The sequence below is a fragment of the Antedon mediterranea genome, chromosome 9 (genome assembly GCF_964355755.1).
Source record: "Antedon mediterranea chromosome 9, ecAntMedi1.1, whole genome shotgun sequence".
NCBI classification, from domain to species: domain Eukaryota; kingdom Metazoa; phylum Echinodermata; class Crinoidea; order Comatulida; family Antedonidae; genus Antedon; species Antedon mediterranea.
This window is the reverse complement of record NC_092678.1, coordinates 5,472,333-5,530,568: the sequence shown is the minus strand read 5'-3', so window position 1 is coordinate 5,530,568 and position 58,236 is coordinate 5,472,333. Positions and strand designations below refer to the sequence as shown.

General features: G+C 33.1%; 5 protein-coding genes across 6 annotated transcripts; 3 read left to right on the top strand and 2 right to left on the bottom strand.

Moving 5' to 3' along the window:
* The first annotated feature begins 823 nt into the window (after window positions 1–823).
* On the top strand, window positions 824–14,262 carry LOC140059594 (thioredoxin reductase 1, cytoplasmic-like). 2 transcript variants are annotated; one of them, XM_072105559.1, is made up of 16 exons: window positions 824–1,291; window positions 1,421–1,481; window positions 2,062–2,279; window positions 6,044–6,116; window positions 7,876–7,944; window positions 9,023–9,073; window positions 9,406–9,548; window positions 9,833–9,948; window positions 10,161–10,386; window positions 10,765–10,851; window positions 11,152–11,228; window positions 11,372–11,525; window positions 11,811–11,918; window positions 12,107–12,202; window positions 12,762–12,896; window positions 13,085–14,262. In XM_072105559.1, exons 1-16 carry the CDS (start codon window positions 1,187–1,189, stop codon window positions 13,145–13,147), a joined length of 1,782 nt encoding a protein of 593 aa, XP_071961660.1. In that variant the 5' UTR covers window positions 824–1,186; the 3' UTR covers window positions 13,148–14,262. The 2 variants fall into 2 exon arrangements, with proteins under 2 accessions (XP_071961660.1, XP_071961661.1); XM_072105560.1 differs by having other exon boundaries at window positions 836–956.
* Window positions 14,263–16,591: 2,329 nt separating this feature from the next.
* LOC140058973 (uncharacterized) lies at window positions 16,592–25,170 on the bottom strand. Its single transcript, XM_072104765.1, has 13 exons — window positions 24,987–25,170; window positions 24,429–24,641; window positions 24,114–24,245; window positions 23,756–23,910; window positions 23,524–23,617; window positions 23,007–23,236; window positions 19,991–20,080; window positions 19,621–19,720; window positions 19,017–19,293; window positions 18,683–18,792; window positions 18,467–18,571; window positions 18,167–18,297; window positions 16,592–17,999 (listed from the first exon to the last, which is right to left on the bottom strand). The coding sequence occupies exons 1-13, from the start codon at window positions 25,017–25,019 to the stop codon at window positions 17,648–17,650; spliced, it is 2,022 nt and encodes a 673-aa protein (XP_071960866.1). The 5' UTR covers window positions 25,020–25,170; the 3' UTR covers window positions 16,592–17,647.
* Window positions 20,470–22,531, top strand: LOC140058974 (uncharacterized). The gene is made up of 2 exons (XM_072104766.1): window positions 20,470–20,598; window positions 20,936–22,531. The coding sequence occupies exons 1-2, from the start codon at window positions 20,595–20,597 to the stop codon at window positions 22,351–22,353; spliced, it is 1,422 nt and encodes a 473-aa protein (XP_071960867.1). The 5' UTR covers window positions 20,470–20,594; the 3' UTR covers window positions 22,354–22,531.
* Window positions 25,171–25,365: 195 nt separating the features above from the next.
* LOC140059389 (uncharacterized) lies at window positions 25,366–55,771 on the top strand. Its single transcript, XM_072105275.1, has 35 exons — window positions 25,366–25,393; window positions 26,178–26,714; window positions 27,996–28,082; window positions 28,302–28,411; window positions 28,755–28,951; window positions 29,352–29,489; window positions 29,909–29,988; window positions 30,389–30,554; window positions 31,052–31,258; window positions 31,403–31,564; window positions 31,830–31,931; window positions 32,322–32,499; window positions 33,172–33,246; window positions 33,376–33,528; window positions 33,947–34,152; window positions 34,470–34,624; window positions 35,048–35,095; window positions 35,846–35,928; window positions 36,359–36,433; window positions 36,643–36,793; window positions 37,129–37,271; window positions 37,571–37,640; window positions 38,447–38,610; window positions 50,825–50,869; window positions 51,221–51,367; window positions 51,721–51,990; window positions 52,185–52,482; window positions 52,668–53,141; window positions 53,262–53,329; window positions 53,552–53,598; window positions 53,807–53,878; window positions 53,974–54,194; window positions 54,320–54,458; window positions 54,622–54,753; window positions 54,932–55,771. The coding sequence occupies exons 2-35, from the start codon at window positions 26,339–26,341 to the stop codon at window positions 55,095–55,097; spliced, it is 5,205 nt and encodes a 1,734-aa protein (XP_071961376.1). The 5' UTR covers window positions 25,366–25,393; window positions 26,178–26,338; the 3' UTR covers window positions 55,098–55,771.
* LOC140059273 (uncharacterized) lies at window positions 41,213–43,668 on the bottom strand. Its single transcript, XM_072105141.1, has 7 exons — window positions 43,659–43,668; window positions 43,445–43,519; window positions 43,223–43,288; window positions 42,712–43,104; window positions 42,224–42,538; window positions 41,759–42,139; window positions 41,213–41,538 (listed from the first exon to the last, which is right to left on the bottom strand). Exons 1-7 carry the CDS (start codon window positions 43,666–43,668, stop codon window positions 41,213–41,215), a joined length of 1,566 nt encoding a protein of 521 aa, XP_071961242.1.
* Window positions 55,772–58,236: the final 2,465 nt, after the last annotated feature.

Here is a 58,236-nt window from a genome sequence, read left to right as displayed (position 1 = left end):
TATTTACAGCAATTTGTTGAGGAAATTAAATATTAATCCATGTAAATAGATGGTATTGATACAGTTGATTAGCCTACGTATCGGCTGGTAGCCCTAGAAAAATCGGATGCTATAATGTAAACTATAGTAGGCCTACATGATACCATAGATAGTGTAATATATTAATATATTCACTATAATCCTCTATGATGATGATACACTATACTTCATAGCCACACATAAATACGCCAGCGTTCCATTTTTTAATGTACGTCGGAAGGCTATACTGTAAATTTTCTAATAGTAACCCCACTTCTAATAGTAACCCTCCTTCTAATAGTAACCAACCTTATAAGTCAATCTATAATAATAATAATCCACTACTCTAATAGTAACCCATGAGGTTAATATTAGAGTCACAAAAACTATTGACAAAATTACATTATGAATTGAAGACTGGTCGTTTATGATGCAGCCGTATTTTGAAAATAAGGAGCTAATGCATGTTGATCTCGAGAGTCGGGGAGGATTGAATGTTTTTCAGTTTATGAAATAAAGTTAGAATTCAAACAAAGTTGTTTATTCGTACTGTTTTATTATTTTGCTATGATTTGTTGAACGGAATAGTTAGTTACTATTTTCAAGTGCTTAATTTAAGGTTAGTAATAGTAACCCACTACTCTAATAGTAATCCCCCATCTAATAGTAACCCACCCTAAAAAAACAATCAAAGAATATAGGGTTACAATTAGATTTACGGTTCGCCCGAACCTACTGTAGAGGGGGTACTTTAACATTTTAAAAGTTACCCCCTCTATAGTTTAAGATTTTAGTTGAGAAATTTTCGCGGATTTAGAAAGAGCGGCGTGACGTTAGTTGAAACCCTGAAAAAGTATTGTGTAATTCATGTTTATAGGCTCTGATATTATTGTCAAGAACTTTATGCTGTTTAGTGTTAAACAAAATGTGGTTTGCTGGTAATTGATTGTATTTATGTTATTGAAAACCGTATAGATATCAAGAAATATCTTATCGTCGTTAGGCCTATTCTAGGCGGCTCAGTTGCTTGCCTTTTTTTTTATTAGCGGCGGGAGGAACGTCTTCTCGCTGATACTGTCAATCGACGATCTACCGGGTTAGGCCTAGTCCTGGGCTTGAAAAGTAAAGTGATTGCGAAGTAAGTTTTTTGCTGAAGACATATCATAAAATGGCTCCTACTACTACAACAGACGTGAATAAGTTGGTTGCAACGTTAATTAATTCGAACAATGTGATGATTTTCAGCAAGTCATTTTGCCCTTTTTGCACAAAGGTAGGAGGAGAAATGGGATTTATTTTTTATTAGACCTAATAAATATTAAAATTAGAAGTACCTGTGATGACTTTCGTAACCAATCTGTTTTTTAAAGCTTTTAAATTTGCGATATATATATTTTTTTAGGTTAAGGATTTGTTTACGTCACTCAAAATAGCTTATAAATCGATTGAAATCGACAAGCTAGGTGAGTTCACCATTTTATTTAATAATTACTGTAAAATGAAAGATGTTTTTATTTTTATCATGTCTTAATATTAATATTAGAAATTCTCGTTCCCCCAGAAATTTACAAGGTTATTCCTGATATGGTATTGATTTTCCTATCATCAAGGGCCTTATGAAATTTGTAGTGGATAATTTTGTCAGCAAATATTTCAAATGTTAAATCTTCAATTTGATTTAGTTAACTATCCCAAGACCTGTCCTCACCTGGACACAGGCTTGATGGTTTCTATGTCCAGAAACAACTTACAGAATTTGCTTGATCATACCAAGTACGGTTTCATTCGGGAAAACACCTTGGTACAACAATACCCAACTAATCAATGTCCCAATATCTCTGAATGCTCACAATGAATTATGAAATTTGTTTGGTCATCATTGCAAATTGAAAGATCCCTATTATTATTAACTAACCTTGACTCCATGATCAATAAGTGCTACTACTCTACTCACTATTTTAATGCAATATGTTTTGTATTTGCCAAGAATTAATGTAAGTTATCATACAGTTGTGATAGTGGTTAATTTTTTCATTTTGATAGGTAATGGCAAAGAAATACAAGATAAACTCGCTGACATGACAGGTCAACGGACTGTACCAAATGTATTCATAGGGGGGAAACATGTTGGAGGTGCAGACGACACGTTTGCAGCACACACTGAGAATAGGCTAATGTCAATGGTTAGCCCTCCAACAGACAAGTATGACTTTGATCTTGTGGTAATTGGAGGGGGCTCTGGTGGCCTAGCAGCCTCTAAGGTAATTTTTTCAAATGCAAAAAAAAAAAATCTGAACTTTACTTATGTATGTTATGACATTACTGGTTGTTTTTTCAATTCCAAATTGTTGAAACCAAATGTTAGTTATAGGTAATTGAAAACAAATGATATGTTTTTGTTACCGTGACAACATCAATATCTGGCAGGCAGTTGCCGTGATTAATGCATTAATCGAGCTGCTATGAATCAATTAATTTGTAAAAGACAGATATCCACCCAGCCAATTAGAGACTGTCGTTAATTGACTGTAATTACTGCTATTGTATAGTAACCCATTAGCCTGTGTACTATTGTAAATTATCTTTTTATATAATATACTAATAGTACTGCTGTATATACTGTCATTTTAAATAGTGAATATATATATAATTAATGTTATTAAGAAAAAATGATTAAAAAGATAATAATTTAAAGATGTATTGCAGGGAATAATTTCGCCAGTGTAGCATAGCAAAAAGCTATACAAAAAAACCTTCTTGCTACACATTTCTACAATTGCGTAGCAAAAAATACAATACAAAACTATATGTTTCTGGACTAAAAAATCAGTTTGATTAGCAATATTGCTAAACAAAATTTTAAAATGAAATTTTCCCCTGTATTGTCCCCCTAAAAAAATAATTCTTAAAAATTTTTTGTTGAATATTCTATTTTAATGTAACATAATAGTTATCCACTTTGACAAAAAAATTGAATCGAAAAAAATGTATTTACCTGAAAAAATGTAATTTAAAGCAAAAAATTGTCAAATTGGCTTCCAGCCAATATATTTTTGGTTGAATTTAACCATTTATTTTGTCATTTTATAAGTGAAAACATGATTTTTTTTCGTTTCTTTTTTTATGGAAGTGATTAACTTTATTAAAACTACAAAATAACATATTCAAAGTCTGATTTAATTAAAGGGGGTTCCGGGTTTAAAATGAATGGAAAAAAATGTAAAATATATTTGTTTGTCTCTTGAACGGTAAAAGTTTCAATTTATATAAGCGCCCAGTGAAGCAGAACGAAGGCTGTGAAATGAGGCCAGATTACAAGTGCAGCTACGGCGATATGACACTGTGTTACAGAATAGGAAATTCGTGAAATGGTCAATCTTCCGACGGCTCGTTATCATTAACCATATCAATTACTTTTGTAAAATTATACTTATCTGATGTAATTTTAGTCGATCTTCCCATTTATTAAGTCAATTTTCTATGAAAATTCATCAAAACAGTGAAAAATTAGATAAGTTTGCACTTTACGTTTGCCGATTTTCGCACTGACTTAGGGAAAGCCTTCAAAATCAATGAAGCGTAACGTATACATTCCTGCTGCTGAGCGAGGAGAGCGAGACAACGATACACGTGCTCTCTCTGCCCATGCCTGGCATCGTCACGTGATAAGCAGATACAGTATACAATACCAAACTGGTCGGGTCGAGTATACCCCGTCTATAATCACAACATGAACGATGTACAGTATTTGATTGAAGGTCGACTCGACCTACCGGAATGGTATAGATAATATAGCTCGAATGAGAGAGTTGGAATATTTGTAAACATAAGTATTGCTAATTTTAACAAGTGTAGCCTATAGTAAAAGGCCTGGTAGTATCAATTCGCATAGGGTCTACTACACTAGCTAGCTCAATTTTTAACTGGGCCGGATCGGTTAGGTCTCCTTTTTACTACCTGGTCTACTTGCTTGATGCAATTTTTGGAGAGTAAACTAGGCCTATTAGTATTTAGGCCTACTACTTTAGACGATCGGGACACCATACGTGCGGACGGCGATCGGACCTTGTTTTGCCTCAATATTTACAGCCGATTTTGTAGAAGTTATGTTTTAGATTTAAATTGTAATCAATCATGTATCTTAAACAAAAATTTTCACCGCTGCCACCATGTAGTGAATTTATTTTAGTTGGTTCCGAGCTTTCTCAGGCGTATATATTTCCACGCGACGTACACAGCTGTCACTGAATGATAACTCATACAAAAAGTATATTTAACTCAACTAGAACTTTTAGTCCTTGTAATTCGATTAATACATCTTTCTACCACTACCAGTCAAGCCTTAATATTTTCTTTATCATCTTTCCGTTTATCTACTCTGATCTTATTCTCTCTTCTCTATAATATCTATTACATTCCACTTTTATACTGGATATGCACATTTTAGGCTTCAGAGGAGGATAACATTTTCCCTCCAAAAATTATACAATTTTGATTGGCTAATAATAAGGCGGACCTGGTCTAAAGCATCCTTCTCTAAACACAGAGAATCACAACATCAATAATATGACAACTGAGTTTTGTTATTTATGGGCCAATCGTTTGGTAATAGGCTAGCTAGGCCCATGATGGGCCTCCAATGTTTTAACGTAGCCATCGTGGCATGGAATCCCTAGTCAGAATGGCTCTCACCCATGAAAAAAAAATGATTTAGGCTAGGCTAACCTAGTACGTGAAGCCGATAATACGATCTGTCTGTACTATTCGAGGTATAAAAATAGATATAATTTATGATTCCGTAATCTGTACTAAATTTTGTATTTTATTAAATGTCAAATAAATGCTACTACTGTTTTTATTACACTTTAGGCCTAGCTTAGAAAATCTTCAAAAAATGTATTTCACAATGATCGGTGGTCGTCGTTTGACAGGGGAGAGAGATGTAAATTTTAGTTGACAAACGCAACGTACATGACGTCGCGAGTTTGGAATCCACTGATGACGTGATTTTGTGAATATCTCATGAATATTAATGAGCTTCCCTAAGCTGCTGAAAAACAGACTTTCCATGAATTTACCCTAAAATGTATATGAAATTTAATTTTTTTAATTTCTCGTTATTACTTCTTCATTCTGACATGTCTATATTGTTATAATATTTTTTATTTAATAAATAAACGATATTTAAAAGCAATTTTAAACCCAGAATCCCCCTTTAATCTTCATTTTTCATGTTTTTGGGGGACAATACATCTTTAAAAGATTAAAAAGGTAGGAAAATAATATAAATAGACCATGACAATTGTAAATATGCAAAAATTCATATAAGCATATGCTACTTGTCTGTTTTGATTTACAGTAGGTCAAAGGTCATATTTTGTTCCTTGTCAGGATGATTTGGCAAAAAATGACTTTGCATTAAATCAATGAGTATCCCTCTTAGCAACGAATACTGTGTTCTTCTGCAGTAGTAGAAATTAATTGTTTGTCTTAGCATTATGCTTGTAATGTACAGTGTCCCTGATTAAATTATCATATTTGCCTACTGCAGGTACTTGGTTACATCTATTATAATTTAATCATCGTTATTATTAAGAACATTTTGTATAGGTCTATATTAACAACCTCCAGCCATTTGAAAAGAAAAAAAAAATATTTTCATCATACCAGTAATTTCATAACTAAACTACATTAAAAAAACGTCATAATTTTACCCAGTTTTTAATGCATGGGTTTGCATCCCATAATAATATGCAGGTGAAGTTTATAAATCTTAATCAAATCCTGTCATCGTCCTAAAAACATGATTTTTCAATATTTCCCAATTTTTGAAAAATAGTAGTACCACTACTACTACTAATTAGTATTGAACGCATTTAAGACATATTTTGGGCCAGTCCAATAATAAAAATAGATACAAATTGAAGAAGTAGATGTATTAATAAATATTTAAAAATATATTTTAAAAAATAAAATGGATGAACTATGATGACTTGTAAAATACATCTATATTTTGTTTTACCAGGAAGCAGCATCATTTGGAAAAAAAGTTGCAGTTTGTGATTTTGTGAAGCCGTCTCCAATAGGAACATCTTGGGGTTAGTAACTGTCTAATTATTATGTATATATACAATGAGTACTGTATTAAAACAGATGGCTACATGGTAACTTGATCTAATGCATAAATCATTTTTAATATCACTCAAAAAAGTTATTAATTTACTTTTATTATTTATATTTATTACTTGTACATCTGTACCTCCATTATCATTTAAATAATTTATTATTATCACTAAGCTTACTTGTAAATAATCACTTTATTATGATTTATTAAAAAAGGTTTCTAAGGAGCAGAAACTACATCTAGAAACCAACTTTGATTAAATTGTTATTGTGTATTGTATTCATAACAAAGACAGGTGAAAAAGTTAGAAAGAAATATATTCTTTCTGTATGTTACGATTGTTCCAAAACCCACTGGCAGTCTTTTCAAATTTTTTACCTCATTTTATTTTTAATAAATTTACTCTAGGAAGCCATAGTCGGAAATTTGATAAATGATAAATTAAAAATGATAATACTGCAGTTACTGCAGTTACTACATTTTTTACTGAAATAGCATATGATTTTTTAGTTTTCTTCAGTGTAGAAATTTACAGAAGTCGCACTGTGTTTATAGCTTGAAACTAAATAATTGGTTAAAGAGAAAACAATATGTAGTAACTGCAGTACCTGCAGTAGATTAGAATAATTGAGACATGGTACACCACTATAATTTAATAAATACTTTTTTATTCTTTACTAATAATACTATATTGCGCCTTGAGTTTATTTATTTTGTCTTGGTTGAAGCACCTTATTACGTTCAAAGTTCTGTGTTAATTTATGATAAGATTTAAGAGAGATTGCATCATAGAGATATTATATTATATCACTATGATATCTTTATGATTGTAATGACGACCTGATTTGAGAATAGAATATTTATTATTATCGATAGTATACTGACTTTTAACACATTAATTATTTTTTTTTTTGCAAGCTCTTTACAAACGCTCTTGAAGTTTTAATTAATCCCAGCCATTATCATATTCAACCAAAATGACTTGTTTTTTTGGACTAAACAGACTTATCAATTGTCTACACGTATCTCATTGAACTCCTTGTACTTGACATGCTCTATTGTCTCCAAAAAGCCTTGCGTCACTCTGCTACTTCAACGCACTTCTAATCACAGTTTCAAGAAACTTTGAGAAGTAACAAACTGCTAATGACCAATTTTGTTTTCTCGATTGCTTGACCTCAGCATGGACGCTTGGCCTTGGTGTGATATTTTTTAATGAGTTTATTAATGTGACAATTATTTTGTTCAATAATCATCAATGTGTAATTGCTTGATGTCTGATTTTACTTAAGAAATTGCTAAAAGGACCAAATCAACGTGTGAATGCATGTTATAAAGGTTTTAAACTGTTTCTGTCTTTAACCAACATGTGATATGTGTGAATGCATATTATAAAGGTTTTTAAATGTTTCCTGTTTTTACCCAACAGGTGATATGTGTGAATGCATATTATAAAGGTTTTTAAATGTTTCCTGTTTTTACCCAACAGGTGATATGCGTGTGAATGCATGTTATAAAGGTTTTAAACTGTTTCTGTCTTTAACCAACATGTGATATGAGTGTGAATGCATATTATAAAGGTTTTTAAATGTTTCCTGTTTTTACCCAACAGGTGATATGCATGTGAATGCATGTTATAAAGGTTTTAAACTGTTTCTGTCTTTAACCAACATGTGATATGTGTGAATGCATATTATAAAGATTTTTAAATGTTTTCTGTTTTTACCCAACAGGTCTTGGTGGTACGTGTGTGAATGTTGGCTGTATACCTAAGAAGCTTATGCATCAAACAGCAATCCTTGGTGAGTTTTGTTGTCACTGGGTCATCAGGGTCACAAATGAAAATTTTATGTTCATTAAAAAGACATAGAATGAGTGCATTAAATCTATTACCTCTATAAAATGAGCCAACCAATCAAAACCTTTTATATCATAATTGATTTCAACTTGCTGCCTCGTTTCCTGCTTGTTCATATTTCACACATTAAATGATCACTCACTTTCATTAAATTATATTTTATAATCTATCTTTAGATTCTCTCTGCAGCAACATAATCTATTTTTAGATTCTTTGCCTAAACATAATCTATTTTTAGGTTCTCTCTGCAGCAACATAATCTATTATTAGATTCTCTCTACAGCAACATAATCTATTTTTAGATTCTCTCTACAGCAACATAATCTATTTTTAGATTCTCTCTACAGCAACATAACCTATTTTTAGATCTTCTTTACACCAACATATCGATTTCACTTTTTGGCCAAGCTCTACTACTAATTTTTAATAACCAATCCTTCTGTTACACAGTACTACTAGTACATTACTCGCATGTAGTCTATTTTTAGATCATCCCTACTGACATTTCTTTCATTACTTCAATGAGATGTCAAACTTAGGTATCCTGCTAAATTTCAATAACCAGTCTTTATGTAGACTACTTTAGTTAGTCATTTGTAATTGACTTATTTTATAATTATTTTCTTTCTTCTACTTTGATATCTCCTCCTGCTTTCACGCTATGTTGTCCTCCATTTTCAATCAGCTGTCTGTGTGAAGTGGATAAATGTCCACATCTCATCATGTACTCTAGTATATTGAATCATTCTACTTTAATTTTACACTCATGTTCCTTTGTTCCCTGCTAATATTCTACATTAACACTTACTATAATTAAAAATAATTTTTGATTTTTCATCTCACTACCTTGAAAGTAATTAAAAGATGATGGAACAGAATCTAATCTATTTTTAGATTTAATTAATTTTAAGAACGCCTCAATCATTGTCGTTTTGGTATGGAATAAATTTCATTAATAATGTTTATAATATTGAATCTTTTTAATTTTATTAATTAAAGGAGTTTTTATTCTCTCTTTTCAGGTCAGTCAATAAAAGATGCGAGACCGTATGGATGGGAATTTTCAGAGGAAGGTAAGGAAAAAAAATCTACATTTTAGTATTTATGAGATTATTATAATTATACTTGGTGACCTCACTTGCTGACCTCTACAATACTCTTCTCCCATAGGACCCAGTACAGGACAATGACCAGAAAATCGCTTGAGATTCCCTAACACAGGGAAAAACGCCTTTATGTCTCATCCAAGAGAGGAAAGGATCTTTCCTAAAGATACAAGCAGTATTGCTTAGTTGGTTTTCGAACCCATTCCTCTCACAGTCTGATATCCCTTACTTTTACACCATTTCTGCTTTAATTAAAGAAATGTGTTAAACACTAATAAATGTCACATGCTTTGTTTTAGTGACTCATAACTGGGCTACTTTAGTCGCTGGAGTTCAGGATCACATAGGCTCTTTAAACTGGGGTTATCGTGTTGCCTTGCGGGATAAGTCAGTCAAGTACCAAAATGCATATGCTGAGTTCGTTGATGCTCACACAGTTAAGGTAAGGCTTGGAAGAAAAATTGCTGTTTTATTTATTTTATCTGTTGACTATTTAAATATAAAAATGTATTTGCTTTAAGCTCTGTCTACACTATCAAACTAGTTTGACAAAAAAAAGTAGGATGTGCCGAAATATGGTAGTGATATATTTAAACGTGGTAGTGATTTGACATCATCATGTCCATATATGAGAACATCACATTTTTTTTCACATAAAGTGTGATGGACAGAGCTTAAGTTCTATTCCTACGCATGAGCTATTACATTTGTTTTATCATACAATAGTGTATCAACAGACGTGGGAAGGAGACAACCTTAACATCAGATAAGTTCATCATTGCTACGGGTATGAGGCCTAGATACCCAAATATTCCTGGTGCTAAAGAATTTTCAATTACTAGGTAATTCTGATGTTTGTATTCGACATTTACCTAAGCTTGTTTCTTTCACCAGTAGTACATAGTTTATATTTAATAATCAGTATAATTATCATTTTTAGCAATAAAAAAATAATTGAACTCGCAACCTGATAACAATTTAAATCAGAAAAAATGATGTGTGCATCACCCAATAGTTTAGTTTTTAATATATTTTCTTTTAATTTCTTGTACAGTGATGACCTATTTTCTCTAGCCCACTGTCCTGGTAAGACCCTCTGTGTGGGTGCATCATACGTTTCCTTAGAGTGTGCTGGTTTCTTAGCGGGTGTGGGCCTAAATGTTACAGTCATGGTTCGATCTATATTATTACGGGGATTTGATCAAGACATTGCAGAACGTATTGGTACGCACATGGAGAAGCATTCTGTGCGTTTTATTAGGAAAACCGTACCAACCAGGGTAAGAAGAGATATATGAATAATTATACAGTTTATAATATATAAACTCAAAAACTGTAGTGGATCTGTAGCTTGGTAGTTGACGTGCTTGCCTTCCAATCCCAAGGTGCAGGGTTCAATCCTGACCTAGTGCCAGGGTTGTAACTCACAGCTCTTTCAACTTCACTCCCTAAGCCTCAAATGAGTTTATAAGCATGATAAATTATTAAATAGTTTATCCATCCTGTAATTGGCAAGTTACTCGCTGTTGGATGCATATGAAATAAAAAAATAATACTTACTACACGTGTGTCCGTTTGAAAGCCTTTAGGGCACAAATGCATTAGAATAACTTAACACCCAGATAATTTAAATGTATACTTTATTTTTATGATCCTAGATTGAACGCATCAAGGAAGGGAGCCCTCCTACTCTCCGTGTCTTTTACAATGAGGGTGGCTCTGAAAAATATATTGAAGTGAACACAGTAAGTAGAATTGTTTGCTATGTTCTGTTCTCATAAATCATCTTGTGATTTGAAATCTGATCATTAAAATCTTGTATCGCATGTTGTGTCATTGGTCTTCAGTTTGGACTGAACTAGTAATACTCTAACTAGTTCATAATCATAGTTTGGACTTAAATACATCAAAACGTTGTCGAAGGATTGAGTGAGGCAGCACATTCTATTGTGCCTGCATGCGCACAATGGATTAACAAACTGACTGTAACTACTGTAGATTGTCAAATACAAAATTGATTTTATTGTGTTTTTCTGTCTTCATAGGTTCTGATGGCTATAGGGCGTGATGCTTGTACGTCTGGCATCGGTTTGGAGAAAGTTGGCGTTAAACTTAATGAAAAGTAAGTATACAATAGATTCAACATTGATTTGTGTTTAAAAAAAAACTACTTTGGTGTTAACCCGAAGCAAAATATTTTACAACTGATACCAGTATATCCAATCTCATTTTATGAATCAACTCGACGTGTTTTCATTTTCTTAGGAACGGGCAAGTTTTCGCCACCAATGAGCAGACAAACATTCCAAATGTGTATGCAATTGGTGATATCTTAGAAGGCAAACCTGAGCTGACACCTGTAGCAATCAATGCAGGAATACTTCTGGCACGGAGGATGTTTGCTGGAAGTAATACACAGGTGTGTTATTGTTTATGTCTTTGTAGTGTGACTATGTGAATGTTCTAACAAATGACTTCACTCCCTCTGTCTGGACTAGACTACTGTTACGATAATTATTTGTTACCTTATCTTTCAAGTGTGACTATATGAATTTTCCAACAACTGACTTTACTCCCCTTGTCTGGACTAAAAGAATACTAATATTTGTTGTTACCATATCTTCCAACAACTGTCATCACTCCCCTTTCCCATTGTAATTAAGTTAATTAAACTGTAAATATGATTTGTTTATTATCTTTATAGTGTGACTATGTGAATGTTCCAACAACTGTCTTCACTCCCCTTGAATATGGCTGTTGTGGGCTTGCAGAGGAAGATGCTATAAAACTGTATGGTGAAAATAACATAGAGGTCATTATAACATACTTTTTTTTTAATATTTAACATAAAATTGTTACAAGTCATGGGCACAATAAATAGATAAAGTCTTGGATCAGTTGTTTCTTTAAGGGTATTCCCCTTAGCTTAAGTTTGATAGGCTATTATGGTCACTGGAGAGATATACAAATAGACAGTGAATATCTGTTTATTTCATTTAGGTATACCACACCAAATACATGCCATTGGAATACACAGTTGCCAAAAGGGATGCTGCCGACTGTTACGCTAAGCTTATATGTAACAAAGCTGATCAGGTTTGTACAATAAACATCATATAGTATTTATTGAATTATGAATATTATGGAACGCAAATTTCGTCAAACAAGGTATTAATTCAATATTATGGAACGCAAATTTCGTCAAACAAGGTATCAATTCAATATTATGGAAGGCAAATTTCGTCAAACAAGGTATTGATTCAATATTATGGAAGGCAAATTTTGTCAAACAAGGTATCAATTCAATATTATGGAACGCAAATTTCGTCAAACAAGGTATTAATTCAATATTATGGAAGGCAAATTTCGTCAAACAAGGTATTGATTCAATATTACGGAAGGCAAATTTCGTCAAACACGGTATTGATTCAGTATTAAGTATAGGAGACAATATTAGTAAAAAAATATTTGATTTATGATTTAATGGAAGGCAAATTTTGTCAAACAAGATATTGATTCAATATCATGGAAGGCAATATTTTTTAAGTGTTCAATTTTGCTTGTCGTATTTGATGAATCAGCATAGTGTCTACCACCAGTATACCATAATGTCTATATCATAGATATGTTTTTCATTTTTAAAATTGTTTTTCAGGAAAGAGTAGTTGGATTGCACATCTTGGGACCAAATGCAGGCGAGGTGACGCAAGGCTACGCAGTTGCCATGAAATGCGGCGCCACAAAGCAACATTTTGACTCGACCATTGGAATCCATCCAACCGTATCAGAGGTTTGTTAATTAATTTTCCACAAGTAATACATATTTTTAATAAATCATTAATTGTTCTATAAACAAATAATTTAGTAGCACTGGGGTCTTGGAGATTGTTATGATGGTGTGAAAACTATTAACATATTGTTTTAATGTATATACACATTTTATACCGAAATAAATAAACATGTTGTTCTTGTTTTCAGCTCTTCACAACGCTAACAGTGACGAAACGATCGGGGGAAGACGTTGAAGCCCAAGGTTGCTGAGGTTAAACCCTGCTGTAAGCGCCCTCTACGATTCATAAACCATACAAGATAACATCTTCGTTGAACTATGCATTCATGGTGACGTCGGTGTAATAACTCGTTTCAACGATCTTGTTGTGAATTGTGGTTGGGCTGCGACAGCGGGGTTAACGTTTATGTACATATCAATCATCTTGTTATTCTGCGTTGACGTGATGCGCACGTATGACGGATTGAACCAGAAACCCAAAATGTGGGACGGCCAATCCTGATGAAAGACTTGCAAGTTGTTTGAAAACATCCAACAAAATCATTGTTGTAATTTACGAAAGATTTGTATAATGATGTATACCAGGGCTCCCTCTACTGTATTTGAAGGGTAGCTTTATACCGCTTCAACATCGCCTAGCAAAACCCTGGGGTTTAAACACACCAAGGTGCTGATGGAGTTTTTTTGGTTGATGCAAAAGGAGTATAATTATTGTTGCTCAATATTCATCTTTAAAAGGAATCTTTCATCTTTGTGCTTAAATCACAACTATTTGTAAGAAGTGAAAGATGAGTAGAAAAAAAAAAATCTTTATCTTTACTACTCAATGATTTTGTTGGATTCAAATTGGGGGTGGGGGGGGGGGAGAGAGATAGAAAAGAATCTTTGTATTCACCATTTAAACCATTTAACAGACATGGTTTATTTACAACTCTGGTTGACCTCATCGACCTCACATTACCATTAGCAACTCTATAAATTTATTTTGTATATCTTGTTTATGCAGCTTTGAATTTGATTATTTTTAAATACATATTCAGAAAAAAACTTATAAGAAACCCAAGACCTGTTGTCTTGGAAAGAACTTACGGATCTGTTTAAAAAACAATGCAGTAAACTTTAACATGAATATTACTATAACAATTAGGAATTATGATATTACACAGACTTGTAACAAGCAATCAATGTATTCAATAATATATCACGAATGATGTCAGTGCACTGTACTGGGCCATGTACAATGTGTCTCTAGTCTGCTTAAAACCTTATTAATTTGTTATAAAAGCAGTTAATTGTACTAATAAATGGAGTGTTCTCTTGAGATTATAATGGTTGAAAAATAAATAAAAATCTAGATAAAATTGAATTATGTTTTTGTTTCTTTTTAAAATTTCTTTGTAAACATTGAATTTAACAATTCAAATATATTTAGCTTTCACACCAATTCCACTTAGTATCCCAGTTTCCTGGACTTTCTGCATTCAATCTCAATCCTGAGAACCATCAAAGTAAAAAATCAAGAAACTCAATGATTTTCAGAACTATATATACGTGGTGTACCGCAAACTTTATATCTTCCTATTGATTGCGCCATGCAAACCTTTAAGCAATATAAAATAAACCTAATAATTCTCAATGAAATAAATATCTTCCGATCTATCAACCAAGATATTTACACTAGAATGTTATATTCTGATGGTGGATAGGAAATTTATAGATAACTTACTTAATAGAGACATGACGATCAATTTCGAAGCCATAGTTATTTTACAAAATGGAATTTCTAATTACAGTAGTATATACGTGTATTATGTAATTCATCATTACGTCATAAATAGACATTAGCCCAGTTAAAAGCAAGATGACCAGTTAGCTCGGTCGACTGAGCGTCGTGTTAGTAACACGAATGTCGTGGGTTCGATTCCTATGGTAGTCGGTGGAATAGAGTTAAAGCTCTATTTTTTAAAGTTGTCTGCTCAGCCACAAGCATGGTGGGGGTACTGAAGACTCTTATAGATTTTGTTTCAAATATAGGTGTCATCTTCGGGGGACCTTGCAGCTCTATTTTGAACATTTTGGTATGCCGTGCGTTGCTATGCAAATGAGTTTGTGTTGTACAGGTGTAATGGGGAAGATGGTATTGTTAGTCATTCATTAGTAATTATTTGTTATGAATGAATAATCGTTAAGAGCTATTATAAGAATTCAACCTTTTGAATAATAATCATTTATTTATTTCATTTCAAATTGAAGATAATACTGTAGGCCTATTTCTTATTTTTGTATGACTCGCATCTCTTTTTGGTTTAAACTACCACGTCTATTCGTTCGTCATATATCACAAATACATATAAAAAAGACTTACTGTATAATGCACAACAATATCAAAAACTGCGCACACACAAAAAACGGGGACACAAACGCCAGAATTCTTTTCTAGTGTTCATAGATTATAACAATACTAAAAGATATGGAAAGAAGTGTGGAAGTTGCATTAAAAAATATAAGCATATTACTTGCTAACTTAACATGGAAAGAGAGAGAATATCAGTCATCAAGGAGTGTGGAGGTTGCATTAAAAAAAAAAAGCATATTATTTGCTACCTTAACATGGAAAGGGAGAGAATATCGTTCAACAATTCGGAGAGTGGAGGTGGTCTCCTTCAACAATGGTCTACTATCTTTATTTAGGATTCTTCATGAACATAATTTGATATTTTTGCAAGCTCTGTGTCCGCTTTCTCTCACACTAGTCAAATCGAAGATTTTCTGACCAATCAACGGCCTCAGTTTGCAGCTCATTTGCATTGCATACTCAGGTGATGTGAAAATTCGGAAGTGCAATAAAGAACAAAGAGATTAATAGCTCTTTTGTTTTTTGTTTTTGTCTTGTGGCGCTCCAGTTTCTATCTGGAAGAAACATGGCTTTAATACTTTGAATTAATTACTTTGGATTTATTACTTTGGATGTATTACTTGTTATTTGATACTTTGGATTTATTACTTTGGATTTATTACTTTGGATTTATTACTTGGATTTAATCTCTCAGCTGGATGAAGAAGAAGGTAAGTTCTAATCTTTAAGCAACTAATCCCCGTGGATCCGCTAGCTATGTATTGGGTCTCCGGCAGAAAATTACGTATGGTTGCTATTGCAATGAGTAAATTATGTGGAGACACAGACAAATGTATGAAAAATATAAATTAATTCTAATTGTAATAATAGTAAAAACTCGATATAGAATGAAAATAAACGCTTAACATGCAGCAAAGAAGGGGATAATATTAATATAGGATAATTATGCAGGTTTTTTTTTACAACTAAAAAATTCAAATTTGAATTTTTGTGTTGTTGGAGCGTATGTCGGAAATTTGAAATGTCTTTATGTGGAGGTGGTTTATTTCGAGAGATTTGCACAAAGTTATTTTCTTTTTTGTTATGTTGTTAGAGCCGTTTTTCCAAGTATGGCATGCCTTGTGTGTCAAAATATTTACGAATATTAAGCTGTCTAGAACGCAAAAGTATTTGGTTATTTATTCGTGTTTAGAGGAGTTCTCTTTAAAAGGTCGATTCAGTTGATTTTGCAATATAATAATATCAACACAAGACTAAATGACAGAATCAAACTATATATTTCTATCTATTTTATTGTACATCAAGAAATATTAAGAAAGATAAATATTAATTACAATATGTTTCAAAGCAAATTGAATGGAATGTCAATGTTTTCATCTGAAAATCTAAAAAATATATTTCACTAATTTATATACAAAAGGTGATTAGATTTCTAATTTAAAAATAAACTTCTATAAATACTTCATTTTCCAAAAAATCTCAATTTAACAAAAATAGATTTATTCGGTTAAAATGCAAACAGAGTTTTGTAATAGTGTTATAACATAATATTTAGTTATGGCATTAAAAAATCACTTAACATAATATGTATGCAAATTCATAGCATTCATATTAAGTCCATGTCCTTGCGTTGTGTGTCTAGTGGAACCACCATGCTTTAGTGGTGTAGGGTAGTGTATGTACAAATACCTCTTTGGTGGGTCAAACCACTTTAATGAATCCTGGTTATTTATTCGTGTTTAGAGGAGTTCTCTTTAAAAGGTCGATTCAGTTGATTTTGCAATATAATAATATCAACACAAGACTAAATGACAGAATCAAACTATATATTTCTATCTATTTTATTGTACATCAAGAAATATTAAGAAAGATAAATATTAATTACAATATGTTTCAAAGCAAATTGAATGGAATGTCAATGTTTTCATCTGAAAATCTAAAAAATATATTTCACTAATTTATATACAAAAGGTGATTAGATTTCTAATTTAAAAATAAACTTCTATAAATACTTCATTTTCCAAAAAATCTCAATTTAACAAAAATAGATTTATTCGGTTAAAATGCAAACAGAGTTTTGTAATAGTGTTATAACATAATATTTAGTTATGGCATTAAAAAATCACTTAACATAATATGTATGCAAATTCATAGCATTCATATTAAGTCCATGTCCTTGCGTTGTGTGTCTAGTGGAACCACCATGCTTTAGTGGTGTAGGGTAGTGTATGTACAAATACCTCTTTGGTGGGTCAAACCACTTTAATGAATCCTTTCCTAGATCCATTTGTGCTCAGCTATGAGTGGCAAATTAAGTTCAGATTTGCAACTACTGTAGATGGTAAAGTTGGGGCTATTGTCTAACTCGCCCAATGGACTCTTAGGCACTAAACAATTAATTTGACTGCAGACTAGCTCTACTACCAACATTTGATTGGTTTCCACTCCTCAATGATAACCTTGACCCCATTCTGACCTTCTCCAACATTGTACTCTGAGATCCCATCATTTTCGCATCTTTGTTAAGTGAGAACGTTGACCCGGGATATCCAGATGGCCTGGGTTTCCTAAGCGACAAAGTAGACCCAAAGCTATCGGATGGCGGTGGCATGGGTTGGTACTTGCGGAAGTCGTTGTTGTTGAATAATGTGATGCCTTGGTCCGCCATATTCCATGCGTCACGGTCGTTGGAATTGTTGCGGATGTAAACTAATACGTCTTGTAATTTCATGTCCTGGGCTTTGATACTAAAATATATAAAATTTAAAAATTATAATTTTTTGTTGGAAGAAACCATCATATTTTTAGTACTAAAAGCAAATTATGATACTATTTTCTTTACCTAAAATAGATTATGATATCTGTAATTTAGAATTACTGAAAAACTAGAAACAAACTGGTTGATGATACTTACGCCAAATCTCTATCATCCAATGTGCATAGTATCACCTTGGCAACGACCTTTTGTAAGATTGGGTCATCTGTTTTTGCAAACTGCATCAAGGTGTCCTTAAGAGAATCTGTATTTAACATTTTTCCACATGACTGAAATTATATAAAAACTCCTTTAATATTCTATTATCACGTACTTTTAATCTGATACGAATAAAAACAATTCTTTGTCACAATCAAAATGGGGTAGATGACAGAAAGTTAGGGACATGTGATAATGAAGTACTACTTATTTAATTGTGTAACAATTTGTTTCACTTACCACAGTATCTTCTGCAACATACAAAAGTATTTTACCAGCTAGTAGATAGATTGAAGCATCTAGTGTGTTCGTAGGAATGTTTAATAAGTCAAAAACAAGATTCTCCTACAAAGTAAAAGATCATAATTAATACTTTATACCTCTCACTTTTTAATCAATTTACATCATTTGTAAAGGTATGTTAATTGTTATGATGTAGATGCATTGATATAGTACCTGGTTTAGAATGACATCAGAGCTCTCTATCGCTACCAACTCTAAGGTCTGCAGTGCTAGTCGCATAGTCTCATTGTCTTTATTACTACACAGATGAAGAAGTGCTTTAGCTGAAAAAGATGAACAAATTATATATTCAAACAATGATGAAAAATACCAACAAATACAACGTTAGACATATCTCTCTACAATAGAATAACACTCAGCTCACCAACAACAAGTCATTCAAACAGGGAACTCTGGGGAACAAAGTTCATCAATGTCTACCACCAAACATGATATTAGAAGAAGAAGCGTCTTGGTTGCAGCAAAATCAAAAACTTGTGTGACTTACTGGGCGAATTCAGTGACGCAATCTGAGATCGAATATCAGCATTGAAGACGAGTTCTAAGTAGATGCCTGCGATGTAGCGCTGCGTCAGGATGGAGCTGTTGAAAGCGGCGTGGGACAGATCTTCAAGACCACGGTCAGCTACCACAGAATGTTTATTATCCTCCGAGTCAGACACAATGTAAGAGATTGCCGTAACAGCTTCTTGGATGATTCGTTTGTTTGTTGAGTGGAGCAAAGTAGAGAGAGTTGACACTCCACCCATTTCAACAAATTGATCCTGTTGGTGAAAATAGACAGTGAATGTTTAATTGAAATTAATCTTTGTTGGTATAAGCTTACTCTAGGTTCTAGACCAAAAGGAGTAAAATAAATATTTTGGCACATATGTCGTTTCATATGTATAATACACAAGCTCGTCTAATCAAAATGCCAACATAAAAAAAACAATAAATACAGACTTGGAGCAAGTTTAGCTCAGAATGGAAGAGATTTTCTTACTGCAACATTTTGAGATACAATCAGTATGCCATTGGTGGGAAATAAAGAGCTCAATGTGACGTCATTCTTAGACACAATTGATCTTAACTTGTAGGAGATAACAAACCTGAATGACAGGAATTGTGAGTAGTTCAGCAACAGCTTCAGTAGCATACTCTTGGATGGACTCATCCGTAGACAGACACAACAAAATCAGAACATCAAGTCTAATGTGTAAAAAAACAATATCAAATTTAATGGATTACTACAGTAGTAACTTTGACTAATTAAGCTACACTATCAAATTGTGTAAGACAAAAAAATGTGATATGCCCATATATGGAGATGATGATGTCATATCACTACCATATTTGGGCATAGCACTACCATATTTGGTCACAGCACTACCATATTTGGTCACATCACACTTTATTTGGTCAAACTAGTTTGATAGTGTAGACCAAGTTTAATTCTTTTACAGAAGAAACATGGCTCACCCTCCTTCAGCTACAATCCTAAATTTACTATCATCTCCAGTGGTTGCCAGAGTAGCAAGCTCAAACGCTGCATTTCTTTGTTCTTTTATTCTGAAACAATACAAAAATGATTGATTTTAATCTGTACATTCTGGCAATATGTATTTCTGACCCTCTTATATGCTTGCAGTTGTTCTAGTGTTGGGAGAAATATTGTTTTCTTATATGTTTCAGAAAAATCACCATTAGCCCTAAAGAACAAGAATGAGTCATCAATATTATAAACAAATAGACCTTACAAACTTCTGATCAATTCACTCATACAAAAATCATAAAAATAATAAGGAATTTGTTCCATTGAATATTTATTTGTTCTATTGTCACCCTTCAGTGAGCATTGGTTGTATAAATAACAAGCAAGACTGAGACACAAATGGAACCTACTGAAGCAATGATGAATCAACAAAATATCATAACACAGAAACACATGTATAAATAAGGAAATGGGTATTTGATTATTAGTTATCATTTATTCCTTGCTGCAGTAATCATTAAAAATGTATTGATCTCTAAAAATTCATTTGCTTGTTGGATACTCAAATCTGCAAATGTCTCTGCTGAAACCATGGGTAAGTTTTTGACAGATGTCATATTACTTCCCACTGTGTAGCAAGATAGAAATTATATCCCAGTTTAAATTTGGAATTATTAATCTTCAAAGCAATTACTTCTCAAACTCATCTAACCCTTGATTGAATTTAACTTCTCGGGTGCGGATCCAGAATTTTTCAAATAGGGGAGCACTAACATAATAAAATTAATAGTAGTCTGTCAAAAATAGATATGAAAAAGTAGTTCATAATTTTATTTTAGGTGACAAAGGAGGGAGTGAATGCCAATAGGTTCAACCTTGCTTTATTATACATAAAAAAACAAATTTTCAGATAGTTTTGATTGTTTTTACAGGTGATATTGGAATAAGAATATCTTGTAGTGGAATAGTACTATTCCTTATCTATTTAACCAAATCAAAGTGTGCTGACATTGCTATTAACCCGCCAGCATTAATATACTTTAGTAGTAGTATTAATGCAGTGCAATTTGTATGCTCAGCCAATCTGACAACTGACGAAATAAACACGCCACACTGGTTTTCTTGGAAAAGAAATGGTATTGTTGTTGTTGACAATGGAACTGTTTTGATGTTAGATGACATTTATGAAAACAGAACATCTAGGTATAACATTGTAGGTGATTCTTCGGTTTCAAGCCAAAGCATATCTCAAACAATGACTATTTTAAAACATAACGTGAGGAAATCTGACCACGGCCAGTACAGTTGTATTTTGAACTTCAATCCTCCATCTATGAAATCCTTCACTGCAGAAGCATTCCTGTTGATTGATGGTTTTCTTCCAGAACCACAGTGCCGGTACGATTATGAAAATACCAACAACCAGAGAATCAGACTATCTTGTACATCTCTACCTGCGTACCCACCAGTAACCCTACAATGGTTTGGGTTAAATAGTCTCTTGCAAACCAACAATCGAACTGAAATACAACTGAATTACCAGTATAAATATGAATTTATTGATGAAGAATTAAATTTTACATGTCAGTCACAAAACTTAATGAACACCAAGGAATGTCATCTGGCTGTAACAATAGACTTTGAGAACGATAAATCCTCAACTTCTCTTCCAACAACACTTTTGACAAATTTGCGCACTGAAGTAAATAACGAAGCCAAGCCAGATATTGTCTATATCATCGTATTTGTAACAGGATTTTCTGTGTTATTAATTTTTATAGTCATTTTGGTTTTCTATTGTGGGTTCTTATGGGTAAAGTCAAAGACAGATGATCCAGTAGACACTGCTGTGAATGCTTCTATGTCTGAGAACGGTGGTAGAAAAGAGGACCCGTTGCAACATCATTACGATCAAGTTGAACCAGAATTGGAGAGAACAGGACCGAAAGTTGAAATGAGCAACACTGTAGGAAATGCACCTAACAATGTTTATGCGTCTGAGAACGGTGGTAGAAAACAGGAACTGCTCCAGCATCATTACGATCAAGTTGTAAAAAGCGAAAACAGCAACACTGTTGGAGAGGACACAGGAGAAGAAGACAAATTGGAAGAACAATTTCTGAATCATAATTACCTTCAAGTGCACCGAGATTACCTTGAATTAGGGATGATAAAAGGTGAAAAATTAGGCGACGGGAGTAGTGATTGTAATGGTGAAATAAATTGCTCAAATGTATTGCCAGAAAATACAGACCTGATTAATAAAAACGATACAACCAACGAAAGTGAAAAAGAGGAGGATCCTATCAGTGTCGACAATCCAGTTTATGAATCGTTGGAAACAGAATGAAGTTGGCGTACATCCAATGTACACATGTAGACTTACATAATTGTATGTGAACCTACAGTATACTATTATATACAATAAATACTTATTAGTGATAAGAAATCTTCATTTTGGTAATTTAAAACATTATATATAAAATGTTACTGTAAATATTTGTTTACATGAATTATAAAATACTGTAGAAAGAAATTGAAAATATAATTTGTTAGATTATCGTTTACAATTCTGGTTTTAAGTCATTCCATTATTTACATCTTTGGTTGAGGAAGATTGAATCATGCATTCTGTGCTTAACATAATATAGTGACCTTTTCAGACCCATCGTTATACAGTACCCTCCAGACCCATCGTTATACAGTACCCTCCACACCCATCGTTATACAGTACCCTCCAGACCCATTGTTATACAGTACCCTCCAGACCCATTGTTATACAGTACCCTCCACACCCATCGTTATACAGTACCCTCCACACCCATCGTTATACAGTACCCTCCACACCCATCGTTATACAGCAGTACCCTCCAGACCCATCGTTATACAGCAGTACCCTCCAGACCCATCGTTATACAGTACCCTCCACACCCATCGTTATACAGTACCCTCCACACCCATCGTTATACAGCAGTACCCTCCACACCCATCGTTATACAGTACCTTCCAGATTTAGCTGCCTGGATCACCTTCTCAACATCTCTAGAAATCACCATTAGCTCCTCAAGAATGTCGCCTATCTGGAACTTGAAATTACGAAAGAGAATCCAATTTGTCATGGACACCATCAACAAGTAGAGGATGTGCAGCGCAAAAAAGATGACAGAATAGATGGTCTTGATTTTTCGTTGGTCACAATCGAAGGCTGCCTCTTTACTACCACACTCAAAGCTCTATCAATATCAAAGTAAATCATTATTATATAATAATTATTATTAATAAACCTCATATTTATAATAGAAAGTAGCCACCAGTACGGTTGGTAAGGTTTTAACTTGACCATTTTTTGACAGAGGTTTGACAACCCTGTGGCCTGCACAGGGGATTATTATTTTTTGGCGACCACCGCACCCTTTAATTATCGTGACTGTAAGGGCTAAAAAAGACTGACTGGGCATAACATTTTTTTGTCAGATTAATACACACTGTTCTTCTTAGGCAGGATCTTTGTTTTACTTACAGTGATATCATTTAATGAGATGACAGCCAAGGCAATAGATGCACCGACATTTAATATGGCTAGTATACCCATCAGAAGCATGAAACGTCTAGGCCTGATGAAAAACAGATGCGAATTGATAAGAATAAATAATGCACTAAATTGTAATTTGCCCAATTCCTCTCACAATTTCAAAAATGTCAAAAGAGGACTTTCAACAATCAGGACTTTTTTTACACTTGTGTGTTCTTACCAAAGGCTTGATGCGCCAACAAAACCACACTTGTGTGTGTACGTCGGACACTTCCATATGGCGTAGATGGTGGTTACCAGAATCCATGCAATAGCATACCAGAATATTGTAAAAAAAGAGAACAACGTAAACAAAGTCCCAATAAACAACAAGCCCTGAAAAAAATGTGAAAACACAAAAAGATCAGTGGATAGAAGGGTTGTTAATATCTTCCAATGTGAGTATGTTCATGATGACCACAAAATATCTTGCCTTATGTGGTAAAAGTCTAATTAAAGACCAAATTAATACTGATTTTCAATCATTTTTTTGTCATTATTTTTACTTGACATTCACTCATTTATTATTAATTAAATACCTTAAAATCGGCAAGCATTTTTTCTCTCCATCTAAGCGTGGCAACCTCTTCAAACAGCGCAAGTTTAACTTCACTCAGCTGCCCTGTAGATCCTAAATTGGCTTCTTTGCTGGCACGAATACTCTTAAGAGACTGTATAAAATATATTATTATCATTATTATTAAATATGAGGAATTGTACTTTGCAGTTATCCTCAGTATTTTTGTTTTGCCTTAAATTTTATTTCTCTATTTTAAATTAAAAATTTCAGACCTGAAGAAATTTCTTTAATTTTCTTAAATTCGTTCTGCCACTCTTCACGAGTATGTACCTACCTCTCCCTTCTTTGCCATTGGTATCATCTTTACAATTGATTTATCAATAATCTTGTAGTCTTCCAATGTGTAGGCATCTCTCAGGAACTGTCCTTTGTAACGAAGACGAAATTGGTGGTCGTCACGAGCCATACCGTAAAGAACATGAAGAATTTTTGCTTTGACACGAGCTAAAGTTTCTCCTGTCCCACATTTTAACACAAATGTGTTTATCTTATAAATAAAAAAGACTGATTATCATAATTAATATTTATAATATAATAATATAAAATTAAATAAATAATAAAGTCCGTCTATTGAGCTGTCTGGTTTCGTCTCCAGATAACCTAAAGCCTACTGTAGTATCATTACAGTTACACCCTCTACAGTTAGTCTGCTAACTATTCATACCCCCTCCTCCTCTTTTGTTCTCCCTTCTCCTCTTTTGTTCTCCCTTCTCTCTCATCGGGCTCATCTAGGCATAGTCTAGGCTAGCTTATTAAATTAAAATGAGTAGGCCAAGTAGGCCCCGGCCTAGTAGTAGTAGGCTAGCTGGCTAACTAAGAATACTGAACTTACCTGAAAATCTTTACTCTCAATATAGACAAGCATATTATTTTCTCATAATTTAAACACGGGTAAAAATAAATAAATGATTGGTGTTTCTGTAAACGTATACAGGCTTAACTATATAGGGGTTTAATTAATACATTTTCCATAATGAATTTCAGCAGTAAAAATCATGAAAACAATACGGCCACCATGTTTACGCTCTTACGTCATCGGAACCACGGAAACAAAATAGCGCCCTCTATAACAACGAAACGGTAGTGATCGATCACGTATCAATAATTGATATTGATAATTAATTATGGTCTCCGATCCGCGCGTCCGTAGATACAGACTAGAGAGGTCGCTGTTCAAGCTCAGCTGTCAAAAATACAAAATAAAGTTGAAAATGATAACGTGTGGTATACTTTTTAAAAGTAATATTTTGTCTGATTTTTACATTTGAATATGACATAGGCCTAGGCCTAGGTGGGCTAAAGTGTTGAAATATAGCTGGGGCATGGATTATTAGTTATATTATTATTATAGTAAATATTACAGAAAGCTTACTTTTATAGTTAAAGTTAGGTAAGCTAGCTAGGCTAGTAGGCTACCTTACCTATCCATCCTTCTTGGCTATAGATAGGGCCTACTAGGCTAGGCCTGCCTAGGCCTAGGCCTAGTAGGCTTAGCTAGCTAAGTTTTAGCTAGAGTACTAGCCTATAACAACTAGGCCTAGGCTTCCTAGGCATAATAATAGGGCCCACTCTGTGAAGTATGATGTAAGGAGGAGGGCCTAAATAAAAAGGTTAAGCTAGATAGGCCTAGGCCTAGGCCTAGATAGAGTAGATAGCCTACTTACCTCTGGGCCCTAGAAGTGCTAGTAGTAGTAGCCTAGTACTAGGCCTAGTAGTAGGCTATTCATAGGTCTACTAGCTAGGGCCTATTTTTATACTTTATCAGCCTGCATACAGACTGGTGGTGGTTGTGGCGTCTGCTGCCTATATTTATTATAGCCTAGTAGGCCTATAGGAAAGGGCCCCTATTAGGTTAGTCTAAGACTAAATCTCTACCATATTGGCTAGCTCCCCTACAGGCTACTATGATTCGATAACCAGACCTAACCAAATCCAAAATATATTCTGAGAATTTTTTGTGTATCGAATTGTACAAATTGCGCATAACATACATTTACATATTTTCTTTTTAATTATTTTATAGGAGGACCAGACCTGTCGTGTATCAAATTTATGAGAAGTGATGCTCAAGACTGTCTGGTTCAAATTTGACATGATAATTTAAAAAGATCAAGACCATTGAATGAACACTGAACAGAAGAAAAATGACATGAATAAATATTTCTGTTGAAAAGTAATACATTCATGTCAATCATGGAAGATACAATAAAAGATGATAATGACAGAAGCAGTGTTAAAACAAGCTCTTTCAAAGATGATGACAACAGCAGTGTTAAGACAAGCTCTTTCAAAGATGATGGCAACAGCAGTGTTAAGACAAGCTCTTTCAAAGATGATGACAACAGCAGTGTTAAGACAAGCTCTTTCAAAGATGATGACAACAGCAGTGTTAAGACAAGCTCTTTCAAAGATGATGACAACAGCAGTGTTAAGACAAGCTCTTTCAAAGATGATGATGACAACAGCAGTGTTAAGACAAGTTCTTTCAATTTTATTCCCGAGGGATTTCAACTCAAGAGTCTTTATATCCATAGCAAGAAACTGACAGATCTAGTTGATGGTTAGTTACCAAGCACTGTCTACACTATCAAACTAGTTTAGCAAAAAAAAAGTGAAATATGGTAGTGATGTGCCCAAATATGGCAGTGATGTACCCAAATATGGTAGTAATACAACATCATCATGTCCATATATGGGCACATCACATTTTTTTGTCACATAAAGTTTGATAGTGTAGATAGTATGTCATGTCAATATTGTATGTATATTTTATTGGGTATATATTGAAGAATCCATCAATTTTTTGTACCAATATATTTTTAAAGCTGCATGGCGATTTTCATATTGCCCAATATCTATGGCTATTCCACAGGCTACTAACATGTTATTTCTTAGACATTTTGCCTTCAAGTCGAGTACCAGAAAATTATTAATTATTTATTATTTAAAAAAAAATTTTTTTTTTTAAACCATTTTTAATGAGGGTAATCCATCCAGCTATTGCTGATCATTAGGTACCCTCAGAGGTTCACAAGACAAACATACACAAGATACTCTACATAAACAAAGTCTTTCATATATTATTATTGTGCAAGTTACAATCAATTGAAAACAAATTACTATGTTGCAGTTCAAAAATTAAGTTGCCAAGAAAAGTTCTCTATTATACCCCTTTCACACCAAAACTCCGGAGTGTCTCCGGAGACACCCCGGGGTTTATGACCATTCGAAACGTCGAGAAACTCCGGAGATACCCCTTTCACACCAACCTAGCAACACCGGGGTTTATAAAATAAAATTGTAAATGTCACCCTCTATTCTGTTTGTTTACATAGCGACGATCATTAGAATAATTTTAATTAACAATATTTTTAATTTAATAATTACTTTCAAAAGTCTCAGAAGTAATATAATGTTTTATTGATACTACTAATTATTTTTTAAACCCGCTATATATTTTGTACAAATATTTAAAGTATTTTTAAATAAAACTAAAGCAAAGAGTGATCGTGTGAGGATGACCTTTTGACCCGAAACACTCCGGAGTTTGATGTTGGTACCTTTCACACCAAAACACCGGGGTGTCCCCGCAGTTCGCTCTCCGGAGAATGTTCAGCTGTTCAACCCCGCAGTTTTAAACTCCGGAGTTGCTTGATTTTACCTTTCACACCAAACAGCGGGACGTCAACTCCGGGGTGTCTCCGGAGTGTCTCCGGAGTTTTGCTTTTGGTGTGAAAGGGGTATTAGTCCAGAGATGGACACAAATCATATTACCAGCGTATAGTTATTGTACAAACATTTGCAATTTAATTGCAATTTTCATATTTTTAAATCTTTCTAGTGACTTATAATCCAAGAAGCAGGGAGTTTATCTTTCTTGACACCAGAGGCATAACAACATGGAACAAGGACAGCATTCATAATAAAGGTATTTATTTTTGACTGCCTCATTTATCGTACCTCTTATTTAATTAAGTTTTCGTAGTTGTATAATACACACCTAGGAAAACTGAATTAAATAAGTAAATTATTATACAAATTTACTGTTTTAAAATTTCAATGAAATGTAATTTTACCACAAATACCATATGCTTATGATTTATCAGTGAATTTTTATATGTGAATTGAAATAAATGTTGTTTTTTAGTGAGCAGAGGTTTGAATTACCCTAAATACCAAAACAAGTTACTAGTAAAGATAATTTATGCAAGAAAGTTTAACGTTTATTTCTGCATTGCAAAGGACTTCTCTCTCAAGGTATAATCATTGTTTTTATTTTCTACTTTATTTTACTCTGAAATCTGGAAACTTTCCCTAAACCAAACTTTTCTTGCAGTCCAAAAAGGTCCCAAATTCATTTTTACAATTAAAAAACATTCCGAATACCAGACTTTCTAGAAAACCAGACATAATAGGCCAACCCAAAGGTGTCCGGTATTGGGAGAGTTGACTGTATTAACAAATAGTTAAATTAATTAAATTAATAAAAAATCAAGTAAATTTTCGTATGTATCTATACTGTTAACTTTAGTAGTATATTCTAATTTAAATGTATAATAATTAATATATGAATAATAATGATGCTAATTTGAATTTGCAGGTTTTAAACATGAATTTTGAAGAGACTTGTAACGTTGATTCTGATCTGAGTTCAGTTATGTTCCTCATCTTCAATCCTTTTCGTGACGAGTTGATAACCGGTGGCGTCAAGGGAACCATGGTGTGGGAATTCCGTCAAGATACTGATCATGTCTGGAAAGAAATTAAGCCAATGGCTAACTACGCTTTATTCTTACAGTAAGTGTAAATGAAGAATTTGGTAAAGTTGACCAATTGGCTGGTAAACCCAGTATTCCACTAATTCCTTCATGTCTACTGAAAACATATTCAATTTTGTTCACAACCCATTTGTTTTTTTTTGCGCTCTATATATTTCAAACTATAACCATCATTTTCCCTCCAAGAAAAAAGCTGTATGATACCACGAGAAAGAAAACTCATATAGTAATAGTCCACAGTGCCATAGCCAAAAAATGGAACAATCTTTGTAGGCCTACCAACCATGCATACTGGCGGTAGCCACCAGCATGCATGGTTGGTAGGCCTACAAAGATTGTTTCATTTTCTGGCCTAGGTCCACTAAGTTAGAGTACCTGAACATCATATTTTCATTTGCCGCCTTTCTATTGTATTGCAGACGAGAACTGAAATGTGTGGGAGGAAGCTGGGTAAAGAAAGTAGAGTTAGACCAACATCAGCAGTACCTGTACTGCTGCTCAGATACTGACGTCATCTGCTATGATATCTATGGCAGAATGGTCTTCAAGTTGCCAAAGTAGGATTCTATGTTAAATTATCAATAGGCATATACAGTCAGCTCTTCCAATACCAGACACCTTTGGGCTGGCCAAAAATGTCTAGATTTCCGGATAGTCTGGTATTTTGAATGTGTTTTTAATGCTAAAAAGAAATTTTGGGCTGCAAGAAAAGTCTGGTTTTGGGAGAGTTTCCAGTCGACTGTATTTGCATTCAATTTGTACATGTTTTTTCAGTACAGTACCTTAGTGCCTTAAAACAAATTCAAGTACAAATGACTCTTTTCAGTACAGTACCTTGTTGTATATTTTTAACAGTATCTATTTGCATTGTCTATAAAACTAAACTATAAACTGTCTCATTGTTCTAAGTTCGCACCATTTTGTTCCAGTGTGCCTTGTTTAAAACTAAACATATACACATTCTCTTTATTCTCAGTGCTCACCAGTCACAGATTACTGGCTGCAAATACTGCCCTCAAGCTCGTCTGTTGATAACTTGTTCAGCGGATACCAATGGTAAGATTTATTCAGATGTTTCTGCTATTGAATGAACCACATTTTATTTTTACTCTGTTGTGATATCAGTTTTAATGGTGATCCACATATTGTGGTCAATAAATGATCAAATAATTTTGTTCATACCCAACCTAAGGCTCTATTTACACTAGTTTGACAAAAAAAGTGTAATATGGTAGTAATATGACAACGTCATGTCCATATATGGGCACATCACATTTTTTTGTCACATGTAGTTTAATGGTGTAGACAGAGCTTTAATCTGTTCCAAATATTAGTCCAGTCATTGGATCAATGTATAATATAAACAGGGATAAAAGTTGTAGTTTCTTGGAGTATTTTGTGAACACTTTATTTTCAACTGTATATATTCTGTAATAATGTATATTTTCATTTATAGTGAAGGTATGGAGCATGACAGGTGGCCATGTACACACATTCCGAGGTCATTCCAAAGCTGTTACTAACATCCTCCTTCATCCAGAGTCACCATCACTCGTCTTAACGTCTTCCATGGATGGTTCTGTGCGACTCTGGTCACTGGAAATTATGGATATGATCTATTCGTAAGTTAACTACACAAGCAAACGCTTTTATACTAAGAAATAATGATGTATTCGTTGTATGTCACAATGTATATTATAAAGAGGGTCCCTAATGATCAGCAATTGCTGGATGGATCATCCTCATTAAATATGGTGAAAAAAAGAAAAGAAGAAGCATGATACTTGATAGACAACACAATAAATGAATAACAAAAGAAGAAGAATTCAAGACCAGTTTATAGTAGTACATAAAGTGACCAGGCATCACAAGTTACATGCACTCGTTCTACCCAGCTGGGATAAGGCATTATAACAAAACATTTGTTAGATAGTCCCCCTTATATTTATTTATATTTATTTTAGGCAAGCCAAGGTTTAATGAGCACTGTAATTTCCATTAATATTTTGGACAATAAATGAATCTGTATCTGTATCTGTATCATCTTAACATAAGATATTATTGAGTTGATGTAGGCGTTAATATGATATATATACAATATATGATTTCTTTCTCACAGGATTACAGTATCAGTAGAGGGTATCCAATGGATGGGGTTGACGGGAGAGAACTATTTATGGACAGCAACAAAGCGTGATCTTAGCGTTTGGCATCTAAATCATGTCGTTGAGCTTTACACGTTGACACGATCAAAGATCACATCCATTAAAGTGCTACACTGTCGAGGGAAAACAAGTCGCATTGTTGCTGTGGGAGATGATAGCAGGTACTAATGTTTAATCTTGAAATTGGAAAATTCGATAGAATTTCATTCTATTTATCATGTCCATATAATTTTAATTGTTTAATTATTTTTCAATATTAATTTAATATATTTATTAGTGATACTAACAATTACTATTTTTTTCAGTATGCGGTTGGTTTCTATCAAACATCGTAAGAACCTATCGACTGTTCTTCCGCCGCCAAACATCTCACCGATGGAAAAGATACTAGGAATAGCATATAACCGAGAGCACAGTTTAGCATACTTACTGGTTACACCGCATGAGCTATGGGTCTACACAATGAGGTATGTAGTGAGAACTTGGTTTCCATTAGGACATAGAGCTGACGCAAGGAAATTGACCAATGACAAGCAATAGTTTGGATAATCAATAGCTTGTGATTGGTCAAATTACTTGCGTTGCCTCTTAATGGGAACCAAGCTGAAATAAAGATAAAGGTGTACTGTGATATCACATAAAAAGAACCCAGTTTAAATTAGGATTACTTTCAAAACATAGTGGAGTTTCATAAGCAGGATTTTTACAGATGGAGTATTGTTATTATTGTAGGACGGACCCAGCTTGCCGTATTGGTATATGGGATATCTGTCGTGTGCAAGATAAGATTGACAGATGTCATTCAAGTAATACAGATACATCGCCTCATCCAGAGTAAGTAATGGAATCTTCACACATTGTATACATGTTCAATGTCTCTTGACTAAAGCTCTGTGTACACTATCAAACCTTATGTAACAAAGAAATGTGTGCCCATATATGGACATGATGATGTCATATCACTATAATACTTGGGAATATTCTTACCATATTTGGGCACATCACAATTTTTTTGTCACATAAAGTTTGATCGTGTAGGCAGAGCTCAAGAGACATTGAACATGCATACAATGTGTGTGATAGTTTTGATAGTGTGGACAGAGCTTTAGATTACAGCAATGAACTTCAATGTCAATCAAGGGCAATTCACCCTAAATTAATTCAGAATATTTGTATTGAAACTTGTATTTCATAATTTGCTCAACCTCATGGTTTCTATTGTAGCCAATACAGATGTTCGTCTAGAATGAAATCATCACAACCAGCTCATCAGGAGAATCAACCATCAACAGCTACCGTGGAATGCTCCTCAATTACTGTCCTAAACATGCCCATCATGTACAAAGGTGAAGAAGGCTATGTTTGTCCGCTTAAAACTAACTTTCTGGTGCTTGGAATGCAGGTAAATATGAATATTTATTTAAATTAAACAGTATATATCTATTACACAATACAATATTTCTTTGTATCTGTGTGAAGAAAAAACTGATTAACAAAACAATAAGATAGATATTGTATTGTTATAGGATAGATAGATAGAAATCTTTCTTTATTCTGGATATTCTTTCAATATTTGTACATTGTTCTTCCTTGAAGTCCAGTTAACAGTTAACACTTACAAATTACAAATATAAACAATAAAAATGGAAAATATAATATCACAAGAAGCAAGAGAAAAATACAGTTAGATCAAATTTTTAAACGATTGCAAAGTTAATGAATTTATAGAGCTGCGAATATCTGGTGAAAGATTTATTCCAGAGTTTGACTGAGCGGTATTGAAATCATGATCAGAATCATTATGCCGTTTTGGTAAGAATAAAGTGTTTTTCGATTTGCTTCTTGTATTTAAATTGTGATAATTATCAATAAAATCATAAAAATCAATTAGGTAATCGGAAACAGTACCTGTTAAACATTTAAAGGTCATTATAAGAATATTATGGTCCCATCATTGATTTATATGTTTCCAATTGAGTGATGTCATATATGAAACTGCATGTTGAAAGCACAGATCAAGTTACTTTCTCATGGCTCCATGAAATGAGTATTTCTGTCTGTCTGTTCTTTGCAGGATGGTAGAGTTCTTTTTATGGATCCTATTAAGTTTGGTGAAATTCATTTTCAGCATAAAGCCTACAAAGACGCTGTGAGTATATTAATAATATTGCCATAATAATTGACATCGTTTTCATAAAAGAGCTTAACTTTTATTACTTATTTTTCCGTAGTTTTGTTAAGGTTAGCTTTTCTAAAATGTTTGAATTATTTCTTGTAGATTTTGGAGATAATTGTTGAAGATGTACATCGTGTTTTAATCACTAAATGTAAATGCAGGGATGGTGCTTTGTTTAGATTCTGGGGTCTTCCAAGTTTAGAGCTTAAGTACGAGGTTGATACTGATGATGATACTACCTGCTATGCACTGCTGGTAATTCATCCTTTTACTTATTATAGCAACACATATCCATATCGTAATAAAAACTAAAAAAATTGTACTACCCTTACTTTACTTTAGCCGTTTGGGGACTGTCGTGGTATTGTAGATGATTTAACAAGTCTCCTCCATGTGGCCCTGTCCTTCTCCAACCTCGATGTCTTATTGTGAGTTAGTCTGGTCCATTCATTTATGTTGTCTTTCCAGTGTATCTATCATCTGGTACAATGCCTTGCATGATCGCTTTTTGCCAAGTCTGGAAGATCTCGTAATGTGGCCATGCCATCTCATCTTCCATGATGTGTTCCATTGCAATAGCTGCTCTTACTCTCCTTTGGAATCCTTCATTTGTTATTCGATCTTTGCATGTGATACTATCCTAATATTTGTAATACTATTTGTTAATTGACAGGACAATTTTTTTCTGACTGGCCATGCAACTGGTCATTTAGTTCTTTACAAATTAACTGAAATTCAACAGACTGGAATGACTTATGGTGGCACGGACGTGCACACACAGTCGCAGCAAAGTGAGGTGGTTCAATCCAAGATAGAACACAAGGGAGGAGTAGTTGCCATTGATTCGTGTTGCCAGTTGAAAATGTTTGTTTCTTGTGGGTAAGTAGAATTCTTTATTTTCTAAGAACAATGTCTTCTATGTATTAAAGTGCACACATTGTACTATTTTCATGTTATTTCAACACTATGGTTGAATGTTAAGTTTGCTCTGATGGTTGCCCTCACCATCATTTGTCATACATTATTTTTATATGGTGGAATAAATTTATAATATCACCAAAAACATTTATAAATTAAAAAAACAGAAACATACATTATCTAAACCTCAACATTATTTCCTTTTATTTTGAAATGATTTCTGAAGGCAGCAAAAATGTATTACTATATTTTAAAGACTATTTTATTTCTTTTCATAGGGAGGATAATGTGATAAAAATATGCAACAAACACAAGGTGACGCTTACTGAGGTCATCCTGGATGGACCAATCAGTTCTGCTTATTTTTTAAATGTGAAGGGAGACCTCCTCATTGGCTACAAGAATCATTTATTTCAGATCAGTCATACTAAACGTAAGAATTTATTTTGTAACACAAGCTAATACTTTTTCTTTAAAAACAAAAAGTTGAAAAAACTCTAAAGTGGCTTTGGCAAATTTGTAGTAGTTGTTAGTATGTATGTATCAGCAAATGTATTAGTAACATAACAAAACTGAAAAAAAGCTTCTGTAACATTCTGTGTGTATCATCCTTATCTGTACTAATTAATTACTAAGTTCGATGTGCCCATGTATGGTAGTGCTATGCTTAAATATGGTAGTGATATGACATTATCAGGTCCATATATGGGCACATCACATTTTTTTGATAATAAAAAAAAATAATAAAGTTTGATAGTGTAGACAAGGTCTTAGGTTAGATAACAAGGTACATTGGATATGACTGGAATATAATTAGCAGTAAATGATAATATTTGCCATTTTGTTTAAATTTCAGTTATATCTCAAGATTGCAATTCACTTCACGATAGCTGTATAGAATCAGGTAATAAATACGTATTTTGTACAGTGATCGTTTGGAATGTTGTCAATCCAATTCAGTAACATGTGTGATGGTAAAGATGAAAATGTCCCCATTACACTCAATACTTAATATTCACTCAATATTTTTATCAATCTAATTCAGTGATTCTGATTGTATATAATATAGTTGGTATGTCCAGTTTTGTGCTTAAGCCCAGCGCACACTAGAGCTATCGGCTGAGCCAACTGGCACGAGTAACACTTGACTCACTAAAAAAATTTTCCGCAAACTCTGATCGCGTTCTATCGGATGCACACTAAACGCCTTCAGTACAAGATTTTCTTATTGGATAATTACTTACTACGCTATACGGCACGCGCTGACATATTATATATAATAAATCAGAACATGTCATGCGCAGTGGAATTTTTAAGTGAGCTATCTTCTCACGTTCGGCGCACACTTGAGGAAGATGACACGCGTGGCAAAAAATATTATTAAACACGATTAATATTTTCCTCAGCGGCACGCGTGGCCAATTCCTCACAAAATCCCCGGCGCACACTGTGAGGCAAGTACTACTTGTGCCAGTTGGCTTAGCCAATAGCTCTAGTGTGCGCCAGGCTTTAGATATGCTACACAATATGACCTGAAGATTTTCTATTGGCTGTTCACCCTGTATATTATCAACATAAAAGAAACATGTTTAATCTGCTGAAGAGGACATTCAGTTAATGTTTATGTACTTTTATGTGTTTATTTTTATTATAGAATCTGATATCTATGAAGACCCTGCCGTGCGATTTGAAGGTGTTCCATCAAACACTGACTCAATTAACATGGCACGTTATCTTGTAAGTTGCACAATACGGCAAATAATTCTCTAACATAATACCGCTTTTTCATATGTAATGATGTTTATATGAGCAAAAGAAAGTCGTTTATATGAGCAAAAGAAAGTCTAACATTACAACCATATATTTTTTTTATGCTTATTCTTACACATCCAACAGTGTATACACCTATATTAACGCTAGTTGGTCATACACAGTACCGTTTTTGATTTTACGATCATTCGGGAAACCACCTCACGACGATGAAAATATAGATATACAAAAACACACATAACAATAACAAAATGAAAAGCCTAAAAGTTAATCTAATCTATAGATTTGCAGCAGTGTTAACTACTTTATGGACAACTTAGAAAAGGTACAATAAAAGATATCTAATTCAAGATTTTGACAAACACAGTTTACCTGAAATTTATTTTACTTTCTTCAGGTTCCTTACAATTTGGATTTCAGCAATGCATTTTTGGAAGGAGAAAGCTCTGAGTCTGAACAAAACTCTGTTGAGGTTTGTTAATTATAATTGTTAACAGTAGTAGTAAAGTATTAGGTTTGTCATGTCATGTGTGTTAATTAGGCTTTGATACATTCATCCTTTTTGGAAACAAACCTGACTTTTCTAGTCTTTATCCGCCTTTGAACAATTTATGATTAAGTCTCGTTTTTATGGTAACTCAATTTTGTTTATCGTCAACAATTTGTACATTTTTTTTATAGGAAAGTGAAGAGGACTCTGACAGTGACATGTCAATGGCTCCAAGTGACATTTATTTGTCACCAAGTGGAACACCTCGAACTCTATCAGTTATTGACATGATTCTCAACAGCGAATTTAATCAACAGGATATTAACAGTGAAATCTTGAAATGTATGTACAGTTACTTGCCTAAAAAAAAATTTAGATAACGTTAGTATAACGCTAGATATAAATAAAATTGTACTAGTAAATTGATGGTAATCCCTCCCTTTCACATACTGTTTTAGTAACCTCCAATTCCAGAAAGTGTCCTAACTTTATCACCTATTTCCCTGCTTAAGCTCTTTACTGGACTGAACCTTATCCTCTGTATTTATTGCCTGCAACTAAAAGAGCACATTTTGTATTGATCAGACATAATTAATGCCATCATCACTACTTTCAGTCGGTCAGTTCCGTGTCTTGGACATAATTATAAACTAACCTTTTTTGTTTATATTTTTCAGTAAAAAAGAGAAGTATTTTAAAGATGATGGAAGAACAGGAAAGAGAAATAGGTGACTATGAAATGCCAAAATTTGGCGTCTCTCCAGGTCCGTCACCTACCATTACACCATCCTCCACACCAGAATATAACTCATCATCTGAGGTAAGTCAAGAGGTCCCTACCTCTCTGTTGGTTTTCTCTCAGGCTATTTGCCAAATGGTAAATAAATGAATGTTTTGGTTGGTTTTATACAAACATAATGAATTTAACAGTGCCTTTATTTTATTTAACCGTTTTGTACATAATATTTTTCTTCTGAAAATTATCAATGTATTATATGTATTGTAATTGCCTTGATTTTGTATATACCCTTTTTTTTTGTGCTTAATTTTTTAAAATTTGTTTGCTTGCATTCTCTTTTTCGAACTAAAATGCGAATGACAAAATATTTTATTTTTTAGATAGAAGATGAAGAAGTGAAAAATGAAGAAATCATCAGTGAATCACTAAGCACCACAGAACACCCTCTAGGTTAGATTACATTTATATATTAAACTGAAATTACCACTTTCACCCCAATTAAAGACTTTTCAAGTTATAAGGGAACACCTTCCAATTGAGACCATTTGATTTAAGACTCCCTCTAGTAGAAACGCTTCCAAATTATTTTTTACAAAATGGGTTAAACTTCCATTACGTGTACAGCCCCATTAGAGAATGTGTTCATTTTTACCTGAAGTTTTTCAAAACTTTGGGTAAATGTCATTTAACCTCCTACTGTGACATGTGTTTATATAAGTCCAACTTTGATAGGCAGGTCGTTAAACCTTTTGATCATTGCTGACTTCTGCTAGTTTTTGCCTGACCATTGACCTTGCATACTGAAGAATGTACCTTTTCCTAATCAATCAATTACAAGAGAGCTAATAATATTACAGGGGTATAATAGGATTCAAGTCATTAATCACCTGCTTAGTTGATATATCTGATAAGGATTTTGACCAAAAAGTTCTAATGGGGATGTACACCTAATGTCAGAGTTTGCTAGGCGACGTGAACAGGCTAATGTAACTCACCAATTACAGATGGATAAACTACATTTATACTTCAGGCTTAGAGGGTAGAGTAGTGTCTAGTTACAACTCTTGCGTTATGTCGGGATTGAACCCTGGACCTTGGGATTGGAAGGCAAGCACATTAAAGAACCAAGCCACACCTCCACTTCAATGGCTCTCCCAATTAGAAACCACTTTTATTTGGTCCGGTTGGACACAAAATATAGCTTCCAGAGACTCGAACTGAATTGATTTTTAACTGTTTAAACCATTTACTTTCAGATGTGATGTCATTGATTGATGTTCAGCCACCAAAACCATTGCCAGTTGAAACAGCACCTGATGAACCAATCCCACAGCAACTGTCAAGGTACAGTCTTGCCAATGTTAAAATAGATGTGAAATTATTGATGAAAAAGTCTATCAACCATACTACCAACAAGAAGGTAAGGACACTAAACACTGAAATATTTTTCATTTTGCAGATTTATTTTTTGTATCACTTTTTTACAAATAATTATTTCTCTCACCCTTCACAGTTCTTTGACTAAAAAATTATAAATAGTATATAAATAATGTTTTACAATTTACTGTACAAATAAAACAGAAAACTTTGACTTTAATTCTGATCATACAAGTAACAAGGAATGTATTTAGTATGAATGTTGCATTAAAGTTTTCAGCGATTTTAATTAAAATGTTTATAAATCCTTTTAAAATTTAAAAAAACATTCAATGGCATGGTAAAGACAATATAAAGACTAAAAAATGCATAATTCAGAATTATTTTCAATAATTAATAATTGTTAGAATATGATTTTTCCTATAGTACTGTATTTTCTATTGCTAGTTTTCAAGGTTTTTACAATAGTTAAGTTTTATTCTGTTAAAGAGTGAATTCGATCATACTGTATGATATATATTGCACATTTATATATTTGAACTCCACCCGTTGCTTTCACATTTATTTAGTCATCAATCACGTCATAATTGCAATACAACAAGGATCCTGCATAAAAAAGCTGTAGCTTTGTTTTTTTGTAGGACCCTTTTACATATGAACAATATAGTATAACTTACATAAAACAGTCATTTCCCATAAACAAGGTGTTAATCAGCATATAGTGATTTTTTGACCCGTTTCCATCTTGATTTAGTGTGTAATTTTGGCTTCAAGTTTAGTAATTAAGTATTTTCACATTGCCTTGTCCATAATTTGCTACAGCTAATCTTCTTGGTCTATTAGAGATTCCACATATTCCACATGGATCCTTAATCCCATCATCTTTGCCATCTATTCGTTTTACGAAAACACCATTTTTGTCAAATAATTGTAGCTTATCCCCACTGGTTATTATTATGTTTTCATCCATGTCTGTTACTATAGCACGCGGGTTCATCACTTTCCCATCTTCCTCACCTTTGCTTACAAGTGTTTTGATAAAGGTACCATCTGCATCAAACATCTGTATTCTATGATTACCACAGTCAACAACCATTACATGACCTTCTTTGGTTAAAGTGAGATCTCTTGGGAACTTCATTTGACCATCTCCTCTACCCTCTAAACCTATCTTACCCAATGCCGTACCATCATCAAGATTAAACTTACAAACACAATGAACTTCACTGTCTGCAACATACAGAACTCGTGTTTTATTGTTTACTGCCAAGCCCCATGGACATTTCAATTTTTCTTTACCAAATTGAGTGGATTCTTTGAATTTGTTATTAAGCATCACAACAATGTTTTTGTGTAAATCACTGTACACAATGTGACCATTACCCATGTTATGCATTCTTCTGACCATAGCATTTTCAGCCACCTTTACATTTTCCTCAAATTTAAATGACTTTTTAAACTTCAATAACTCGTTACAATAGCTTGATGCCAATATGCAACCAACTGAGTCTAATACTACATCTGATACGTTGAATGCCTCATCCACTTTGTGTGCTGCTATGTTTTCAATGGTATGCACAAGGCCTAGTGGTTCAACTTTGATATTCACTGGCGAACCTTTAATTTTTATTCTAGCAGAAATGATATTCATCTTCCAATCACCTTCCTCGTCACATCTACCTTTTATTCTGTACTTTCCACTTCCTACATATTTTACTTCATCTGTGGCAGTTGTTTCCCCTGATGGCTTTATCAGAGTAGCAACTAAATTGCATTCTACACTTTTATTCTCACTTTGTACCTTCACTACAAATGGCTGTCCCTTTGTTACAGTAATAGGCTTATCTTCTCCAATGATGTACTTTACAGAATCTGGGATAATTTTTCTTGTCATATTATCAGGAGAAATGTTTAAAATGTGGATTAGAAATTGTTTAATGTTCATAAACTTTAGTTTGGCATACATTTCTGATGCTTTCTCTATTTCATGTTGTGCACTTTCATTGATATTTGACTTGTGGTGGTCAGGTTTTGAATCTTGGTGGAATTCAAGCTTATTCTCTTGCGTTTCAATGAGTTTTTTCATTTGCAACTGTTTATAATTCTTAAAAATTAAAGATGATATAATATTAACACATTTTTTAATTCAAGTATTATAAATAAAGTAATAAAGTATTTTTTATATTGATTAATGGGATATCAAATTTCAACTGCATCTATAGGTAGTACAAATACAGTTTGACAAAATCTTAATTTATGATTATATGAAGGGAAAAACTAAATTAGGATCTTCTGCAAAAAAGAAATAATTGTGCAATGGATGCACGATGCATGCTGAGGTAAGATGATCCTATTTTCATTTTAAACTTACTACAGAAAAGTCGTTCGAATGGGAGGGGACAGGTTTTTCGCTTAATGTCATATGTTAGCAGTAATTTATTTCAATATGTTTATTATGCTTTTTATCATAGAGATGTGTTTTGTTATATGTTATGTTGAACACTTACTTCAACATCTATGACAGGTTCATCTAAGGATGTACTGGTTTGTGTGGTGACACCTTCTTGGCTACTTGTACCTAAATAAGATTGTTATAATTATCAGTGTACGGTCAAAATGCAATAAAATAAAACTACACTTTCTCTTTACTTTTCTAAAGAGGTAAATGAGGGGAATCTCCTACTTAAAGATGGTAAAGTGGAACATTTCCAAAACACAGTGTAATTCTTACCCTTTTCCGTTAGTTTTCCAAGAACATCCTGGTATTTATGCTCATCTATTTCTGTTTCCAACTCACTTGCAGGACATTGTAATATCTCTGCCAAATCTTTCTTTAACTCTTTCTTGACATGACTTTCCCATAACTTATTTAAACTGCTGGCATCATTTACAGCAAGGTGGAAGAGTATTGATCCCTCGGTAATGTATCGTAATGTGGCAGGAATCATTTCTTGGAAAACTTTTACCAATTCTGGAAATTTCTCCACACATGAATTATAAACTTGTTTTTGATGTTCCAAATTCTGTATGTTTATTTTTAATAGAATACCTATAAAATGTAAAAATATTAATTTATAAAAAAAAAAAAAAGTAATATATATATATAAATAATGTTCATACCATAATAATGATAATAACTCAAATTATTAATGATAATTATCAATGATAGAGATTGAATACAGTAACTTTACCTTCTTCATTTAGTGTGTTCAGGATCTGACTGTAGAAATCTTTATCCCAACTATTGATAACCGATACTAACTTAGAAGAGTCTGGTATGACAGCGTTCTCATCTGTTCTTGCTATGATCAGTTGTGCTTTTTTCATGTTTTCATTTATTTTCATTTTTTCAAGCATGAATTTAGCAACATGATTTGAAACATCAGCATGCCCTTGTGTAAAGCCCACTACTACCGTTTTACACTTCTTTGTAGGAGTTGACAAGTCACCAGTACTAAGTGAAGGGTCTTCATGACTAAGGCATTGAATACCTCGTTTTCTTCCTTTCAGCTCCTTTATCACCCTTTCTTCCCATGCAACATCATCACTGACAATGTAGAGATCACATACATCTAGAAATGTAAAGTTAAACAAAATTAAACATCATTGGTTAGTTATCTTTTGATATTTCAATAGTGTTTAAAAAATAAACTTACCATTTTCCATTAGTTTGCTGAGAACAACCTGATATTCATACTCATCTATTTCTGTTTCCAATTCACTTGCAGGATATTCTAATATCTCTGCCAGATCTTTCTTCAACTCTTCCTTTAAATGACTTTCCCATAACATAATCAAACTATTTGCATCATTTACAGCAAGGTGAAGGATTATAGATCTCTTTCCAATACATCTTAAGATGACTCTGAATCTTTCAAAAAACTTTCTCAGTCTTGAAAATTTGTTGACACATGAATTATAAACAGGTTTTTCTTGTTCCGAATTCTGTGTCTTTACTATCACTCCAATAACTATAAATATACAAATATTAAGTTATTCAATTTTTTGTTTGTTTATCAAATAAACAATTTAATAAAAATCATTAAACATAACCACAAGAAGAACATGTGTATTATTCAACATAGTTTTGAAGTCTGCTATGGAGAACTATAAAGAATTGTTATTAGATATGGAGTAACATTACCTTCTTCACGTAATGTGTTGAGGATCTTTCTATAGAAATCCTTTTCCCAACCTTTGCTAACAGATACTCCGTCCAAGAGATCCGGTATGATGGCATCCCTGTTTATTTTTGCTATAATCAGTTTTAGTTTTTCCATACTTGTACTATTCCATCGTTGAAGCATTACTTGAGCAGTATACTCTGAATATTTTGTCATAGGATTTGATGTAAAGCCCACTAATACCATTTTACATATTTTAGAAAGTTTTGACAAGTTTGCTGTCCAAAAAAGTGAAGGGTTCCAGTCTGTTTGACTTAGGCAAGTGACATCTGATCTTAATTTTTGCAGCTCCTTTATTACTCTATTTTCCCATTCACCACCATCATCACTTACAACAAAGAAATCATATAAATCTAGAAATGTAATAATTATAGTAAACATAAATCAATAACTTTTAAACATCATCACTGTTGTTCTGAAAATAACAATTAAACAACAAATAATACTAATTGATATTAAAATAAAAATTACCATCTTTGTTGAGACCTTTAGACTGTGATGTGGATGCATCTTGTACTTCTGTCTGAGAGGTTTCAACTGTGAAACAGAAAATTATATTGTAGGCAACCTTTAGCATGACAAGAAATCCACCATAAATGCAGAGCACCATTAGTGTGGGATAAAAGTTATTATTAGTTTGTAAGAAAGTTATAGTTGTTGGATGCATGCATTTTAATGGTGAAATTGTGTTACCTTCTTCCATGGAGTCAACAGTCTGCGAAGTGGGTGCCTCTAGACGTTCTTTTCCATGTACACCAGAAGATTCACCTGTGAAATAGGTTAAAAGTAGTTTTATACAAATCGTTTGATATGGCCGATTCTAGCATCCTTCAATAACATGAAACCGGAAAATGTTTACTGTATTGAATCAATTAACTTTAATCATTTTGAGAACAAATAATATCACCTCTTTCCATGTGGTCACCAGACTGCAGTGTGGATGACACAGACCTTTCTTGCTCATCTATACCAGAGGATTTACCTGTGAAATGTAAGGTATATTGCATTAAGACCTGGATGTAATTGTCATTAAATGGACAGCAGGAATATTTCTTTGTCTGCAATATTTGATTTTAGTAGTTTTATATAAAAAAGTTACCAACCGAGCAAAATGTCTCCTGCTTCCTCGTCAAGTTGTTTTGCAAACCTTTTCTTTGACACTTTTGTGTCCACCAACCGTTTGCTTCTTTCAAGCTTGAATACAAGATCCCAAGTATTCCCATAATTATGATGACCTAGCTGGTAGGCTGCAGCAATTCTTGATACTTCAACTGTATTTGTTGTTATAGCTTTATAAAGATTTCTACGAAATTCTGTTATTGGTTTCACCTTGATTTCATTTCCATTTTCATGTTCATTTTTAAAATCATTAAGGTAAGTTAAAGCCTGAGTCTTTTCTGTCAGTTTAGCAATTTCAATCAGAATCTCCACATTTGTAGGGGGATGAGAAATGTGACCTCGGTCAATGAGTTCATTAAATAATGTCTGCCCTGTGTTGTTTTTTTTGCCTAATAATGCTCCAGAACAGTGGTCTTTTAACAGAAATCTTAACTGAAAATATTCATCACCATCATATTCTTTACTAATATCTGAAAGTAAATCTGCAAATTCGTCTTTTGACATTTTCTGGAATAGTAAAAATAAAGAATTATTAAAATAGTGTGACAATTATAAAGTCAATAATACAGTAACGACAATTACTGTGACGACGATTAGGCGGCGCTGCTGGTCTTTGCGTGTGGACGGGATCAGTCTTCTGATGGTGATTTATTGAAAGAGTTCCATAAAAAAAATATTGTATAAAATTATTTTTTTTGTTTATAAATGTATTTACTCTGTTTTTCCTTTGTACCTCAAATTTGATTTAATTAAGTTTAAACGTGATCAGCTTTCATTTAATTACAGTTGTCGACTTTGCTCCTCTAATGGTCCTACCCGACTTTTCGTTCCATGACCTAATTTGAAAGCTGGTGACAATGCTTGTTCTGCCACTGCTCCGCGGATCTGGAACGCGCTTCCTGTATTTAAACGTCAACTTAAAACTTTTCTTTTTAATTAATTACTAAGTATTTGTTAAGCGCTCTGTTCTTTGTAGGGCGTCATATAAAAACTAATAGAATAGAAATGATAAACAGTTCCATAAACCCACTACCTAGAAATTGACAATAGTTGTAAATTCCCCAAGTTACAAATATAGCGTTATTAAAGCAAGTATGCTTAAAAATGTTGCTGTAGCATCCACTAAGGCGTGAATAACTAAGTCTGTATAATCATCTAAAATACAATACAAAGAATTTATGGTTGCTTGAATTTAAATGGATATTAGAATATCTAATATACAATACAAATAATTTATGGTTTCTAGAAGTCAAATGGGTAGTAGAACCAGGGAGGTATGGTAGAACTGTACTGTTTTGTTATGCAAATTAATTGACAGAGTGAGAAATGTTAAGGTTACTAAGTTCACTTTCCTATAAAAAATAAATTTAACTTTAAATGTATATTAAAACAATAACAGTAATTCAAAATAATACTAAAATAATTAAGTTTATATATTTACAATTACGCCCTGATTGCTGCCAATTTAGATTAGAATAAACTGATAGTGTGACTGTGGTGGATCACCAAATATTTACAAACTTAACAGTTTTTGCACCTAAAACTAGAAAGCCACTCCGAGAGTGCATACTTCCGCCTGCTGTAAAATTCTCCTACATAAGATTTCTCCGGTAAAAAAAAATATATATATTTGTGTGTGTCTTAATGCTGTTTGTGATTTAGGCTAATTTCATTACAAGCATGTGTATGCGAGTTTCGTGTAATGGTTATGTAACAAGCCTTTCAATTAACAATAGCTTCAGTTGACTAACAATAGAACAGCAACGCGAAAATCAAACGAGTGAATTTGAAAATAAATAGGTTTTTTAAACTACTCGCATCAAAAAACGTGCACATTAAATCAAATTATGTTTTAAGATTACACATCACAAATTATAACTCTTGCCTCTTGTTAAAAAATGAAGTTTTTTGGAGAAGTAAATGCAATTTCAGTTTACTTGTTACTTTAAGACTGCTCGCCGGCTTTTGAAAAATTCTGTCCTATCTTTTAAAACTAGCAGGTCTGAAAAAGTATACTAAAAAGTGGTCCTGAATTGGGACTGTGATCCCAAATGGTCCCAAAATTTAATGGAATGGTCCTTGACCACATATCTATCTGTCTATTCATTTTGGTAAAGATCTTGTAATTACTTTTTGAGTAATCCTGCTAACAAACAAACAAACACACGCTACAGATTACATACCTATTTACTTTAGACTTGTCCTCCTTCATTGAATTGAATATTTTACTTTATGCCGACGATGTAGCAGTCTACAGGGCAATAAGATCTACCGAAGAAAGTGCTGCATTGCAGAACGACATAAACGAAATTTATAATTGGAGTGTTGTTAATAAATTACCGCTTAATCCTATTAAATGTAAGCACATACGGTTTACTAGATCAGCCAAACTTAAGAACAGTGCAATCAATTATCTAATTGGGGAGAACGTTATTGAGAGGGTGGAGTGTTTTAAATATATTGGGATTACCTTTACACACAAGCTTGAATGGGGTACCCATGTCGCAAATGTTAAGGCTAAGGCGTCCAGGCTTCTGGGGTTTATCATGAGGGTCGTGCGTTTTAGAAACCACATCGTTATCCCGAAGCTTTTTAATGCTCTTGTTAGACCTATTATGGAGTATGGGATGCCGGCGTTGTTTCCGTATTGCAAGAGAGAGATTGAATCTTTAGAGCGGGTTAAACGCCGCATGACCAGGGTTTGTATACCTAAATCCTCTTATGAGCAGAGACTTGGAGTTCTTGGTCTTCCATCCTTTGATGGTCGTATAAATTACCTGTTGATTTCCTTTGTTTCCAAATATCTCTATAACAAATATAATTTTAAAATTTTTGATTTTGTTCAGTTTAACCTCAGGCGTGACAATGATCTAAGATTTGTTCACAAGTTTGGTAGGACTGAAAAGTCTAAATTTTCTACATTTAAGCAGTTTCAACGCTCATGGGATAGGTTGCCTCAGGATCTTAGAAATACGCTCCCGATTAACTTAGGCTTATTTATTAATAAATTAAAATGTTATTTTAAGCAAAATATTTCCTTTTATTCTTTTACAACTATCGGCCATTAATCCACGAAAAATTGAAACTTCATTTGATATCTGTGATAATTATAACAGTAATAATAACAATAATAATAATAAAAATAATGTCTTGGGTAACTTTTGTATAGATATTTTGTACTTTTTAATCTTCACGTTGTTTTTAATGTTGTAATTTTGTATTTTATTGTTGGATGATTTTGTTTTGCTGGATAGTTTGATTTAGTTCGCTTTTGGGAATCATGTCTCTCTCTATTGTTTGTTATGTTTTTGGTATAATTATGTGAGACGAAATAAATGAAATGAAATGAAATGTAAATAAGGTGGTATTACATTGTAATTCTTATTAATGGTTCCTTACAAAACACTAGTATTCTTTTTGACTTTACATTTGATCTGAATTCTCAAACCCTCTGTATATATATATATATTTTATTAGAGAATGTTGCAGACGAGATCATTAATTTCTACACCAATTATTGCATATTACTTACCGCTGGTTTCAGTTCCACTTCCGCTCAGAATCGTTGCCAATACAGTACATTGAGTATTAATCTATCCACAATACATTCTACCTTTCCGACCTTAAAATAGCCTCAAAATAGCAGAAGCTTTACAAACTGGAAATTCCCTGCTATTTATATTATGGAAAATGATTACTATTGATTAAAATAAATCGTAGCTAGTGAGGGTCAAGGGTCAGCTATTCAGTGCAGTACCAAAGCTTTGTGTTTATTATCTTATCAGAAGATAATAATGTATTTCATACAGTACTTCTAGTCTGGAATATTTACACTTTATGGCATTTAGTACCGTTTTGAAATTGTATTATGTATACCTTGTGCCAATTTATGTTTATTTAATGCAAAATACTTTATTTACTTAATGAAATATAACAATAGGTACAGTTCACAATGGATTATAAATTTTCAATGAAGTGCCGAGTACAACATTGTGTTTAAAAAACATCAATATAACAAACATCAATATTAATTCTGAATATATATTTACATGTTTGTATACCCACCATTTTTGTTTGTTTTCTGTCAATACATTTCACATTGATTATTAATTATTAGAATATTTCAAGATAAACATCTCATGTTTGAATTTTTATCTTAGTCCATTCACATATATGTACCATACAAAATTAAGAGGCATTTAAATTCATGACAATTAAAAACTGCGACTTTTTCCACAGGTAGCACCAAAATGGAGACTTCTGTTCCATGAGTTTTGTTAATGTGTGTGGCAAGAAACAACTCTCATTCTTAGTACTAATCAAATATAATTATATTAATTATTATAACTAGATGGCACGCTCGCTTCGCTCGCGTACCATCTAGGGGTGCTCACAGATGGTTCTCGAATACAGTAGAATCCACGGACGGGGACTTTTTTGGGACACTAAACAAAAACGGAAGTGTCCCCCTAATTGGGGTATTCAGAAATAGAGACAACAAAACCAATACTGGATTCCATAAAGGACAATTAATTTATGTGGATTAAAGAAATTAGGGAGAAATGGAAATGTATGTACGGGAATTGGGCGGCGGCACGTGGTGGTGGTGATGGAACCGCAGTAATAAAGTTGATTGTATTTATATATTATAAGAACCAAACTAAATAAATAGACCTAGACATTCTGCGAAATGGAAATTGGAAATTCAAGCTCCTATTCAGTGAAAAATTAAACTGTAGTCTACCTAAATATTTAGGGCAAATCATCGGTTGTGGTGTTGAACTTCCTGTAAACATTTGTGTGAACCAAACTGGGTCGAATTTCTGTCATGAGTACTGATTTGTTGGCCTGTGATTTATGACGCCTAAGGGATCTATCTAGACTTATTTTTTAGAATAATGTACGTACCTGTCAGATACAATTGTCTTGTGTCGTATAATAAATAAGTATCTGTAATAGTTACTGAAGTTACTATTACAATCTCGTCAATGAAAACACGAAAATGTATATGCACTTACTTATGAAAACGTATACAGTATTATACTCAGTTATTGAAACAGTAGGTTTAAAAAAGTTTCGTTTGTCTGTAAAATGATGTAATCAAGCTGTTTACATGAGTCTTAATTTATAAGCACATCAATAATAAAATAGTTTATCTATCCTGTAATTGGCGAGATTATGGTCGCTGTTGAATGAAATAAAGCCAATCGGTATCATATTTGTACAGAAACAGTTTCGCGGCCGAAGGGTGTAACCTAAATTCGTTGTATTATCGTCAAGAACTAACTGTAACTAAACTTACATAGAAAGTAGGGTATCATAAATTTGGCCTTAGCACTCGGGGGAGTGGCTAAGATGAAGTCCGTGGGACTACTAAATATAAATTGTAATGAACCTCGAGGGACATAAATAGGAATATTTCATGTTTCATTATCAATGTATAATAAATGGAAACTGTTTACCGATTCAAATAATAGAAATTGGTTTTTAACATTTTCCGAACCTATTGCAAGTTTATTCTCAAAGGGCCCATATATTTACCTACCGTATGTGTTAAACCAAGGGCTCATAAATTTACCTACAGTACTTGTGTTAAACCAAACTGGATGTTCCATTCATCGCAAATCAATACATTTGTATAATCGTATATTAAATCTATCAAAATAGTATTTTTTAAAGAAAATCGGCCTGTCTTCAACATTATGATGGTGTACTCTAGCAATCTATCAAAATAGTATTTTTTAAAGAAAATCGGCCTGTCTTCAACATTATGATGGTGTACTCTAGCTGTTCAACCGGTTTTCAGCTATTAAAAACAATTATCGTAGGAGGAGATAGGAAAATGCGAAGCCTCCTCGCTATGTAACATTAGGGTTGAGGGATGGGAAAGCGGATAGGTACAAAGAGGAACAATTTTTAAATATATTCTTTATCCACTGAGTAACGAAATATTTTGTTCATGTTTTATAGGCCTATAAATAATATACCTCTAAATACAGTAGGCCTAAAACATTTGCGATTTAATACTTTGTTAAAACTGTCACTGTCATAATCGATTGAAATATTAAAGTACATGTCACGATACACCACTACGACGTTTATATTTTTGGTAATTATTAATTAATACAAACGTTGAGAAGGAACTGTCAGTATAAAGTTTATTTGTATATCTAACAGTAGAGCCTATCCACAGTCTCAGTAATAAAGTTTATTTGTATATATTTTTATATTACATCTAACAGTACGAACATTCACAGTAAGAAATGTTCGATTCAAATGAAAAATAGTTAATAGGTATTTACAGTATTGTCAAAGTATTGCAAGTTTATTCTCAAAGGGCCCATATATTTACCTACCGTATGTGTTAAACCAAGGGCTCATAAATTTACCTACAGTACTTGTGTTAAACCAAACTCTGGCAGACTGAGAGATTGGGATGTTCCATTCATCGCAAATCAATACATTTGTATAATCGTATATTAAATCTATCAAAATAGTATTTTTTAAAGAAAATCGGCCTGTCTTCAACATTATGATGGTGTACTCTAGCTGTTCAACCGGTTTTCAGCTATTAAAAACAATTATCGTAGGAGGAGATAGAAAAATGCGAAGCCTCCTCGCATTTTTTTGGCAGGTATTTTTCAAGATGGACATCCATTAGACAGTGTATACCACGATCGGAAAACACCCCTATTTGGGGCAAATCTTTGAACCTAAATTCGTTTTAATCGTCAATAACTAATTATCTAACTCAATTTAATTAGTAAACAGGGTTACATCAGGCGGTTAAAATCAGTACCGAAAGTACGAACCAACTTTACATACCATCGAGTGAAAATTCTAGAAGTAAGGCGCGATTTACCGAATTTTGCCCTTACGTAAATTTATATATAGATTTGTGAACACGACTAAATCTACATGACATTATCTTAATTTTCTTTAAATTTTAAATAGGCTGTTAGTCACCAGAAAAGTGATACAGAAACCAAGATAAATGAAGTAAGACTTGTTTTGTATACACAAGCTGTAATCAAAATTATCATCTTATATTATACAGATATTGCCTGCTTAAAGGTTAAATATAAGATTTGATATCCCTGAGGGAATGATATTTTGTTAGAGGGAAATATATATTCCCTCGAACAAAATATCCTTCCCGAGGGAATATCAAATCTTATATTTTACCGATATAAAAGTTGATATCTATTATATTGTATAGCCAATAACAAGTAGAATATCTACTGCTGGGTCGGGTAGCTAGGCCTCCTTTATGTAATAAGCCTGCCTAGTTAGGCGTTGCATTCACCTTACCTTGCGAAGAATAATATACAGATAATTAATTAATTGTAGAAACCCAGTTCAGCCTCTAAGCGAGTTATTCTGAAGAAGACACAAAAAGGTACTAGGACACTAGCAAAGAACAAAACAAGATCCAAACAGACAGTATCTACAGTGTCAGGTGATCTACAGAATTCACAGTCAACTAACCAAAGGAAGGTATGTCATTTGTATATATTTTAGAAAAGGAAAGAGGTTTTTTGTAATTTATTCCATCTAAAAGTTCCTAATATCCACCTGTGTGTGACCAGCAAGATTTAAATCTCCCGGTTGGGATTATACTCAAGTTCTGAACAGTAAAGGAAGAGGATGACATTGAATAGTGAATCATCTGTCCCAATAAAAGTAAGGAACTCTATGGATCAACTCTGTTTGAATGTGGTTGTTAAATAAGTATGTATACATATTACCTTTTTTTTTATTGTATTACAAACAGTAGTATAGTTTAAATAGGTTTTTATATAATTAATCCATACACATTTTATTTGTATATATTTGTATTTTGTAAACAGATTACTAAAAATGACACATATACAAAGGCAGATGAAAGTGAAGCTGAAGAAGCAATTGTTGAATCAGATATTGCTCTCCATGTGTCATCAGATGTAGCTCAGCCAGCATCAGGAAGCCAAGCTGGCCTGGCACTTGAGCTTAAGTCACAGACCTCACCAGAGGCAGAGGGAGTTGGGGCTGCGCTTGTATTGGACAGTAGCAGAGAAGCTGAGAGTGATGCTACTACTGATGTGTGGAAACTGAAACCTTCATCTGCTAGTGGTACTGAGGTAAATATTTGATTTTCTGTCTAGTGGCGATTTAAGCTCTGTCTCAACTATCAAACTAGTTTGACAAAAAAGGTGTGATGTGCCCAAATATTGTAGTGATATGCCCAAATATGATATTACATTTTTTTTCACATAAACTTTGATAGTGTAGATAGAGGTTAAAGTCTTGATGTTGTTTTTATTTCCCTTTTAAGGGAAAGGAATCTGATGTCATCTCAGTGATAAGCATTCCTGATGGGAAATTAAAAGTAGGACATCCTTCAAGTGCAAAGAGTAACGATAGGTTACCATATGGAGAGAAGATGGAGAAAGGGAAGAAATCAAAAATGACAGAGAAACAAATAAACCAGGAGGATTCAACAGAGAGAAAAGGATTAAAACAAAAGAGGAATTTAAATGATAAAAGAAAATCAAAAGATAACTTACTGAAAGATAAAAGATTTGAAGGAAAGCAGAAAGAAGAAGCAGACACTAAGAAATCAAAAGATACAGGTATGGAAAAGGAAGATGCTCTGTGTATCTCCTTAAATAAAGGCTGTGAATTGACTAGCTTAGGTTTAGAGAACATATACAACTTTTACAGCTAAAAGAGACAGTGGATCATTTTAACAAATATTCATCTACTTACTACATGCATACAGTATATATAGCTTTATATTTTATACTTTGTATTGTAGGAAGTATGTCATTTTTAAAAGCAGCCTCAAGACTTTCCATCACTGAGAAGTACAGTCTTCATAAAGCATCAAGGAAGTCAATTAGCAAAGAAGAAAGCAGGCCTAGCTCAGCCTCTGTCACAACAAGCACTAAGTACCATACAAGCTCTGCCATCTCGAGTAGAGCAACCAAGCCTAGCTGTATAGATACAGATGATCCAAACTTAGAGGAAGAAGAGTATTTAATAGAGGAATCTAGGGATGAGAAAAAGAACACTTCTAGAAGACTTAAGGAGTCTAAAGGTTTAAAATCATTAATGAGATTGCAACAACAGAGTACAGATGAGCCATCGTATTTTGAAGAAGAAAGTGGGGTCAGAGGAAGGTCAAAAGAAAGTCTTATTCATCCATTGTTCTCTGACATGAACATGTGTTTGAAATCTACTGTAGATGACGGGACAATTGCGAGACCAAACACAGCGGAATATGGAAACAGTAAGACTTAAATGAAAGATAATATGAAACATTTTGTTAACAAAATCATGAAACAAATTATAAAGTATTCTTATAAGTATGTTTTAATTAATCATAATAAATTATTTTTCTTTATTAAAGGAAGACGATATTCTTTAGAGCGCCCTCATACAGTTGCGACAGGAGATCTTTATGCCTTACAGGATGATGTAAGATTTATATGTGTTAATAATAATAGTAATTAATAATAATTTACTGGATTACACCTTGCTGTGGGTAAAACAAAAAAGTTAAATGAACAGCCTGAGAGAAATACTAAGTTGCCTGAGAGAGGCATTAAAGATTAGTAAATATATATGTATAATAAAATAAAATATGTTTTTTCTTTGTTTTAAAAAAAAAATATGATTTTGTCTTTTTTTGTCTTCAAGATGTCATTTGATTCGCATTACTTACAAAGAAATATCAGTTTGCCAGGGTGAGTTGATGACACTAGTAAAGCAAGGTTTTTGGTACACATATAATTCCTAAAAAAGCAGTATGCAGTTAACATAATCTATATTGGTTTTACTTTTTGTAAAGTAATGAACATAAATACAAATAGTACCCATATGCTATGAAAAGATTTCCAGACGGATTGATATTAAAATATGAAATAAAAAATTAGCTTTTTGTTATTTATACAGAAGTCCTGTTGATTTATTAAAAAACAATGGAACAAGGTTTGATGACAACTGGCAAGATAGGATGATAGAGAGGTAGGTACATTTACTTTTTCTAATAAAAATGTTTAGTTTATTTAAATTTTACTTATGTAAGCTAAGTTTTAAAATGTTTTTCTTTTAAAATTTAGGAATCAACTACTTCGTTTAAAAAAGGCAGAACGTGCTCGTTTTGCATTTGAAAAACGTCAAATAATGGAGGAGCGTCTTAGGCAACGAAGAAAGTCACTTCTTGGCCATCATAATTGCTCTGGTGACATTTCTGAGCAAGAGGCTCATCTAATACAGCGTCAGAAGGCACTTAAGGGCCATCGTAGTGGCTCAACTGATATCCCTGACCAAACTAATACGTGTGAGTCTCCTTTTACTTTAAAATTTTGCATTTTATTTAAAATTTATTTGAAATTTTATAGTGTATTTTGTTGCAATGTCATGTCCATCTAAGCAATAATACAAGTTCTTAACACTATTCTACAGATTGCCTAACACGTTCAGATAGTTCACTTGATCTACTTAAGAAGCATCAGTCACCAGCAATGAAAGCACGTCCTGGTACACCACCACAACCTAAACACTATAAAGAAACAAATGATCTGAGTCAAGAAATGGCATACAGGTATTGATGTGTTTTCTACTTTTGAGCATGCTCAGTACAGACTATTTATTACTGTGTGTAATATTATGTCATCATTCACACAATACTATATTTCCTGTTTTTTCATCTATTCAGCCTCGTTTGTGTTCCAGTTTACTGAGTAAAATTGTAAATTGTTTTTCAGGTTTCGTCTAAATAAACACCCAAAAATATTGAGAAGCTCAAACAAAGAGATGTTTGAGAAGGCTGATGGGATATCAGGACCAATGCTTGTACGGCGCCCTCACACACCTCAATCCATCCCAAACAAGGCCAAGTATGACTTGTATCAATTAGTTACTATTCATATTTTTATCTTTATGAGAAGGATCATCATCACTATGGCTACCATCAACATTATCATCATCATCAACATATTATCATCATCACTCACAACAAAGCTGAATTTATGTGGTGAAACTTCATTGCTTTTTGTTTGTTTTATGCACTTCTAGATTTGTTTTGCTCAAGCCATTTCATCCAACAGCCAGACTGACGCCTTCACCACTGGAAGAACATTTACTGATGGAAAGATTTCCAGAGATGAGAAGAAGAATCATCCATCATGATGAGCTTGAAAGGAATATTCCAACACCAAACGTTTTGGTATCCTACTTGTAAAAATGTTTATTTTTGTATAATTCTCCAGAATGACATTGCATCACAATTTTTTAATGTGTTCGTCAAAAAACCATATCAAGAATTGTTTTTCTTGTCAAGAATTAATTAGTGTATTTGTACATTATTTATAATTTTTTTAATACTTCCATGTGCAGTGCAATAAAAAGACAAACTTTTTTATTTTGATTGAAAATTATAACTACTGCTTTCATAACAATCAGAATACTAAATACTATATTCTGAGGTTGTATAATCTATTTAACTTTATGTAATTGTTTTTATTTGTTTCTTTATACTGGGGGACATCTTCAGTAAAAGACTGTCCTCCCAGAGACCCCAGTGCACATGACCATGATCAGCATACCGCCAGATGATTCCTACTCTTTTCCAATAGTGTACTGTACATACTGTATTTCTTTATACCGAATTGTGTACATGAGCAATTTACACACAACCACTTGGTATGCTATTACTTAAGTTGATTATAAAATGCATATTTTGCATTCATAACAATAAATTCATACACTTAATACTGTTTTTGTTTATTAATATTTGTAAGAAGTATATAATTATAAAGGAAAATGGACCTAAAATTGTAGTTTTGTTGTGTGTAAAGTGACCTGATACCAGTGTTCTCTGAAGCAGATTTTGCCATCAAGATTTACAGGAATAACTTGACTCCTAACAGGAATTAAATAAACACTTGTCTTTGAGTTTAAAACATTAACCAAGAGTGATTGATCAATTGGATCAATAAAGAGAACACTGCATACAATACTTGTATATTTTAGTTAGTTAGCATAATTCTTGTTGCTGCACATTGTTGATTAAGCTCATCTTTTAAGAATAATTATATGGTGAGTAGATGTTTGCCTTTTTTTCTGAAATAGTAATGATGAATTTATTTTACGCGACCAATCAATTATTTTGTAATTCAAGTAAATTGTATATAGCCTCAAATATTAATATCATAATTGATTGATCTACTGACAGAAAATGTATTGACCATTTACTTTCAGATGTGAAGTCATTGATTGATATTCAGCCACTAAAATTGTTACCAGTAGAAACAGCACCTGGTGAACCAGTCCTGCAGCAACTGGCAAGCTACAGTCTTGTTAATGTTAAAATAGAAGTGAAATCCCCGATGAAACAGTCTGTCATTGTCAACCCTACCAGCAAAAAGAAGGTAAGGACACTAACTAACTAAAGTAGAGTGAAGTAATCCAACAACTGTATGTAGTGGTGTCAGTTATTTGTTTGTCTTAACATGTATAGGAGTGTGCCTATCTGTTCACAAGGTAGTATTTATGCTGTTTCGTATGCCTATCTATTACTGTAGACTAATTGCTCACTAAAGACGCACAACTAAAAGATCACATATCAGTTCACAAAGCATATTTTGTACCTTTATGGCTTTATTTTATATTACTTTTTTCAACTAATTACTGATTTCATTATAAACCTTTCTCTACATACCCTATGAATAAAATATAAATAACACATAAATTGTCTGTGATTTTCAGATAAAACTTAAAAATATGAATTTTGTATTTAAAGATCATGACATTTCATTATCATACATTATATTACATGCAGTACAAATATTGTACATTATTAAAGTTGCTTGGTAATTGTCAGTAATATGCTTAAAAAATGTTGCTTTTGAAATTGTTATGCAATAGCAACTTTTTCAAATAATGAATTCATTTATTTATTCAACAATATTTCAAGGGGCCCTCAACAATACAAGCTACATTACAACATTACAAGTAAAAAAATATATTACAATAGTTAAAATTCAATAAAGTATATATATATAAATCCAAAGGCAAATTACTGAAAAAAATGACAATGCTGTGGGTATCAGTGGCTGGATCTCAATGGAGATTCAAAAATAAAAAGCGAAAAGCTAAATCAAAACGATAAAGTAAACAGCCAGAAAAGTTAGCAGAGCTTTCGGGCAACACTAGCCCTTCATCATTATATCATTATATCATTATATATATATCATTATATATATATATAAATTAAAAGGAAAGATGTAAAAAGGTTAGGAAGATAAACATTTAAAATGTATCATTATTAAGCATAAAATTCTTTAATTTACTTTTAAAATTTAAAAAAGTATTGCAATTTCTAATTGAACGTCTAAAGAGTTAAAATATTTAGGTCCTTTATAATTAAAAGAATGTTTAAAAAGTTTAAAAAACTATAATGATATGTGATTTTCAAAAACATTTGGCTGTTTAGTAATTAAATATTTTCACATTGTTCTTTCCACCATTTGCAATGGCTACTCTCCTTGGTCTATTGGAGATCACACTGATTCCACATGGTTTATCAATACTGTCGTTTATGCCATCTATTCGTTTTATAAAATCACCATTTTTATGAAATAATTGTACTTTATTTTCACTCGTTACTATTATGTTTTCATCCATGTCCATTACTATAGCATTAGGATGGATAACTTTCCCATCTTCCTCACCTTTGCTTATAAGTCTTTTAATAAAGGTACCATCTGCATCAAACACTAGTATTCTATGATTACCAGAGTCGGTAACCATTAAATGACCTTCCTTGTTTAAAGTGACATCGCACGGACAATTCAGTTTAGCTTGTTCTCTATTTTTAGAACCTATCTCATCCCGTTTTGTATCATCATCAACATCAAATTTGAATACACAATTAAGTTTTTCATCTGCAACATACATAGAATTTGTTTTGTTGTTTACTGTCAACCCCATTGGACATTCCAATATTCCTTTACCAAATTGTCTTATTTCTTTAAGTTTGTTAGTATACATTACAACTCTCTTCCCTTCTGTGTCACTATACAAAATGTAACCATTACCCATTTTGTGCATCTTATTCAACTTAGTGTTCGGTGTCACTTCATCATTGGCAGCAATTTCACCTGATTGATTATACTTCAGAATCTGATTACAATAGCTTGCTACTAATATAAAACCATCGGAGTTTAATACTACATCTGATACTTTGTGTTCTTCTAGGTCGTCAATGGTACGTACAAGTCCCAGTGGTACCACTTCGATATTCACTGGTGATCCTTTGACGTGTGCTACTCCAGCAGTGATCTTCATCTTCCAATTGCCTTCCTCATTACATCTACCTG

What these genes read in the sequence shown, in the direction of transcription:
- LOC140059594 (XM_072105559.1), top strand. Translation starts at nt 1,187, where the DNA reads ATGGCTCCTACTACTACAACAGACGTGAATAAGTTGGTTGCAACGTTA. An exon ending in ATGGGAATTTTCAGAGGAAG is followed by an intron (nt 9,074 to 9,405) that starts GTAAGGAAAAAA and finishes GCTTTGTTTTAG; the next exon opens with TGACTCATAACTGGGCTACT. An exon ending in TCCATCCAACCGTATCAGAG is followed by an intron (nt 12,897 to 13,084) that starts GTTTGTTAATTA and finishes TCTTGTTTTCAG; the next exon opens with CTCTTCACAACGCTAACAGT.
- LOC140059273 (XM_072105141.1), bottom strand. An exon ending in TGTTGACTCCATGGAAGAAG is followed by an intron (nt 43,289 to 43,444) that starts GTAACACAATTT and finishes TCTGTTTCACAG; the next exon opens with TTGAAACCTCTCAGACAGAA. An exon ending in GAACACACTAAATGAAGAAG is followed by an intron (nt 41,539 to 41,758) that starts GTAAAGTTACTG and finishes AGAAATTTCCAG; the next exon opens with AATTGGTAAAAGTTTTCCAA.
- LOC140058973 (XM_072104765.1), bottom strand. Translation starts at nt 25,019, where the DNA reads ATGCTTGTCTATATTGAGAGTAAAGATTTTCAG. An exon ending in AGGATTGTAGCTGAAGGAGG is followed by an intron (nt 19,721 to 19,990) that starts GTGAGCCATGTT and finishes TTTACACATTAG; the next exon opens with ACTTGATGTTCTGATTTTGT. An exon ending in TTGGATGATAGAGATTTGGC is followed by an intron (nt 18,000 to 18,166) that starts GTAAGTATCATC and finishes TATATATTTTAG; the next exon opens with TATCAAAGCCCAGGACATGA.
- LOC140059389 (XM_072105275.1), top strand. Translation starts at nt 26,339, where the DNA reads ATGTCAATCATGGAAGATACAATAAAAGATGATAATGACAGAAGCAGT. An exon ending in AACTACGCTTTATTCTTACA is followed by an intron (nt 28,952 to 29,351) that starts GTAAGTGTAAAT and finishes ATTGTATTGCAG; the next exon opens with ACGAGAACTGAAATGTGTGG. An exon ending in ATGGTCTTCAAGTTGCCAAA is followed by an intron (nt 29,490 to 29,908) that starts GTAGGATTCTAT and finishes CTTTATTCTCAG; the next exon opens with TGCTCACCAGTCACAGATTA.